The sequence below is a fragment of the Danio aesculapii genome, chromosome 24 (genome assembly GCF_903798145.1).
Source record: "Danio aesculapii chromosome 24, fDanAes4.1, whole genome shotgun sequence".
Classification (NCBI taxonomy): domain Eukaryota; kingdom Metazoa; phylum Chordata; class Actinopteri; order Cypriniformes; family Danionidae; genus Danio; species Danio aesculapii.
The window spans coordinates 13,011,339-13,083,427 of NC_079458.1; the positions used below are offsets into that span (position 1 = coordinate 13,011,339).

The 72,089-nt window shown below is 37.6% G+C and overlaps 1 protein-coding gene across 1 annotated transcript; it reads left to right on the plus strand.

Annotated features, from left to right (window-relative positions):
* Positions 1-7,873: 7,873 nt before the first annotated feature.
* olfm3a (olfactomedin 3a) lies at positions 7,874-35,907 on the plus strand. The gene is made up of 6 exons (XM_056450625.1): positions 7,874-8,139; positions 23,130-23,273; positions 30,375-30,530; positions 30,757-30,976; positions 34,165-34,271; positions 34,437-35,907. Exons 1-6 carry the CDS (start codon positions 8,071-8,073, stop codon positions 35,112-35,114), a joined length of 1,374 nt encoding a protein of 457 aa, XP_056306600.1. The 5' UTR covers positions 7,874-8,070; the 3' UTR covers positions 35,115-35,907.
* The last annotated feature ends 36,182 nt before the right edge of the window (positions 35,908-72,089 follow it).

The window sequence follows — 72,089 nt, forward strand, 5'->3', positions numbered from 1 at the left end:
AAGTAGACCACCAACTACTGGTCTGGCATGCAAATTAAAGTGGTGTTAGTATTTTTATGGACCAGTGTAAACAGTCAGTGTTTCAACAACATTGTTGTTGAAACAATTACATTACATTTTACAGGAATTTCTTGCAAAAAAGCTTAAAGGCATAGAACACAAAACAAGAGTGTTTAGGCAATTGCTAATGAGAGACGAATGTGATGCGGCATAAAAGGTGTGTCCATGTTTTTATAAATGCAAACCGGAAATCGATGGTGCATGATGTCATCAACATGATTTGAACATTCTTCTAAACATTTGGGATAATCTAAACACATAAGTCAGCAAAATATATAACACAGTTCTAGCAACATTTTCTGCCTTTAAATGCAAATGAAAACAGATCAGTTTTTAATTTTTCATTGCTGTATGTCTTTCCATCTTTCCATTTGATTACGTTAAACATGTACTGTGTGTTTGTACCAAGTATGTTTTGGTCAAAATAGCAAAAATTTACCATAAGTCATCACTTTGTTAAAAATCAAAAGAAAAGCAATATGCATGGGTAATATATAAACATTCCCGGTCACAAGCTGAGAAACAATAAAAACATTTTAAAAAGGAAATTATTTACCTGTTGATTAACTGTTAACAATCTGTGTTGTTGAATGGCTCCTGCATGTTGAATGTTGTTATGCTCCGGAAAATCAGTGATGAGGGGCTTTCACAGTTATTTGACAGATCTGAAAAACAAAAAGGTGGGAACAAAGAAACTCAAACTACAAGACAAAGATCCTTTCTGACATTAAAAACAATTCTTTAGAATGATAAAGATCTAAATAGAACTTTTACTATGTGTGAAAAACCTTTAAAAGAATCATTTTTAGAGCGTTTATCATAAATGAATTTGTTTAACCAACTAATTTTACAGCTGCACACTTCTCTAACTGTGTTAGTTACAACTGATTGGTGAACATAATTCATGTGTTGTACAGTATGTTTGTATTTCCAAACATTCCCCAAAACAAATGACCAGATGTTAAGCAAAAATACATTTTTAATAGATATATAAATCTCAGGATTTTTTTTCCCTTAATGCATGTGGCGCACTTTTTGCTTTTTTTAACAGCCAGTGTACTGCTGAAAATGAAGAGAATCACTAAGAGTCAGCCATGGAAATATAATGTTCATTGTTTGTGCTGCATTAGGCTCCTCTTGCAGAAGCATGCAGTAATTAGACATCAAAGTCTGAAAATGTACATTCACATGCAGGCAAAACATTGGATTGTCAGTAAAATAAATGAGTACACACTGCTGCACTTTACTGAATGACGCACAAGATGAATTCTGACCCTGGCAATAGCGATAAACTACACACACACACAAAATGATTTTGCTGCTTGTTCAAACCACTCATTTGAAAGAAGTTGAAACAACTTGGAACAACTTATATGTTTTATGTTCAATCCACTTAATTTTTTAAGTTAACTTAATAGATTTGTGTGGGACAACATGAGTTAATTCATACAACAAATTGGTTACACTTTACAATAAGGTTGTATTAGTTACTGTTGGTTAACATTACTAGCATGAACAAACACTGTACAATTCATTTGTTACTGTATTTATTCATCGTTATCAATGCTAGTTAATGAAAATAAAGTAGTTAATGTTAACTTAAAGTGCATTAACTGATGCTTGGATTTTATTTTAATAATGCATTAGTAAATGTTGAAATATGATTAACAAATGCTGTACAAGCAGGGTGTGAATTACAGGGGGGTTTGGGAGCATTAACAACTGATCCCCCCTGAAGGACATCAAAACAAAAAGTATGGGGGTGTGCTCTTTAACAGTGAAGAAATAGTTTGCTCTGATCTATATCTTAAATAATATTAATAATTCAAATAACAGACAACTTAAATATACTTTTGACCACCCCTATAATGGTGTATACCAGGGGTGCCCAAACTTTTTCATATGAAGGGCCAAAAACCAAATATCATTGATAGCCATGGGCGGAACATAAATTGTAATGTAATGAACGCTGACAAAGAAAGTGCGGATCCAAATGCAGGGTTTATTAGTAGAATAGTCAGGCAAGCAATGGTCAACACAGAAACAAACAGATGTATAAGGGCAATACATAATTGTGGTCAATAAACAGGCAGACGGTCAAAAGGCAGGCAGCAGACAACGTAAACGAACAAACAAACAAACAATGCGAGGGTCAAAAAACTGTAAAGCAAGGCAAAGGAAATGCCTTATAATGTACACATAACAGTTAACAAGACTCAGGACTGAAGTGTATGTGTGTGTGTGCTTTATAAGTAGTCCTAGTAACCAGTTCTCGAGCAGCTCCCAGCTGTAAGTTTGTGTAATCTACCGAATCAGGAACAGCTGGGTGTGAGCGGTGCATGACTGAAACTTGTAGTCCAGATACCAGCGGATTTGTAGTCCTTTAGCGATCTGCCAGGATTAGATCGCTGGTGATTGTGACATAAATATAACAAACTATTTTACATTGAAGTCACCTTGGGTAATTTCCTAATTTACTTTCTAACACTTAAAAATAAAGAGAAAACATTACTTTGAATTGTAGTAACTAATGCAGTATTACTTTTTTGTAATTATAATTGAGATAAAACATAAACAATCATATTTATAACACATGGGAGTTCAGTGCTGAATACACTAGTGTCACAATTAAATAAGAGTACAGAGAAGGATCCAATATGCAAGTAAAAAGTTTATTTGACACTGTCAAACTAAACCAACAGGGCTACAATAGAGGGCGAGGACACTGAGATAACTGGGCAGGAACAGACAGACGAACGGGGTCCAGCAGTCACTCCTCACTTCCTGAGCACTAACAGACTCACATGAGCAAACACAACGAACTGACAAGGAAACATAGACAAGTAGCCCAGATATAGGCACGATAATGAACCTCAGCTGGCGAGCTAATCAAAACAGTTGAGTGCCGTCATAACACGTGACCAAACAAATACACGTGGACAACCGAACAAAACAAACCCACGTGACAAAACAGACACTCTGGAAAGCGCACAAACCTGCAACCGTGACAACTAGTCAAGCGAAACCTGCCTTTGCCCTGATTTGCTCACCAAAGTCATTTATCCGTCGGGTGACAGTATGTACATTTTAAACAAAATCTGATTAATTGACACCGTTTAAATTGAAACGTTTAATTTCAGTTAGTCGTTTTTTGAAGCTTAACATTAAAACAAATAAAAGTTAGAACTGACAGTCTTTAAACCTTCCCCATCAATCTCTCTCTCTTTTCAGATGGGTTACCAAATCAAAGGTGACCATGGGCCAACTTTGGCCCGCGGGCCCCTGTTTGGGCATCTCCAGTTTGGTTTTACACCATTGTGAATGCATGTTTGCGGCAAAAACATTAATTCAGCTGTTTGAACCGGCATATCTAGAGCACCAACAGACAAAGCAAGGTGTCCGTAAAACGAGATGCAAAGTTTGTATTTTATCATACACTGGCTTGCACATGGAAGTTAAACAGTAAAATAAAAAATATGTGCAGTCGTTCATAGTTATCCATAAATAGGTGTAGGAAACCACTCAACATCCTTCAAAACACTGAAAACATAACGACAAGTTTGATTAATAAATTAAGATGTTATTGAATTAAATAAATTTGGTTCACTGAGGCATATTATTGAACATAATCGAAAAAACTTGATTGTTAATGTATAATTCACAACATGGGGAAAACATGAAAACTCCACACAGACCCAGCCGAGGGTCGAACCAGCTACCTTCTTGCTGTGAGGCAATCGTGCTACCCTCTATGCCACCATGACGCCCTAAACTTAATTTAAAACTTACTATTATAAATAAAAAGAAAATGAAAGCGCACTGAGTCATCAGATTGAGGGTTGTGGCAGCCTTTAGTTAACTTAAGTCTGCTACAGTGTCTGTGGATGTGTGACAAGTATTGTTCATTATTAGTTCATGTTAGTGAATACATTAACTAATGAAATCTTATTGTAAAGTGTAACCAACAAATAAATTGAACACCCACTGAAAGCTATCGGTAGATGTTGCTGAGCAACTGAACTCTGATAATGAATAAGAAAAAGAAAAAGAAGATACACAAAAGTCACATGGAAAAAAGGATGGGTGAGCGAGAGGAGATCAGCAAGGGCAAGTGAGATTAATGTGATAGTGAGCTCGTGTGAGAAGCTGAGGTGTTCGGCAGATTATTAACACACACACACACACCTACTCTTAAAAAAACACATATTCAGAAACAAGACTACTCAAATGTGCATCCTTATTAGCGTGCGACTGTACAAAAGTAAGACAGGAAGGCAAACAGGAGGAGAATTTGTAAGTAACATCAGCGTCTCCTGATCATTAGCAAAAGTAAACCGTTTTATAGAGTCCTCTGTTAGACTCATGAATAATGCAAGTGAAATATGAAAGGGCAAATTACAATAAGTTTTACATAAACATGCGGGGAAAGATTCAACAAAGCTCATTTTCAAACACTTGACTTTGTTTTCCCATAGAAGGCTGTATGTGCAAATAAACGCGAGATGAGAATTTCTCCAATTTTCCATCCTCAAACAAGTCGCTCCGCCAGCGATGAACTCAAATTGTTTGCCAAGCATAATTTGCCGGGCGATGAGGATTTGCTGTGTGAACAAAATCATCCGACAAGCATTACCTTGTACGGCTGCACAACTTTCATAACTTTGATTAGTATTATTGCGTTAACTGGAGCAAAAATAACTTTCCATAAGTCTTCATTTCCCCTAGAGTCTTTATATAAACTCTCATTCCTTAACCGCTTTAGTATTTATTAGTCTCTACCCAAGCTGCTAACTCTCATGAAAAGCTTTTACTTGCTCTACATGAGAGCGGAGGGAGGTGTAATTATGCTGTAGGCTGTATAATTAACTGATGAATCCAACATTTGGAAAAGAGTGAGTGAAATGCAGGTGGTTTAAAACTTAATCTACGTAAAAGATAAAGAAAGTAGTAGTTACTGATAACAACGTAAACGACCAGGTTTAAAAAAATAACAGGTGTCATACTGAAATATTACCTTGCCGGTAGGTGTTTAGAGCAACCACCTTTGGCTAAATGAATCTCATAGTCTCTCTGTTGGACATCAGTTCAACAGATGTGGGTGGTTTTAGATGGTTTTCTGTGTCTGTTTGGCATAAATTATTAACACTTCAGAATCCTGCACTGTGTGCCAGTATTTTATCTCCCTGTCAGTGTGTGTGTGAGCCAGTGGAGAATTTAAAAAGAATTATTAAATGTATAAAAATAAATGAAAATTAATTAATAATTACTTGTTTAATTTATTAATAAATCAATATTTTTAAAAAAATTAAATAAGAAACACCTTGATTTTATACAACCCCAAATCAGAAACGGTTGGGACTGTATGGAAAACACAAATAAAAAAGAAAGTAGACATTTAAAAATTTACTTTGACTTGTATTGCATAGCAGAAAATACAACAAACATTATTTAGTGTGTTCCTCATGATTATTTTTTTTTTTTTAATAAATATGTTTTCATTTTGGTTCTTGTAACACAAGAGCAAGTTAGGGCTAATAATCAGGTAAACTGGCTAAATGATGTGATATGAAACAAGTGATGTCAACAGGTGATTATGATTTGGAAAAAGCAGAATCTATGAAAGGTTTAGTCCTTTAGGAGCAAAGATGGGCCGAGGATCACTAGTTTGCCAACAAATACATATTGAAATGTTTAAAAACACTGTTCCTCAAAGAAAGACAGAAACACATTTGAACATTTCTCCTTCAACAGATAATAACTCTGGAGGTATCTGGATGAATTTCAGTGTGTAAAGTACAAGGACGCAAGCCTTTGCAGAACAACCGTGATCTCCAATCCCTCAGGAGGCACTGTATCAAGAATCATCATTCATCTAGAAGCGATATCACCACATGGGCAAGAATAGAGGTACTTAACTGGCCTGTCTGCAGTCCAGACCTGTCTCCAACAGAGAATGTGTGGCACATTTTGAAGCGTAAATTTTGACAAGGAAGACCCTGTCCTGTTTTGCCCACCTTAAGATTTGTTTGCAGGAAGAATGGGAAAAAATTACACCTGAAACACTTGTTGTCCTTAGTGTTTAAACGTCCTTTAAGTGATGTGAAAAGGAATGGCAACATTACAAAGCGGTAAATGCTTTACTGTTACAACTTTTTTTGAAATGTGTTGCAAGAATCAAACTTGTAATATGTGTTTGTTTGAGAAAAAATGTCTGCAATCAAATACAAGAAAATTTAGAAATCACTAAGAGTTTTCCATACTGTCCCAACTTTTACTGATTTGGGGTTGTTCATACTGTGTGCAATGTATATTTATGAGTTTTGTATGTTGCCATGACCAGTAAGTTTTATGCACTACAAGAAACATAATTATTGAATTAATAATTAATTGAATAAAATAATAGCATATCATGTTAAAAGCAAAGACATCTGGAAATCTCTTTTCAATTGTTTCCACTTTTCCACCTACAGTATAACTACATGTAACTTAAACAATATTATTTCTCCAAAAGTACACATATTTGTTGTTTAACTACTGTTTCTATAATAAAAGACATGTCATTCTTTTTGCTAACAGAAACTATTTTCTGGTAAAATCTCAATAAGCCAAAATAAATGTTACATTGAAGGGGCAGTTCCATCCAAAACTGAACATTCTGGCATCATTTACTCAACCGTTACTTGTCTCAAACATTTTGAGGTTCTTTTTTTCTGCTGAACACAAAATAAGTGGTTTTGAAAAATTGTTGGAAACCTGTAACCACTGACTTACATAGTATTTGTCTTTTCTACTATGAAAGTCAATGGTTACAGGTTTCTAACATTTTTCAAAAAAAAAAAAAAACTTTCTTTTGTGTTCAACAGAAAAAGGAAACTCATAAACAGCGGATGCTCTTCCAGCTGCAACCCATCACTGGGAAACATCTAAAACACTCAATCACACACACTATGGTCAATTTAGCTTACTTGTGGGGCAGTGGGGGTAACCGGAGCACCTGGAGGAAACCCACGCCAACACGGGGAGAACATGCAGAACATCCACACAGAAATACCAACTGACCCAGCCAAGGCTCCAACCAGCTACCTACTTGCTCTGAGGTGACAGCGCTACCCACTGTGCCACCCAAAATTAATTTAAAACTTACTACTGTATTATAAATAAAAAAAAAAGATAAATTAAAGTTCACTGAGTCGTCAGATTGAGGGTTGTGGCAACCTCTAGGTAACTTGCCAAGTGGCAAGTATTGTTCATTATTAGTTCACCGCGTCGCTCGGTCTAAAAATAGTGTACATAAACATTTGTTCATTAAAATGACATTAATTATTAACTCTTTATTTGGCAACACTTTTGTTTAAGTACCACTATTAACTACTGGAATATTACCTGCTTAATATTAAGATATTGGCTCTTAATACTTACAAAGTATGATCTTATTCTACATCCCAAGTAGTTTATTGAGCTAGAAGTCTTAGTAAATGCTTTGTTTAAATAAAAAGAGGTTAAAAAGTTAAATTCTATATTATTATTTGATATTATTATTTATGTTGTGTCAGGCATTTAAACCCCATCGTAAACAGTGTGCATTTGCAGATATAAGTTTGCCCTGTACGTACTTTCTCTTGCTCTCCAAGAACCAACTACGGCAGCAACAGCATTACGAGCAAAAAACGCAGCATGCGTCGCAACTATAATGTTTGTCGACGCTGCGGTGTCTTCATTCACTTCCCAACAACGCACCTCAACAAGTTCACGTTTGGAATAATCAAATGATGTCACATCCGCTGTGAAGGTCGCCTTGGTAGTGTTGGATGCTCCTCAGTGTCTTCTCTCTCTTGCGCGCGGTCGTAACTTTGGACAGCGCGCGCTCAGTATTGGCTGCACGCGGGAGCTCGCGCGGCGGAGCAGCTCGGTAATGAATGTGGATCTATCCGCCCTGTTCTGCTCGGGCATCATCTGCCACGCCGAGGACACGATATTAACGCCAGAAAAGTGCAATAGAGCAGTGACAGCATGATCCTTCTGTTCGGCGCATTAAATCCCCTGCTTTTCCTCATTGTCTTCGGACTGTATCCATCCATGGTAAGTTGATGCGACGAGTTCAAGCGAAAAGATTTCACGAGAATGCTTTAATTTTCAGTGTGGGTTTGTTTGAAATAGATTGCACATAGCATAAGGGAAATGCATTATAATGTTTTAAAATTTAACTGCGAAGGTGTTGATCATTCCATATGCTTTTGGATTACGCATAAAAAAACAAATATAGTGCGTGTAGAAGGAATACACTATAGTGGATAATAAACTTTGGTTCATTCAAGCATGAAGCTACATTTGGGTTTCCAGTTGTTTTCCAGTTATCTCCAAGGAATGGATTGGTGAGTTGCAAATAGGTAAAACGACATGCAGCAATTACTTGAAGGCATTTGGAATAATAATTGTCTATATTAAAAATAAATAAATAAATAAAATATTGCCTGTGTGGATTCATTAAATGCATACTTATGAATTGATTTCACCAGCCAGTGAGTATATAATGGTGTATTGCTAAATTCTGGTCCCCTGCCCACCACAGTTAATAAGCAAAATAACCTGTCACTGTGAAAATGATGCAGTATATGCAGATTAAATGCCATAATATTAATTAATAAGTAACAGTATTAATCAAATCAGCTAAAAAATTAAAAGAATATAAATGTCTTCAAATGAGCAACAGCATTTTGAACTTAAAATATGTTAAAAAAAAAAACAAATAATACTCTGATAAAAATATAGAAAATATATGTTTAATTATAGAGAACAACTGAAAATTGAATGTGCTAAAATATAACTAAAATATAATTTAAAAAATAATATTACGTCGTAAACAAAAAAGAAATCTGGAAAATACGATAATTATGTTTATATAATTGTTTAATTATGTTTTATTAATGACTAGATTAAGAATATTTTTGATCATGCTATATCAGATCTTATCCAAATCACTGTCAGACTAAATCAGCTGAATACTCATCTAATAAACATGAACAAAAAAATGCATGGAACCCAATGTTAACAACATTGATATAACAACAATGTTATAAAAATCTATTATTCATGCCCCAGTGCAAACTGGGAAGGGGAGAAATGGAACTGAACAACAAGGAAATGCATGTAAATTTAAAACTGCTTATTTACAATATGTTGGATTTGCTCGACCAATTTATTCTGAGTTCATTATAGCCTTAAAAACAACACAAAAAATCCGTTCATACAGTGACATTTTCATTTAAAAATCACTGTGACAAGATGTAACAAGTGCTAAAATGAGTGTGGTGATGTGCTTTAGGTGTTTAGTCACAGGCGGACAGGAGCTGTCCACACTGCCGTGGTGCTGAAGTGAACTAATCACATACAGACATGTCTGCATGGACTAGACAGTCAATTGCTTTTTATGTCGGAACAGTTCATTTAACCGTTGAATAACGTGCCTAGTACTTCCATCCCGGCTTTTTGACCTCTACATTTGAAGTCTTGAAGGTCCAAAAGGAACACAAGCACAATGCAAGAGGGGCGTTGGAGATGGTTGACTAAGAAAGTGAATGGACGTTAAAGTAATGGGCTTCTAATTGCATTGTTGTTGCTTGTGGGATGAGTGATTTATGATGATTAATTTGACGTGCTGGAATGCGCTTTTTATGGTGACAAATTGCATTACACACCTACGGGATACAGCTTTCTAATGTCGGTGGAGGGATCCATAATGATACAAACCCTCACCTCATTTAGCATTCAGTGTTTGGTGTTATAGCAGGACACTTTTTTTGTTGTGGGTTTGAATGGAAAAGTCAATTCAGTCATGTATTGATTGATTGTCATATTAGGTTTGCTAATGTGCTGTTGTGAATATTTAGTCGTTAGAGGGTTTTTTTTTCATCATCTGACAAAGAATACATCCATACAATATCGATGTAGCCTTTGATTTGACATTCATATTTGGATATGCTGACTTGTTTGCTGACTATTTAGTCTAACAACAATAAATGAATGAAAATCAGAGCATACAGTGGTTAGCATATATAAGTTCACCCCTCTCAAACCTATGTTTTAAATTCATATTTTTAATAGGAAGCTATAAAATATTATAATTGTGCAAATACATTAGATTAGTCAGCACCGAAGCAAAATCTGGAGTTTATCTAACAAAATAACTTATGATAACAGCCCTAATGTATACGTTTTAGAAAAATTATAAATATAAATTTTTAAAAAGAGGAAAAGTTAAGAGTAGCCAAAGAAAATTGAAATATTTGGTTGAAATTTTGTAGGTTGTATTTTTTTTTCTTTTTATTTATTTATTTTTGCAATATTTTGCTTGAATTTAATTATAGTATTTTTCAATTTCTAAATATGTTTGGTGAATAAAATATTATTTTAATAAATATATCTGTTTAATAATTCTGTTTTGTTGAATGCACCAAAATACATTGCCTATATTCACTGAGAAATGGGTCAAAATATTCATTTTCAAAATGGGGTGTACTCAATTATGCTGAGCAATGTGTATGTAGAGACCTGCATTTATCTTTACAGTACTGATACAGTTGCAGTCAAAATTATTAGCCCTCCTTTGATTTTTTTTTTTTTTCTTTTTTAAATATTTATCAAATGGTGTTTAACAGAGCAAGGACATTTTCACAGTATGTCTGATAATATTTTTTCTTCTGGACAAAGTTTTATTTGTTTTATTTTGGCTATAATAAAAACATTTTTTATCATTTTTAAAACCCTTTTTAAGGTCACTATTATTAGCCCCTTTAAGCTATACATTTTTTCTATAGTCTACAGAACAAAACATCATTATACAATCACTTGCCTAATTACCCTAACCTGCCTACTTTACCTAATTAACCTAGTTAGGCTTTAAATGTCACCTTAAGCTGTATAGAAGTGTCTTCTAAAATATCTAGTCAAATATTATTTACTGTCATCATGGCAAAGATAAAATAAATCAGTTATTAGAAATGAGTTATTAAACTATTATGTTTAGAAATGTGTTGAAAAAAAATCTTCTCTCTGTTAAACAAAAATTGAAATAATAAAAGCTCAAATAATCAGGGGGGCTAATAATTCTGACTTCAACTGTACATACAGTATAGTAGTGTATGTTTGTTTGATGTATGTTTCATGATGAATGAATTAAACATCATACTTGTACAATATATTTATATCTTTACACAGACACATCAACCACACCTTTAGTAATTATTCTATACATGTATTGTCAAGACTACATATAGATGATATAATGAATGAAAACCTTTCGCTCAAGAAAGGTTTGCAGAAACCGAGACGTAGTTTTGAAGGCAAGAGCGAAAACTTGGACAAATTACTTCAACTTGTTACACCTAAAAGAATTAGGCGTATTTTATCCTCAGTGATTCTGCAGATATCTTCAAATCTGATTTAATGCATATTTAATGCCAAACTGTTTGTAATGTCACACATGCATATTTCCACAGGCTTTTAGCCCATCGTTGAGTCTATTTATTTACTTGTGTCAATTTGTGTAAATTTAGATTTATTGAGTTTAATTAATTTCAGAAATATTATTGACTAATATGAAAATGTTCATGTGATTTATGTACAATCAACACAATCTCACGGCAATTCGTAACTTTTTCATTTAGTGGCTAATTCGTATGAATTTGTACGATCTAATTCGTAGAATTTAGTACGATTTGCTCATCCCCCAATGACAATTGGGTTTAGTGGTGGGGTTAGGTGCCACTCCTCCTTTTTAAAATCATACAATTTTGTACCACTGAACTCACTTAACTCACAACTAACCCACTAAACTGACAAAACGTAAAATACTTATGTTTTCTCGTGAGATCAGGCTGGTACCATACAGTTTGTAAAGTAATATATTATATGATAGACTTGCTTCGTTTAGCAAATAAGTGGATCTAGAAGGATTAGCATTGTAAACATTAAATAAATGTTAAAAAGCTAATATATTTTATTGCATGTATTAACGTTTTTGTTACGATACACCCAAAATAATTCCGCTTAAATCCACAGATTTTTATTTTTTTTTATTCTCAGCAGAAATAGCACAAAATGTCTGCAGATTCTGTCTGGCCCAACCCATGACTAAGCACAGGCATGACACGCACATATGTTCCTGTATTTTTTTTTTTTTTTTTTTTACAATAAATTTTTTTACAATTCTGAGTCTCTCAATAACAACATTGAAACAATGTCTGAACTGAAATAAAATGGCCCAAGAGAGAGCTTAAAAATGTTTACATTTATTTAAAGATATTTCAAAACTTCAAATGCTGTCAGGCTGGACAGAAAAAAGCTCCCAATAGTAGTTTAACTTCCAATAGTAAAAATCTAAACAAAATTCAAGTGCAGCAGAAATTACAGTTCAACATGGAATCAGAGTTTAACAATTTAACTTTTAGGTAATACGAAAATTCATCCGTATGCCTTTTGTTAATCCATATGCACTCGCTTTTAGTTCCAACTCAGATACAACCTTGTATCTCCTTCTTGGAATATTCATTCATTAATTTTCCTTCGGCTTAATCCCTTTATACATCAGGAGTCGCCACAGCAGAATGAACCGCCAGCTTATCTAGCATGTGTTTTACACAACGGATGCCCTTCCAGCTGCAACCCAGCACTGGGAAACACCCATACACACTCATTCACACAAATACACTAAGGCCAACTTAGTTTATTCAATTCACCAAGGAAATCCACACAAGCACGGGGACAACATGCAAACTCCACACAGAATTGCCAACTGACCCAGCCGGGACTTAAACCAGAGACCTTTTTGCTGTGAGGCAACAGTGTTAACCACTGAACAATCAGTTGTGCCACAAGGATCAAAAAGCAAAATCTAGTCAAAGTAGTATACTGAAAGAAAAGATTCAAAGATGATTCCTAGGATTAACTTTTTTTTTTTTTATATTAAGCGGTTGTAAACAATTTATTTGGGCTGAAATTAAACAAAAAAATTAAGTTGAACATCACAAAATTGTATTTGTAAATTCAACCCATATATATAGTTTGAGATTAAATTTGCAGAAATCTTATTTTTTTTGGTGAAGCTGTATTTTTGTCAGTCATGTTAAAATATATATAGAGATAGTTCGTTTAGACTGTCTTTTAAAACCTATTTTTGGCTTCCAGACTTTTGCATCAGCTGGAAAAATTTATCAAACTAGTTCGCTGTTGTTATTACAATTTAGAAAAACAAATGAAAATTGTAATTTTTATTGAAGATTTGTTGAAAATACATTGGTAATAATATTACTTTATTCTTAAAAATAATCCAAAAGATTTAATGCTTATAAAAATAAAACACTTTTTAAATGCATATATATATATTCATATATTTAAATATTTAATAATTTTCAATGCCATTTAAGGCCTTTATCTCTTGCCAAAAATATTTGAAATACATTTCATGCCCTGTGGAAACCCTTATTTTAGTTTTCAGAATTTATTAAAGTCGACAAAACATAATACTTCTAGATGTAACAACCTAAAATAATTAGTTTAAGTTGATCCAATGTTGGCATTTCTGTTTGGAGTTTACATGTTCTCCCTGTGTTGGCGTGGGTTTTCTCCGGGTGCTCCAGTTTCCCCCACAGTCCAAAGACATGCACTATAGGTGAATTGGGTAAGCTAAATTGTCTGTAGTGTATGAGTGTGTTTGCGTATGAATGAGTGTGTATGGGTGTTTCCCAATACTGGGTTGCAGTTAAAAGGGCATATGCTCTGTAAAACATATGCTGGAATAGTTGGCGGTTCATTCCGCTGTGGTGACCTCTGAAATAGGGACTAAGCCAAAGGAAAATGAATGAATACATGAATGATCCAACGTTTTTCCCCCAGTGGTTGATCATCAGCTCTTGATACAAAGCATGCACAGCGCCAAATACTACTGAGAACAAAGGATTAGAGGATTGTTGTGCTTTGTTTAATTACCGCAATTATCAGATGAACTAGTGTGAGCAGCACACCTCCAAATACACATACAACTTTCCACACCCCTTAAGCCAAACTTTTGAAATAACTATGTGAATTTAGTCAAAATACACACTGTAGAAAACATTGTGATCTCCACCATCAGGACAGAAATGTGGGTCCATTTAAAACACATGATCATCAGCAGCCGTACTGTATATGTTCAATGTATATTCCTCCATCTCCTGTCCTTTTATAATGATATAGTCTGTGTTCTCAAAATGTTTTCTCTCTGTATTGGGTTATGTGTGTGATTTTTCATCAACAAACCTAAATGGAAGTGGATGCGAATGTTGGCTGTTAAGGAATCAATCATTGCGTGAGCGAAGTGCTTTGCTGAGATACTGCTGATGTTGTGATGTAAGGTACGGTATACAGGATGTATAACTGCCTTGCACTGCATTTATTATAAATTACTCTATTACGGAAAATATTGCAATGCAAAATAGAAGCAATTGCATTTCTAATGTGGAAAGGCTGTCAGTCTGTACAATAGTAAAGTGGTGAGACAGTTACTCTTCAGGTTATAAAACAGTTTTACCAGTAGGTGGCGAAACGTTATCACATCTATGAGCAAATCAACTCACAACTGATTTTTTTCAAAACACTGGTGAATAGAAGAAATAAACTATTGGTCTTATTCATAAGTGAGTCATTGTGCATTCAATTGGTTAGTTCAAAAGCACTGATTCATTCATAAAGTACACTGTAAAGGATTCTGGGTTTTACTCAACTCCACTTATCTCCATTACTTAAGCATCCTAATTTAATTGTTTCTAGAAATGTAAGTGGATTTGAACATAAAACGTTTAAATTGTCCTCAAAAAACTCAAAAGTTGTGATGATACTGGTATTTGTTTTGTGAGGAGTTGGAACAAGTAGCAAAAATTGTTTTTGAGTGTAGGAAGGTCATTGAATTATACACTAAAAATTGATTAATCAAATCCCAATTGATCCAGAATAGAAACAAGACTGTCTTTATGAATGAGTCATTCAATCATACAAATAACTGAGTCATTCAGGAACTAAACTAGTCCCCATGTTCATGCGTAAGTCATTTGTGTTCAAAAACACAAATTCATTTCGAAACAAAACTAACGACCATCTTTATGTGCAAGTTAATTATTTTGTCCAAAACTGGTTTATTTGGGACTGAAATTTTATAATATTTACGAAGACTCGTTGAATCATTCATATAACCGATATGTTTGAAAACACCAATCATTTAAGGAATTAAGCTAGTCATTATCTTTAAATTCATATCAATCAAGTTAACCCTTTTTTTTAAAAAAACAGTTTATTCAGAACCAAAATATGTAATAGGGGAGAGCGGGGCACAAAGTAACACTTTTTGGTTTTGGTAAAATAATAAACAAGTATTGGGGTTAGACAAACCATTTGTTTTTCACCAACAAAGCACAAGCCTTTCCTACAAATGAGCACTAAAAGTATGATTACCAGACCTATGGTTTCTGTGCAGTGTTGCCAAAAGTGCCAGGAGTAACAGTGTTACTATTTACCCCACCTGCGGGGCAAGTTGTAACAGACAGAGGGTTAGTTGTAACATGCTTAAAAAGGCAGATTACGCACAGTTAATTTAAATTTAGTTTACTTTAAATATTAGCTATATTTTCTCTGTACCTAGTTCAATTTATTTTTTTTATTCTACATAGCACAGTATGTTTATTTATTTATTGGATAAACACATTTGGATTTATTTGGATTATTATTCATTATTATACGATGCATTTATTTGTAGTATTAGTAATAAAATATTTTTTGTCTATCAAAAAAAAAATCTATTAAAAATCATTTTATTAAAAAAATTCTCAACATTACACTCAAAATATTGTGTTAGTTTAGTGTTTTTACATCTTTCAAATCGTTTCATCTTTTAGCCTAAAAGACGGTAAATACAAAAAAAATAAGATTTCATGTTTATACTTTAAGATTTTTTTTAAATAAAAAATATTGACAATAATAAAAAATACTTTTATGCTGCAAAACCTGTGTTTCTCATCCAAATTTCGCTGAACTTTTTCATAATTGGCAGAAGGACATCTGCCGACACTGTGGTGAAAACCTCTGAAGCATGCCACGGTTAACCCTGAGCAAATACCTTAAAATTCTGTGTTACATTTAACTCCGCATTACTTTGTGCCCCGCGCTCCCCTAGTCTTTATGAGTAAATTATCAGCCGATTCAAATTGTATCAGCTGATAGATATGAGCCAGTAGAGGCCTTCTGCGCCTACTAGTAAGCTCAGAAGGCTGTTATAATCCATCCACATGGTTAGGTTAATCAACTATAGAACACATGTGGCTGCGACTGGAAGTTAATGAGAATTATTTATATTATTTATTAAATTTCCCATGAATTGTATTTAATTAACATCTACCCCTACCCCAACCGTCACAGTAATGTAAAAACAGATCTGGATCTGGAGTCTTCTCTATTAGTATAGCTGATTAACCATGTGGATGGATGATAACAGCCTTCTGAGCCTACTAGTACTACTCTGGCCCCTACTCTTCCATAATTTACATTTTTTACCTTTTATCAAAGTCTTGGACATGTGAAAGAACATTGCCTTTGATGCATTGTTTTTGACTGATTTTCATTTTTTCTTTCTCTGATTCACTGTTGGTGGCTGTTTTTGTCCCATTGACTTCCATTATAACCACTTTTTTTTATTACAAAACCATGACACTATATAATCATGCATTTTTGATTGTTGGTGATTTTCCCTGTTGGGAAGAGGTCAAATTTGAAATCAGTTGGCACCGTTAGTCCTTTAGAAAAAAGCTTCTTTTTCTGGATAGTTTCTGGATTTTATATGGAGTATAACAGCAAATTAAAGTGTATGTGAGAGTGACCTTTACGCACTTACCTTGATGTGTCTAAATATGCATCTCAGCTCTCAAAACTACATGGAGTAAACAAAAACAAAGACTTTGTATTTATGCACCATCAGATGTGGTTATAATGCAAGGCAATGGGGCAAAAACAGCCACCAACAGTAAATTAGGGAGAACAAATGAAAATCGAACAATACATCAAAGCTAATGTTGTTACTAATCGATCACATGTCCAAGACTGGGATAAAAGGCAAAAAGAAATAAAAAATCCAGTCCACAGTTACTTTTTATATTGAAAATATGTAATTTTGTGTGTTTGTTTTGCCAAGTTCACAAATTATCTCACTGATTTGGTAATTAAAGAGTTAAAATCTTGTAATTTTCTAAACAATTTAGTAGTTTTGATCAGTACTGAGGTTGATTTATGCAAATTCAAAGAAAAATATTTATCTGATGCATTTTTACAGCAGTTTAATTCAGTGGATGTTTTCTTCCCGAACATAACAGAAGGGTACATTTGAACAGTGCAAAAGATCTGTTTAAAAACACCTAATACTTTATGAATTAAGCTAGTTATATTCTCTGAATTCATGTAGATTTAACATTTGTTTCTAAACACAATTCAGAACCGATATATGTAATGGTTTTTATGAGTAAATCATTGAATTATTCACATAAACGATTCATTAGCTCATCAGTTCATTCAGGAATTATACTAGTGGCATTCATAATAACAAACCACCCTCCATGCAACTGATTCTTTAGAGTATTCATTCAGGAACATAAAAAGGTCAATAATTCAATGAACTAATCGTATTTGTTCAATAGCAACGATTCACTAACTTTTGTGCTCCTTAGAGCAATGTTTCCCAACCCTGTTCCTGGAGGCACACCAACAGTACATCTTTTGGACGTCTCCCTTATCTGACCCATTCATTTCAGGCTTTGGGGTCTCTTCTAATGTTCTGATGAGTTGATTAAGGTGTGTTTGATTAGGGAGAGGTTGAAAATGTGTACTGTTGGTGTGCCTTCAGGAACAGGGTTGGGAATCACTGCTTTAGGGTTTACTTGTATGCTTGTTGGTGGAGCAATACTGTCATAGTACATAGTACATAGTAGCTAGCAATACGGTCGACATCGTATTAGGGTTTTGTTTGTTTGAGTTGCTAAAAGGGATGTGAAATGCACAACATAAAAATAAGGACAAACAGTTCTCAAGAGTCAGTGAGAGAAGTGTGCAAGTGCATGCAAAACACAGGATGTCTCTGTCCCCGGCAGAAAAAACGTATCAGTTTGTGCTCTCAGGTGAATCCTCAAAACCTCCCTATCTTCTCTTTATCATTTCCTTCATCTATCCCAGTTCCTTCTTCCTTTGTTTTTGTTTATTTTCTTCAAGCTTGTATTTGTGGATCCGTTGAGTGCACAGTTATGTGTCTCGCATATCAACTCCCAGACTCGACTGTACAAATTATACATCAAAGCTGGGGAATTGGATCAGTTACAGTGCAAGTGGATTAGAGTGAGAGAACACTGGCATTACTGTGACTGACAAGGACACACCCACTTCATGATGTCACACGCACACAGGTCCAGTGTTAGACAGATTTCCAATAGATAAAAGGGGGGTTATAATGTGGTCTACTTGGCTTTACAGTCGATCTAACCTATTTATTTAACTCATCTCTTGAGAAGCTGAAGTCTATGTGTCTGTTGGAGTGTTACAGGCCACAAAAGTACATCTTTAACTGTTTGCAAGGCATTCAGATGCTTAAAATAGAACATAATGGTAGGATTTAAAGGGATGGTTCACCTAAAAATTTTACATTTAATAAAATACAGGGATTCTGGGACGAGGTTTTTAAAGTGCTTTCAGATGTCATTGGTGTACAATTGGATCCTGACCCTGTGCCTATTTCTGTATATTAGGACATTCAGATCATATATATTCACTGAGCAGTGCTCAACAGAAATTCCTTACATATTGTTTGATAACAGTCAAAAAGTGGTTATAATTGCTCTGGAAAAAAGGTTAACCCTCCAACTGCTAAACTATGGCCTGAGGAATTGATGTACAAGATGCACTTGGAACAAATATCTTAAAATATTTTTTTTTATTTAAAATAATTGTTTTTCATGTTTGAAATATTATTTATTCTCGTGTTTAAAGCTTTTGTCATTATGTTACTTCAGTGTCTCTCAGAGTTTTAATTACAAACGCATTTTATACCTTTTCAAATATTTTTTTTTTTTTGTGCATGCTTTATAAGTGCTCATACATTGTTTACCCAGAGAGTTTACATGGTCATAATACAGCAAGTAATACAACAAGCATTTTGCTTGGGCTTGCTTCTTGCTTTTGCTTTACAATGGCCTTCATGGGTGAACATTAGCCAGTGGGGGAGTGTCTTTTGTCTCTCCAGGTGTGAATTATTCATGTCCATTGTCACTCCCACGCATACAGTATTCTGATCCAAAACAGACTTTACAAAATGTAAATCATTGTAATGCTTTCTTTGAATGAGAGAACAGAATAATTTTCACTTTGAAGTAAATATTCTAGCCTACAAGACTGGTTACTCAAAGGTCTTATTCAGGCCATTAAGAGTGGTTTTTTGGAACTTATTTCAGCTACTTTTATTCTCCAAAACCTACTAACCACCCAGAATTTTTTTTTTTCTAAAAAACGCAAGCCTGTACATCAACATTTCTCACATTTTACTGTAGCACAGTTTGTGCTGAATACAAAAAAATATATACAAGTTGGCTAATACTATGTAATAAGTAGCTAAAATAAGCACAATTATCAGGGCATATTGAAACATCTTAGGGTCCCCAAAATCCCCTCAGAGGATTAAAATGTAGCATTGGACAATTTTACAAGATTTGGGGCCCTTTCTTTTATTGCTTCATGAGGGGTTCTATTACTTAAAGCAACTTTTTAAAGTTTATATGCATATCAGAAAATTCATCCTAGATTGTGGGACTATAAGTCTACTCGATGAACAAATAAATGCTATTTGATCAAAAAAAAAAAAAAAAAAAAAAAGATTTACTCACCCTCAAATGGTTCCAAACATTTAGGAGTTTCCAATGGCTTTTTAAAAAAATGTTACAAACCCCTTATATGGGGTTTGACTACCATAGTAGGATAAACAAATGCTATGGAAGTCAGTGGTAACAGGTTTCCAACATTCATTCATTTATTTTACTTCGGCTTAGTCCCTTATTTATCAAGGGTCACCACAATGGAATGAAGCACCAACTATTCTGGCATACATTTTACTGAGCAGGTACCCTTCCAGCCACAACCCAGTAATGTGAAACACTCATACATTCTCACACTCACACACACAATTATACATTCATTCATTCATTTTCCTTCGACTTAGTCCCTTATTTATCAGGGGTCACCACAACAGAATGAACTGCCAACTTATCCAGCATATGTTTTACACAGCAGATGCCCTTCCAGCTGCAACCCAGTACTCTGAAATATCCATACACACTCATTGACACACATATACTACGGACAATTAAGCTTATCCAATTTACCTATAGGACATGTGTTTGGACTGTGGGGGAAAACAGAGCACCTGGAGGGAACCCACTCAAACACAGGGAGAACATGCAAACTCCACACACAAATGCCAACTGGTCCAGCCAGAACTTGAACTAGAACCCTGTGAGGTGACAGTGCTAACCACTGAGCCACCGCGCTGCCCACGTTTCCGACATTTTATTAAAGTGACTTATTTAGTGTTCAACAGAAAAAAGAAACTCAAACAGGTTTGTGACAAGTGAATGTTGAGTAAACGATCCCTTTAATGGTGATCTCAAGGCTATACATGAGTGAAAAAATATATATAACAATGTTGCATTGAATTTGTTCAGTGGATAGTGCAAGTCATATTTTTACCTGTCAATAATACAATAAATAAGTTGAAGGAAAGCTGCTCAAAAAATAAAAATGCAATCGTTCACTCAACCTTCGTGTCAATCCAAGCCACAATGACTTTTTTCTTTTGTGAATTATAAGCTTTCAAGCTTCAAACAGGATGCAAGAGCAGCATAAAAGCGGTCTATATGACTTTGGAAATATTGAGTGTTTTGAAGTCAAACTGCATGACAGCCTCGTGTGTCAAATATATGGAGAAAACACTTGAGATCTGCTGTAGTTTTCCATGACGCTTTCATGACATTGAAATTCTTTTTAAATTCAAATGATTTCTTTTTTGATTTGTATTGATTGAAACCTGATACAGTTCACATAATTGGTCATTTAGTTAACTGACACACTGTAATATTTCAATAAATAATATTAATAAATAATAATAGAAATTAAAGCTGCAAGCAGCGATGAAAGGGACCTCGCACCCGGTGGCCTTAGGATGAAAGAACAGTGGACAATAATAATTTAATCTGATATATATATCACAGATCACAGATTTATGCCAAACTTCCTCCTGTCAGCAGGCGATTCAATAACTGTGACTCAATATTGGCATGTAGATGTATTCAGGAGAGGAATTTTATCAACCATTTTATAGTTTCGGGTAGATCAGACATTGTGTAGTTCAGTTATAAGTACTTCCTCTTTCATGGCGGAACAATGATTTGTCAGGCCGACACAGCCACGCCCTTCAGCGAAAACTCTAGATCTTCACAATATATCACAGTGCTTCCCACACATAGAGTTTACTTGGACGGGCTGCCCAGGTATATTAATGGCCGCCCAAGTATATTTGGTGAAAAATGAATAAAAATGTTTTATTATTCGTTTACACTTTATTTGTATTCTCCTAATAAAGACAAATATTCGCGATCAATTAACCAGTGGAAAAACTTCTCTCACTCTGCACATTTCTTACTGCTGGTTCTGTGTGTGCGAAAAACTGTCAACACTCACACAGACAGTCACGTGCTCTGCAGACCTGCAGAGTCTGCTTTTTGCACAAAATGCGTCTGGCCGTAGTTTCTGAATCTCCTAAAATTCGGCTTTTACTTTCACTTTTAATGTCTCCTCATTAGTATGCATTTTGCATTACCATTTCAGAGCTGACTGCGTGCGTACAGCCACGAGAGAAATATTAAATTATTAATTTTTTAATAAACGACTCAGATAATCTTTACTATACGCTCTGAGAAAACAAAAACTACTGGCTGCAAAATATTTGTTCACCATTAGAAATGGATAATCAACTAATTTGCCATATTTAAATAATCCACACTTTTTATTTTTTAATTATTATAATTTTTAGCAATGTTGTGTTTTTATTCATTTTTTTCTGTTACTTATTTCTCATTTGCTGTATATTTTATTAATTAAATGATGTTAATATATTACATACTTCATACATATCTAAAATGCTTTGGCAATACTGTACAAAATATATTGCCAATAAAGCAACTTTAGAGAGAGATAGAGCAGCCTTTACAAAAAGTGAATTGACTCAATAGCAGTAGCTGTTGCTTCAGTTGATGTGACAAGAATATCTTTATTAGTAAAATACAATAATCAACATTGCATGAATAAACTAAATTATGTTAGCTGAACTAAATATTGTGACTGAGAAGAACTAAAAAACAGTTGTTGAGACAACTCAAAGTTCTTACTGCATCAAGTTGCCTTGTTTTTTTTTTTTTAAATGTTTTCTCAACAATTATTTTTTACAGTGTGTGCGTGAATCGTAGCTCGGGGGCCAGTCTGTCAAATGTGCATAGGTGGTGCTGTTATACCTATAACAAATGTCAGTTTACACCACTTCTGGGGCGTGTGCAAACTTTCATGAGTTTTCAGGCATGTTTACACCCTCAAAATCGCAATTCATTCCAGAGAAGAAGAGCAATTCCAAAAGTATCTACACACTGTTTCGGTGCTCAGTTCCTAATAAGAAGAAGAAGAAGAAGAAGAAGAAATTGCAGAGTATAGAAGAAGAATATTAAATAAACAATAAATGTTAATTTGTTACTGCACAACTCAAAATTGGATCAGTGAAAAGTGCTTTTCCCCTCCAAATGATTCCTTTTTGAGGCATTAATGTCTGTTCAATGGAAGAGACCATAAAACTTCATTGAAATTGAACGATGAATTCCACACTACTCTGACATAAGGGGTGAGTGAATGCTAGAAATGTCATAGCTGGGTGAGCTAGTTTTTTCAAGTATGTGTGTGTGTTTGTGTTTGTGCAGACGATAGGTCCTAAGGAAGGATGGCAGGTGTACAGTTCGGCACAGGATGCAGACGGACGCTGTATCTGCACTGTGGTCGCACCGGAACAAAACCTCTGCTCCAGGGATGCCAAGAGCCGACAGCTCCGACAGCTGCTGGAGAAGGTCTTATGCATAAACACACTTTTATTTTCCGCTCTGTTTTCTTTTTTTTCTGATTCATACCATATATAGCACATATTGTATACTGAAAATGTATGCATTCATATTCACATCCAGTTGAAAAGTTTGACATCAGTAAGAGTTTCAGCAATATGCAATAAAATGCACTGCACTGTTAAAAAGTGGCAATGCAGATTTTTTGACTTAAGCAAAACATTTAGAAATATTTCAAATAAACGCTGGTCTTTTGAACTATCAATTGATCAAAACATCCTGGAAAAAAGGGGTTTTTATAGCAGTGTTAAGAAAGGTTTCTTTAACTAGTCTCATAGGACTCTCATACTTTCATCATTTCATCACTTTGTTGTCTATCATGAGGGAATTTGTGAGTGCACTGAACTCAATCAGTGAGCATTTTCAGCGTTGACTGTTTTAAAATCGTATTGGCTGCTCCATTCAACATAAATGTTTGTAATTGGTTAAAGGGTGTGGGGTGGTGCCATGAAATTGCTGCATTCAAAGTTATTTACAGTGTCAATGAGTTGGGATTCTCACTCAAATCATAGATGATTTGCCCTTACGACAGAGTATTTCTTTGTCAAATATCGTATTTATGGGTTGAAGCTCATGTAAACATATTTTTGAACATGTCCTTCAGCACACTTTACTCTATATAAAGAAGTCACTGCAGCACTGCACATGACCTGCTGGAAAACTGCACCAAAAATGCATTTACTGATGGCTTTTTATTTGAAAACTCCTAAGAAACATTAAAATGAAGGTAAATTCCTTTTTGCCAGATATTAAGACATAAACCAAATTTTTTTATATAGTTAATAATTTTATATTAAATTGTTTTATATAGTGCTGGGATGTGAAAATATCCTGCTGATATTTAGAAATCTTACTTATTTATCTTTTAAACGCACAATTTTTCCCACATGGCAAATCTGTCCAATATGTGTATATTTTGGGTCCTGTTGATTGTTGAATTTATTTCTACCCCATGAAGATAACAAAAACCAACAACCCGTTACAAGAGAAATATATTTCTTTGCTCATATAACTCAGGCTAGAGTGTTTGAAAGATTATTTATTTCTGTAGTCCAACATATTATATCTTATATCATCTCATAATACAACAGCTTACATCACACAGTTTTTAAATAAATCATATGTTATTACGTGTTTTTAAATGTAAGTGTTTATATTTATATTAGCAAGCCTTTGTTACAGTGCAGATACGGGCAGTCAAACAAGAAGTTAGGAGGGGCGTGGTTGATTTGACGTACAAGCGTTTAGTTGGAAGCTTGATTCCGCGGCTCCACCTCTGGCTCCGTCTGGTAGTCATTCTGCGCATGCCCAGGCTCCAAATTCAGCAGGTTTTTTTGCGAAAGTTTGTGCCCGTCTTGAGGTGTTTTTCATTCAAAGCGTTTAATGGGAAAAGGCGCTGTTACGTCGTCCATATTTTTTTATAGTCATTGGTAATGTCCCAAATGAACAGTTTGCATTTTCTCTTAATTCATTACAACTCTTATAATTTCATTTAATTGGCCTTTTTTAAATCTTTTCTTGAACTTGTGGGACTCTTTATGTTTAGTTTTGTTGCATTTTTGCCACAGAAACCCAAAAGTGTCTGACCCTGACATATACACACACATATTTCTTTTTCCCTTAATATATTTAATGGAATTACTCAAACTTAGCAAAGTCATTTTGCAAAAATATTTTGCAAATATGAACGCATGGATCTCTCTTAATATTCTAATACTAAAAAAAACTACTTGGATAGTTTTTGCACATTTTATGGCCTCATAAAAAAGGTGCATTAAAATCATGATGTTATTAACCATGCACTGCAAATGTAGTGCAAATATTGGAAACACCAGTAATAGCCAGGGCTTTAGTTTCCTCTCTCTGCATTTCTTCCTGCTTTCTCTCCTTTCTATCAATCAATGTACACACAAACTGGCATCATTTGGCTAGTACATATTGTGTGGACAACTAATGTACTGTTTTGCCTCAGGGACTCGCACACTTGCACAGGAACTACTGTAGCCTGCCACTAATACTGGAATGAACACACACACGCACACACACACACACACACACACACACACATATGCAGACACACACACACACACACACACACACATATGCAGAGAGACACACACACACACACACACACACACACACACACACACACACACACATATGCAGACACACTTACACTCACACTCACACACACACACACACACACCCTACTTGTCCTTTTGCTCTTTCTTTCAATCACACATTACATATTCACCTCCCCCATGGTTTTTCTCTTTTATCAATCTCATTCACACTTAGGACCTTTAAACACACACACATACAGAAAAAGTGCTTCCACTGCGTTCGTGAGAGGCTGATTTTATGCAGGTCATTAATACCTGATTTCATGATAAATGATACATGCCTCAATCCAGCGGGAGCCTGGCTGCCGTTAATATTGATATGTACATTTATTAACGCCTCCGTTTTCCCTATAGCCCCGAAAAGAAAGTCCGGGCCTACAGAGGACGCATCTCATTCATGATTCATGGGTTTCTGCTTTTCAAGCGCCCCAGTCAAGGTAGCTAATCAGAGCATTTGACGGGGACAAACAATGTGTGATTGTAGCAACCTTTCAGGGTTTTTTTTTTTTTTTTGATCAGCACCTTTTTAAAGATTCATTAATTGTTGTCAGTTTATCCACAACTTATGCAGAGAGATGTGTCTTTGAAAAGTGCCTCCCATTACTTATTACCCAGATCCGCTGAGGCTAAAGTTTTAATTTGCGAAATAATAAATTCCCCTACTCACAATCATGTCACGTACTGTATATAATGCGTTTTCCATGCGAATGTCCACAGTGACCGGTGACTAATGGAACAAAAAACAAACAAAAGAGTACGGTTCATTAAAATTTTCAGAGGATTTCATTATTTACTGGTTCAAATTACATGGTTTAGTTTACATCTACAGCGGTTCATTCCACTGTGGTGACCCCTGATTAATAAAGGGACTAAGCTGAAAAGAAAATGAATGAATGAATGAGTTTACATCCACACTAGTTCAAAAGTTTGGGGTTGGTAAGTATTTTTTCAGATTTTGTGCGGTCATCAACATAAGATGCATTTCTTTGCCATGGAACAGTAAAAACTGTGTTATTGTGCAATATTACATATTACAGAATTATGTATTGCATAATATTACTGTATATTTTCTATTTTTAAGGGATATTTCCAAATATTCAATTCAATCCATGTTTATATGCATAGCGCTTTTAAAATGTAGATTGTGTCAGCAGCTTAACATAGAAGTTGAGTTTAGTTCAGTTCAGTGAGGTTTAAATTTTCACAGCTGAAAGTCCAAACACTGAAGATCAAATCCATCGATAGACCGCTCCACAAGTCCCAAACCAAGCCAGTGGCGACAGTGGCGAGAAACAAATTTCACCAATTGACAAATATGACAATTCTGTAATGACTTTGCCTGCCCTATTTTGTTTCAAACTTATTGGAGTTTCTTTATTAAGCCTCCATGAGATATACAGTACTTCTTTTCCTATTATGGATGTCAATGGCTACCGGTTTCCAACAGTCTTCAAAATAAACAGAACAACGAAAGTTATAAAGGTTTGGAAAACTCAGGTTAGTTAATGCAGAGTAAATTTTAATTTCAGGGTTGTACTATCACTTTAAAGGGCACCTGTGATGAAGATCATATTTTTAAACTGTTTGGACAGAACTGTAGGTATAGTGCATCCACAGTCATATTGGGGAGATAGAAAGACAACAAGTCTCTTTTTTGAAAATCAAAATAGGATCCAAATCCCTCCCATTTTGAGTGTGGTTTCCCCGCCCACAGAATTAATTGACAGCCGCTTCTTAACATGTCTCCATAGGAACACGTATAATCATATCAACAAGACGTGCAAAACAACCGGGATTAAAAGATCTGTTGAGCCCTCTGTGATTATCAATCATCATCAAATTTGATCAAGAATGAGTTTTACAAATTTAAAGCGTTTTTAAAACAGTGCATGTTTGTAATGAATTACTGCGATTTTACCATCTTTATCACCACAGCCGCATGTCAGTACAATTATAAAAGAAGATAATTGGGAAAGTTCTTACTGTAGTATTTCTCATAAATGTTACATGAGATCTGCTTCCTTCACTGTGCTGTTTATCTGATGCAGCTGAGGAAGAGATTAAGGCACACTGTGACGTGGGAACGGTGGGCGGGGAGAACCAGCATTAAAGGCACAGGCAACAAAAACAGCTACAGTACATAGTGTTCAGAGCTGAAAATTCCAATATTCAAAAAGGTATAATAAATAATCTGATGGGTGTTTTGAGCTGAAACTTTAAATACATTCTGGAAACATGAAAGACTTATCTTTAATCGTGAAAAAGGGGGTAAAAGAGGTGCCCTTTAAAGGGATATTTCCAAATATGATAATTTTTTTAATGACTTTGTCACCCCATTTAGTTTCAAACCTATTGGATTTTCTTTATTAAACCAGTAGTCATTGACTCCATGACCATTGATATAGAATACTTTTTTATATATTTTTTTTCCTATTATGGATGTCAATGGCTACCAGTCTTCAAAATAAACACAACAAAGAAAGTTGAAAAGGTTTGGACACTCAGGTTTGTTATTGAAGATTTTATTGTTCATTAATTAAATTTTAATTTTGAGGGTGAACTATCCCTTTAATATACTTTAAAATGCTATTTATTATTGCAGTAGCAAAGGTGAATTGTCAGAATACATTACCAAGTCTTCAATCTAACATGGTTCTTATGAAATCATTACTATGACTGCATGATAAAGATGAATTATTATATTTCTTCTAAAAAAAAGTTTTGCAACAACACACCGACTGAGCCATTGTATGTATACTGCAAGTCATGAGATGTTCATTCAGTATAATATCCTGTAACTAGTTGTATAGAGGAAACTGGAGGGTCTATAAACAGCATTTGTTTGATGAAAAATGATTAACTTGTTACTTATTGAAATTAACAAAACTCAAAGGTGCCTGATATTATTTACGCAACTGAAGCAGCTTAAACGGAAAAATAGATCTTGGCATTTAGCAGGAACTGATATTAATCTGTTAAAATGAAGATACATGTGAAGATTTTTCCAAAATTACACATGTGCAGTAGTAAAATATCATTGCATTAATTTGGTACACATTTACACTATGCATGGGACGATAACCGGTTTTAAGGATTACCCTGGTTTGGAAAAGTCACAGTTTGAAAATGTTCTGTTTTGCTGTTTCAAGGTATATGTAAGTTGTTGTTGTTTTGTTGTCAAAATGATTTAATTTTATTTATTTAGGGCAACAGTATCTCCAGCAGCAAAGGAGCATTCACATCAAAAGTTACTGATCAGCCCACGATTCAGCAAACATCTGAAAAACAAATCTCTTATGCACCAACATCCTATAAACCTGCACAGTGGCTTATTTATATCCACAGAAAAGAAATATATCCAAAGATGCCTATTTAAATTTAAATCTCTGCTTTACTTAAAAAAAAACATACAATTACCGGCCACTTTATTAGGTACACTTTACTAGTATTGGCTTGGACCCCCTTTTGCCTTCAGAACTGCCTTAATCCTTCATGGCATAGATTTAACAAGGTACTGGAAATATTCCTCAGAAATGTTGGTCTATATTGACATGATAGCATCACGCAGTTGCTGCAGATTTGTAGGCTGCACATCCATGATGCAAATCTACCCTTCCACCACATCCCACAAGTGCTCTATTGGATTGAGGTCTGGTGACTGTGGAGGCTGTTCGAGAGGAGAGTGAACTCATTGTCATGTTTAAGAAACCAGTCTGATATGATTCAGGCTTTATGACATGGTGCATTATCCTGTTGGAAGTAGCCATCAGAAGATGGGTACACTGTTGTCATAAAGGGATGGACATGGTCAGCAACCGTCCTCAGTTAGGCAGTGGCATTGACACAATGCTCAATTGGTATTAATGGCCCCAAAGCGTGCCATGAAAATATCCCTCACACTATTACACCACCACCAGCAGTCTGAACCAATGATACAAGGCAGGATGGATCCATGCGTTTATGTTCTTGATGCCAAATTTTGACCCTACCATTTGAATGTTGGGCATCCAGGAAGAGCTAGGATTTTATGATTACAAGGAGGTTTCATGTTGTTGATGCCAAATTCTGATCCTACCATCCAAATGTCGCAGCAGAAATCAAGACTCATCAGACCAGGCAACGTTTTTCCAAACTTTTGGTGAGCCTGTGCAAATTGTAGCCTCAGTTTCCTGTTCAGGAGTGGCACCCAGTGTGATTTTCAACTGCTGTAGCCCATTCGCCAAAGTTTGATGTGTTGTGCATTCAGAGATGCTCTTCTGCATACCTCGGTTGTAACGAGTGGTTGTTTGAGTTACTGTTGCCTTTCTATCAGCTCGAACCAGTCTGGCCATTCTCCTCTGACCTCTGGTATCAACAAGTCATTTGCGCTTACAGAACATCCGCTCACTGGATATTTTCTCTTTTTCAGACCATTCTCTGTAAACTCTAAAGATGGTTGTGCGTGAAAACCCTGGTAGATCAGAAGTTTCTGAAATACTCAGATCAGCCCGTCTGGCACCAACAACCATGCCACGTTCAAAGTCACTTAAATCTCCTTTCTTCCCCATTCTGATGCTTGGTTTGAAATGCAGCTGATCTTATTGACCATGTCTACATGCCTAAATGCATTGAGCTGCTGCCATGTGATTGGCTGATTTTCATTAACGAGCAGTTGGATTGCGTTAACGAGCAGTTGGACTGTTATACCTAATAAAGTGGCCAGTGAGTGTATTTTAAAGCAGTAATCACAATACCGCAATACAGTGAAACCATGATATTTTTATCCAAGGTTATCACACCGTCAGAATCTTATACCGGCTTATGCCTAATTTGCACCAACCCGAAAGAACTGTGCTGAAAATTTAATGTAGTTATTTGTGTACTATTACAACCCAATCGTTAGTTTTGCTAACGGCTAACGTCATAGCTTGTGATCTTTGTGACATAGGTGCAGAACATGTCTCAGTCTATTGAGGTCCTCAATCTGCGCACACAGCGTGATTTCCAGTATGTCATGAAAATGGAAAATCAAATGAAAGGCTTACGGACCAAGTTCCGGCAAATTGAAGAGGACAGAAAAACTATAATGGCCAGGAACTTTAAGGTATGTATTTATTAGGTTACAAAAGACCGGCTACTGAAAATGCAATCATCAGCATCGGTCATGAATATTGTATGTGCCATGTCAAAATGTTAAATATATGTATGCCTATAATAGAACAGCTTTCACAACAACCGCATAATAGAATGCATTTTACAGCTAAATGCTGTTTATTGGGAGCAACCTGTAAAGCTTAACAGCCTCTCTTTCTCTGTGTGTGTGCCTACAGGAGCTAAAAGATCGTATGGATGAACTCCAGCCATTGATTCCTGTGCTGGAGCAGTACAAAACAGATGCTAAGCTGATCTCTCAGTTCAAAGAGGAAATCAGGAATCTGTCTGCGGTTCTGACGGGCATCCAGGAAGAGCTGGGAGCTTATGACTACGAGACGCTCTATCAGAGAGTCCTCAGCCTAGACAGCCGTCTGCGAAACTGCATGAGCAAACTCAGTGAGTATAATCCAATTACAATAAGAACTGAAATGTAGATGCAAAAAAAGGCTGACGATAAAATGATGACTGTAATTAGCAAGTGTTTGATATAATGTTTACGCTCCAAAGCGGAACTAATTGCATTGCTTTCCAGAGGGCACCTTGATGTCAAAACAACATAAAAAAATACATAAAAAAACAATGTCAAAAATGCTAATCAATTTGATGTCAAAATCTCGACGTCTATTTGACATCCACACATCAATGCCCCTTTGACCACTAAAATAACGATTCAAAAACAAAAGTTATATTCATCTGAAAGCTTCGACTCCAAATTTACAATGGATTTTGTATCCCCAAAATGCATGTAAACTACCTTGATGTCAAAAACAGCATCAATTTGACATCTAACATCGGCGTCAAAAAGCCCTGTTATCGATTTTTGACACATTTTTTGACACCAATGCCAATGTGATGTCATTTTGACATCAAGGTAGTCAATTCACATCAAATTGATTTACATTTTTGACATGTTATCATGCATCTTTTTATGTAGTTTTGACATCAAGGTGCCTGCTGAGTTGAATTGCAACACAGAAACCATTTATCGATTTTTCACATTAATCAGCAGCACAGCGCACGTTTAGGTTTGTATAAATATGAATAGTTCTCAAATTGATCGTATGGTTGGCTAAAAATGAAGACAAATGACTTGGTGATTTAGTTTTAAGCCAGTTGAAACAGCGCTGATAGGTCACACTTTATATTGATGGTCCGTTTGTTGAATTTAAGTTACACTGCATCGACCTGCCAACTAATTCTCATTAGATTATAAATAGACTGTTAGGTTGGGGTTAGGGTTAGGATAAATTGACATGTACTTGCAAAGTTTGTTATAGTCAGTTAAATGTCTGTTTAGCAGCAGTATCAACAGATATTAATCAGACAGTCTACTAATACTCAAATGGACCATCAAGTGTTACCTGCTGATATTCTCAATGGCACTGATAAAGATGAGAAACACTGAATCTAATCCAGTTAAAAAGCTAATCACTGCATTTATCAATGATGTACTTTAGTACTAGCATCCACGCCATGGTTTTGAATTTACATTGTAGTCACATTTAATTATGGTAATAAGGCGCAATGTATGGTTTTACATTAGGATTATGATAATCTAAATGTTTGATATTTTGGATTGACAAAGTTTCATTGAAATAACTTTATAATCTTTATTTTAAAAAATTAATTGTTGTAAATGCTGTACCTGTAATTTGTGAAATGTCAGGTTGATGGGTTTGTCATGTCCTGGCGATAAAAGAATAGTTTAATATTTAACTGCCTGTTTATTAAACTATCCTTCGATTTTTAAATCTGCCTTACAAGAGTTCACACTTAGCTGATGATTGATTATAAAGCGTGTTTAGCATGCTGTCCTGGGAGAGAGCCCTGAGCTCATAAGATCCTCGAGCCCAGGGCTCCCTCCCTTTGCAGAGCGAGAGGGAAGTTTGAGCTCAGGTAGATCTCGAAACTCTTCTGCTGTTGTAGCTAAAGAAAAATAGGGATTGCTATGAAAAGACTTATTATGAGCATTATTATTATGAATTACTTACTATGAGCACGTCTATGGTGCTGATTTGGATTAGTCAATATACTTAAGTTACATGTTTTTGGCCGATGGAAGGAAACCGGGGGACCCAGGGGAAACCCACGGGAGCACATGGACAACATGTAAACTCCGCACAGAAACGTTGACTGGCTTGGTAAAGACTAGAACCAGTAATGTTCTTGCTGTGAGGCAACAGTGTTAACCACTGGGCCACCGTGTCACCCATCTAGGAAAGGAGGAGTAGGGGTGGAAGGGGGGATTCTTCACAACGAAGATGGCTGTAGTATGGAATTTAGGTTATTTATGGTGACTTAGGAATCATCTGATTGGTAAATGATAATTTGGCTAATGCATGACCAGCTGTGTTCAATCATAAGCATGTGCTCTTCGCGAAATTAGTTTATAAATAAACTTCATTTGAATTGGAAAGAAACAGATTTGCCATTTGCTGTGATGGTCATCAATATCAACTGATGTGAACATTTGCATTGTTAAATGAATGTTTTGGCCATATTGTCCAGCACTATTCACAGTAAAAGCTTTTATTTCTTGTTCTGATTTGACTTTATAGAACAATAGTTTAGTTTTATATCATTTTAAACTATTAAAGGCTCACAATGTATTCAATATAGAGATATTTACAGAAGATAAACCCTTGCGTTCAAACACATCAATACATGGAGGTGATTGAATGGAAAAATAACACCGGGTTTGAACTTTAGTTGGACTGTTTTTAAAGTGACATGTTATCTTTAAAATGCAACACTCGTGGCAGGCAGGAAGCTCAAAAATGATGCGAGACAGGTCAAAACAGCCAGCGGCATCTGTCTGAATGTTTATGGCTCTACTGACAGAGCTTACAAAATGTAGCAATTTATTGCACACTTAAAAATTCAGTAAAAACAAAACTTTTTCTGTTTTAATATATTTTAAAATGTAACATACTCCACATTTCTTTTTTCAGAATTCTTTGATAAATAGAAAAGAAGCCGTTTCGATCATTTTAACCTTTACTGAATAAAATTTAAATATCTGATCTCAAACTATTGAATGGCAGTGTATGTGAATGCTTATTCAAAAAAACAAGTTTCTCTATGATTTGTGTGACATTGTGCATTCATATTTATTGAAATTAAATTAGCTTGAAGCACATTATAGAACAGCTTTTAAAATAAAGTTGCAAAGTGATGTTTTATTTAGAACTAAAAATATCCTGCCCAAAGCAAATTATAAAACCTCAGCTTTTACCTCCAGCTACAGTTTGTCTGCACTGGATATTCAATTAATTCAATGCAATGAAACAACAATGGGATTTCAAGCGGCCCTCAAATAACCCTCCTAATTCTGAAGTGCTAAAAAGCCTTACAATATTAATAAGTTGGTTTGGCAATTTTAACAGATGTTTCAATATGTTATTAATATCTATGATAATTGCATCCTAGCATTGGGGGTTGAATGCACGAAGCTAGTACATCATTAAGAGTTGCAGTTGTTTTTCACAAGAAAGTCTTAAATCATGAAATTGCTTCTCGGAAAAGAAGGAAAGACAATGTTGTTAAATAATAACATATATTAATTTTGAGGTTTTGTTTTCCAGCTTGTGGTAAATTAATGAAAATCACTGGCCCTGTAACTATAAAGACATCTGGAACAAGGTTTGGCGCTTGGATGACCGACCCGTTTGCTTCTCCAAGAAACAACCGGGTAAGTTCTGAAGGAGGCGGAACTAGCTTGATGGATGTTCTGTCATATATCGCTGATTAATCTTCTTCCTTTGGATTACTAATACCTGCTTTCCACCAGATATAAAATAATTGAATGTGCAGCTCATATACATACTTTAATCTCTGTCTTGTCGTTTTCCTACAGGTTTGGTATATGGACACTTACACAAACAGCAAGGTGGTTCGAGAGTATAAAAGCATCGACGACTTTGTCGCCGGCCAGGAATCGCGAACCTATTACCTCCCCTTCAAATGGGCCGGAACCAACCATGTGGTCTACAATGGCTCTCTGTACTACAACAAGGAGCAAAGCAACATCATTGTCAAATACAGCTTTGATACCGGACGGGTTCTCACCCAACGTGCCTTGGAGTACGCTGGATTTCACAACGTCTACCCCTACACCTGGGGAGGCTTTTCGGACATCGACCTCATGGCAGATGAGCTGGGATTGTGGGCTGTATATGCCACCAATCAGAATGCAGGAAACATCGTGATTTCGCAGATGGAGCCGCAGACGCTGGAGGTTCTCCAGACGTGGAACACAGAATATTCCAAAAGGAACGCAGGTGAGTCTTTTATGATCTGCGGCACGCTCTACATCACCAACTCCCATTTGACAGGAGCCAAGGTGTATTATTCCTACAATACAAAGACCTCAGCGTACGAGTACATGGACATCCCGTTCCACAACCAGTACTTTCACATCTCCATGCTCGACTACAACGCTCGAGAACGAGCGCTTTACGCTTGGAACAACGGACATCAGGTCATTTTCAACGTCACGCTTTTTCATGTCATCAAAACCGAAGACGATTCCTAATGGACTTGTGAATGATTTGGCTTGTTCTTTTCTACTCATTCATGGTTCTTTTTCCACAGTTAAACAGACATTCTTGCCTTTTTATCACTGCGGTTTGAGTCTAAATGATGACACACGAAGACTTAATTATGAAAAGCCATTAAAAACTGAGTTCTTTTATTCATCTGCTCATAGCTGCTCTGAAAGTTAGGCCTTACTCGCAATATTTTCCAGACGGATTGCTCTACTGCATGAATGTCTGATTATTTCGCCATTTGTTATTTGTGATCTTTGTATATTAAGAAATCCTGTTTTCTTATATAGTGACGTGCTTTTGGCGGCTTTAATTTCTCCAGACTTCTCTGGTAATCTCCTGTTGTGTCAAGTTTAGTTGTACAAACTGTAGAGCTCTGAATATGAACCTATGTAAATGATTGTAACATTCATTGTCACTGTGAGAGGAAAGATTTTATATTAAATCTAGAAACAACAACAATAAACCAACGTGAACAAAACCACAAATCTACATCCATAAACGTAAACAACAGCACGGGAAGGAGCTGTGTGCGACACAGAGCAATTTTGTCAGCATCCAACCTGAATTCACAGGGGTTATAATGAGGTCATTTGCTGATGATTGTGACAAGCCCGACCGAGGCTGCGTTCACATTCATTTACGGCCAGCCCTCCTCACTTGATGACTTTGAATGCTGTCCTTTGGCATTTTCAATCAAGATCAAGGGCACGGGAGCCGGGAGGGGATGATTCCAACTCCTCTTGGCAATTTCCTCTCCCTTCATGTCTCTGTCAAGCGTCTGCTTGGGCACTGGGAATTTAAATGCACTTTTACCGTCATCAATTCAGCACTGGGAATAGATCACCCACAGGGATTTACTACTGCTGTTTCCTACCATCGCACCAAGTATATTTCTTATGAATAATTGCTGCTTGCAACACAGTCTAGCAGAATGTGAAAGTTCTTGTGGAAGTTCTATTGGCTATATAATATTACAGATTTTATAATCATGTAATGTACAGTGTATCTATAAATGTCAATTTATTAATCACTTTTTATTGTAATTTGTGGGCAGCTTGTAACAGAACTTAAATCACAACAGTTTTTTGTGGATTTATTCAGTAAACCGACCACAAGAATCAACTGTGAACAAATCCGATGACACTGTTCACTGAAATGAAATATCTCAAAGCTATAAATTTACTAGTAATCTGCAGTTATTTTCCACAAAAACATTATTATTGCAGTTTGGAAACTTGAACTATTCATTCCTCTTATGAAGCCACAATTTCCTATGGGTGTGTAAAAAAACTAGTTTGGTATTTTTGGACCTCAGTTTAATAAGGCTTATTTTACAAATGCAAAAAAATGAATGGCTCAGCAGGGAAGCAATATCTATATGCCTATAATTTCTTCATCATAATAATGTTTTATCAGATGACAAATCCAATACGGACTGATATTCACATTCAGCAGCCACCTGATAGTTTCGGTTGAAGCAACGGAGTGCATTGTGCTCCACATTGCAACTCATTTCAAATTCCAGAGAATGTGCAAAAATATGAGAAACTCAGTGGGACGCCATACTATTTCTATTCTCCATCCTTGCACTGATATTTTTAGCCTCTTTTTCTGTAACCGAATGGAAAAACTTTCCAGTGGAAGAAGCACAAATCATTTCATTTCAATCCCATGGGACTCACCTGCACAAAGTGATGTTAAATTCATGCTTTATGATAGTATTACTGAGAAATATTCATATTCAGACATTTCTGCCATTTACAAGCTTTTTCTGACAACAATTTGGGACAACAAGAAGGAATTAAGCTAACTTATCTATCTATCTATCTAATATATATATATATTTTTTTTTTTTTTTTTTTTTTTCAATTGGTACTAATGGGCCCAAAGTGTGCCAAGAAAATATTCCCCCACACCATTACACCACCACCACCAGCCTGAACTGTTGATACAAGGCAGGATGGATCCATGCTTTCCTGTTATTGACGCCAAATTCTGACCCTACCATCCGAATGTCGCAGCAGAAACTGACACTCATCAGACCAGGCAACGCTTTTCCAATCGTCTATTGTCCAATTTTGGTAAGCCTATGTGAATTATAGCTTCAATTTCCTGTTCTTAGCTGACATGCACCTGGTGTGGTCTTATATCTATGCTATAGCCTATCCACCTCAAGGTTGGACATGTTGTGTATTCAGAGATACTCTTTTGCATACCTTGGTTGTAACGAGTGGTTATTTGAGTAACTTTCTATCAGCTCGAATCAGTCTGGCCATTCTCCTCATCAATGAGGCATTTGCATCCACAAAACTGCCACTCACTGGATTTTTTTTCTTTTTCAGACCATTCTCTCTAAACCCTAGAGTTGGTTGTACGTGAAAATCCCAGTAGATCAGCAGTTTCTGAAATACCCAGACCAGCCTGTCTGGGGCTAACAACCACACTACGTTCAAAGTCTCTTAAAGCACCTTTCTTCTCCATTCTGATGCTCGGTTTGAACTGCAGCAGATCGTCTTGACCATGTCTACATGCCTAAATGAATTGAGTTGCTACCACGTGATTGGCTGATTAGAAATTTGCATTAACAAGCAGTTGGATAGGTGTACCTATTAAATTGGCCGGTGAGTGTAATTTTTTGAGTGCACTTGAAAATTATCCAAATCTCTCAAAAGCAAATCATCATACAATTAAACTGCATTTCAATGAAAATCAATTGCACAGAATTCCTGATATCTTTTTGATAAAATGTAACCATAATTCTGAAATCTGTTCTCCATTCATGGCATTTGTTGGAGCTGTCTCTCCACTGACTGCCGCTTCAAAAAAATGAAGTTTAAAAAAAAAACACCGCCAGAAGGGAGTCTGCATAATACATGAACGAACTTCTGACTTTTCAGTGACTTTAAGAAAGCGTTCTTATTTTATTGAGTCTTCTCACACAGATTAAAAACACCGGGTCAATTATATAATGAGAAGAAGAAAAAACTAACACCAGCCTGGCATTCGCTCCTTTAAGAAATAAAGTCTGCAACACTGATCAAAGAAATCTGTCTGGTGTCTTGATAGCATCTGTCCTTAATACATTCTCATTCCGAGAGATCGTTACTTTTGTGTTTATGCAGATGAGTTCAAATATAGCATTGCTTTTGAGATTCAAGGCTCATTCTTGTGAGCGTCAGATCTTTTCTAGAAAGACAAACTTCTTCAAGTGTTGCTGTTCTCAAGGGAGTTCCTTCTCTGGCCCTCTGAACCACAAATTAAAAGGCAGATAGCGTCAACTTGGACTTTTAAGTCTAAAATGTTTTTCTTTAACAGCAGGCTTATCTCCCAGCAGAACTTTCAGATCACACATCTGCTGGTGGACTTGAGTCTTGATTAAAGGAATTCCCTTTTCTTGTGAAATTGAACAATTACTGGTAGTTTAATCACTCTAGTTTTATAGTTGTAAACATCAGCGCCAAATGGTTTAAACGCAGTTTCACCATTAACGATGGAGGTTAATTTATGATTGTGTTTTAGGGCTGTCTGTTCTTTTTTGCCACAAAATAAAATATAAACAGATTAATAGATGAAGGAAGAACGTAAAACTGTGGGTATCGTTATCTAAAATTGAATGATTAATATTATTAAAAGCAATCATAAATCTTGCACCTAAATTTTATTTAGATTTGAAGAATAAAGTAGTTTGTTCTCATTTCCCCTCCAACATTTTAAATTATATCCAAGTTGGAATGTCAATAATTTTGTAAATGGATTAATTAAACAGTTTTCATTAAACTGAAATATTGAAATATTAATTAAAATTTAAATATTATTAACAAATCAAAGTACATTGTTTTTTTTATAAGTAAATGTTAGAATTAAATAAAACTACACAGTAAGAAAATGCTGGGTTCCTCAAACTCGGTTTGTGTTGGGTCAACTTAAAGGAATAGTAGTTTTTACAGATTTATTTGGATTGAACATAAAACAATTAAATTGCCTTAAAAAACTAAATAATTGTGTTGTTTCAGCTCATTTTAAAGAAGTTGTTTGAACAATTCACTTTTGAGTGTTTTTTATAGAAAAATATTGAATCTAAAGAATCCTTTTTCATGTTAACTAAAAGTTATGAAACCTTATTATAAAGCACCTGCTTCAAATGTTATCACTCGATAGAATGGGCGTTATCATTGGTTATCAGCTGATAGATATGGGCCAGTAGGTGCCTTCTGCATATAATCCATGTGGATGGATTATAATAGCCTTCTGAGCCTACTAGTAGGCACAGAAGGCCCCTACTGGCCCATATCTATCAGCTGATAACCACTGATAACGCCCATTAACAATAACATTCAAATTGGCTGTTATAAAGCATTCAATAAACTCAAATATATAAATATTAATAAAAATAGAATTATTAAATACAAATCAGTGAATTGCTTTTTTGTTTATACATTAGTAAATATTAAAATACATAAAACTAGTAAAGTTAGTAGAAATATATTTCATTGAATAAAACTTGAACACAAAGAATTACTGGTCATGTTAATATTTATGAAACCTTATTATAAAGTGTTTAATAGCATTGAGTAACCTCAAATATTAATAAGAATATAATTAAAAACAAATCAGTGAATTACTTTTTTTTTTCATTAGTAAATATTAGAAATAAAACTAGTGAAATATATTTCTAGTAAATATATGTTAACTAATAGTTATGAAACCTTATTATAAAATGTTAGACATTATTCTAGATCACTGAACATATTTTTTTCACAAGGTAGACATGTTTTATATGGGTCAAGGGATGTAAATAATTGCACCAATACAATTTTTTATAGAATAAATTGCACACAATTAACATGTCAAATTACAGCCCTAAAATGTAAATCTGAAACATGTAATTTGCTTTTATCCTGAAATCCCTCCAGCTCTAGATAGCACTCGATATATTTTGATGAAAAAAAGATGAAAGCAAAGTCTCATGATACATGATCAAACTCAATATGTCACCGCATTAAGAATGTACAGGACTATTTACCGAGCAAGCTTTGATTATTTCTCTACACAAATTCCAAAACTGCTTTTTGCCATCATGTCATTGGCCCAAACTAAAGCCGAGAGTAATTCTCCAGTAGATCAACAGCGGTCTGCATTTCATTTCACATTGAAAAAGAGTTACAGAAAAAAATCACCACTGATTTCCATATCAATCAGCGTAACCTGTTATTCCTCTATGTACCTGTGTGTGCGTATGTGATTCGCTAGTTCTCACTGCTCCCCAGTGTTGTGATATTGGCATTCTTTATGATTCCTCCACTGCTAGTGTCGCCCAGTGTTATGTTAGGAAATGTAAAGTGTTACGGTTTCTCTCCCCCTGACAAAGGCGCATCAAATCTTTGAGAAGGATCTTTGAAATGGAGAGAGGCAAGCGCCTGAGGGAAGGGTTTTCCACTGCCATGAATTTCAATAAAGACGCTGGGGAAAGGCAGGGAACAATCAGCACCAACTCCATAGTCCATTTCTGCCTAATCAGGTCACATTGAAACTAACAGTGTCAGATTAATATTCTCTTCCTCAATGTTCAATTACTGAATATTCTGTTTTAAATTCCAATTATTATCCTTATCATTGCTGTTTCTTATCTGTTTTTATGTGCCAGCAGGCCATGCTCTTTACCCTTGAGGTTTTCGATCGATTAGAATGTGAGATTCAGATTACTTTTGTGAAAACACCACACAGATTTGCAGATCATCATAAAATGGACACAAATCAAGTTGGAGGGTGAAGCATTTGGGTCATTTTTTGGTGGAGATGCAAGCATAAAATTCATTTAAAGTGTGCTGTGTGCATACAAAAAGGTGGTTTCATAACCGAGATGAAACAAAGGCACAGGCAAATCAATCTCTTGATTGAAATTTATGCAATGCAACTCAAAGAACCTGTTTCTGAGGGAGACGAAATATTGAAATCAAAGCGAAGACTCTCTTTCATTCTTTAGCAAGACTCTGGTATTATTTTATGCTTGAAAAGTTAATCGAAACAGCCTCTTTTTAACTATTCTAAATGTTATGTCTAAATGGTCCAGGGAAATAAATGACTTCATTTATTTGGGGGTTTAGAATTTTGGAAGGTTGAAAATCATATTCGAGGGACTGAAAAATCAATATTGAATCACAAGATGCATGAAATGAAAACTCAAAGCTCAGCCAATGAACTCTCAGGTAATGAATATTTTAAATGTTAAAACTATAATGAATTATTTTATTAATTCAAACTTTAATGCGTCTTCGTTAACTTAAAGTTATATATTATAGATTTTTTAAATAGGTTAGCTACCTTAAATTTTATTCTTTTATATTTTTTAAATCAATATTTTATCAATCAATACACATTTTTAAATGTAATAGTTTTAATAACTAATTTCTAATAATTGATTTTTATCTTTGACATGATGACAGTACATAATTTCTTAGAGGCTTTTCATGATAGTTAAGCCTTTAAACTGCACTTTAAGCTAAATACTACTGTGTTAACCAGTCAAGTTAGGGTAATTAGGCGAGTCATTGTATAACGATGGTTTGTTCTGTAGACAATTGGAAAAATATTGCTTGAAGGGGCTAATAATATTGACCTTTAAAAAAGTTGTGCATAGCAAAAAGCATTGTGAAAACAATCTCCAAAGATCGCTGAAAAGGACTAAAAATTGAGTATTAATCATGCCAGTCTAGTTGGTGAGGAAAAGGGTCAGCATGCTTGTTGCATGGTCTAAAAAGTTTGTCCAGGCATGTTTGACCCCCATTTCCCGGTTTGTTGGACAAGTGTGAATGCTCTGAATCAGACCCAGGTATGATTCAGTTGGCCAGCTCTGGCCCATTTGGTAGAGGTGTGCTAGAGCGCCGTTCAGTTGGGCTTTGGTGCGGTACGCTTGTAGTGTGAGTACAAAGCGAGCCTGAATGCAAAACTAAAAGACCCAAAGCCACTTTTAAGGGACTGTTTCATATGGATTTATTAATCATTCTTACTGTTCAATGAACGCAAACTGCCATAGTTTATCAAAGATGCAAACCCCTCGCTCCACATCAGCTGCACATAAGCAAACCTCCTAATACATGCAGCATGATAACTTCATGAACATTTTTGAGCATCAAAAGTGGTGGATCTGTTCAGCAAAAGATTGACTGTGACGGTGTGTCACTGTATCCCAAACTACTTTAAAAAAAAAAAAGAACTAAAGCAATCTCTATTGTATGGAGCGAGAGTGCTTCTCTTCTGTTAAACCAAACAGTCGCATAATCAATGACGCAAGCTTGGTTGGCCTCAGAAGGCAAACAATGCAATGTGCGTGCAGGCCGAGGGTGAGAGGGGATGGGGACAATCACATCTGGACATGGTTCAAAGAAAACCATGCCTAGTGTAAGTACACTTAATTACCTTAATTAGAAATAATTGCAGCATGCCTATAACCAGGGGTGCCTAATCTGGGTCCTGAATGGCCAATGTCCTGCAGAGTTTAGCTCAAACTTACAGAGAAGGGTGTGGCTGCAGATTTGCGCTTGCACTTTCAGGCTTGCACTCTCGGACATGCATTCTCAGGCAACGGCGCTTCTTCTGCAAGTGACATCATTTACAATCGACACCTGTGCCCGCTTGCATGAAAGTCCTTCTGTAACTTAAGAGTGTCCCCTGAGGGGTAAAAATCCCTGAGGTAAGGGGTTTTATTAACAGCATTGCAACAAATTTCTCATCTGTCACTAGGGGTGTCAAAATAATTAGTTTCTTCAGTGCACCACGATGCAGATGCGGACAATTCACTATAGGTTCAGTAATAATCATAACCGGTTATTATGTACTGATGTCATTGATCTCATATGCACTACGTCGCGGTAGCTTACTATGGCGAGGGAGGCGAGCGCGAGTATTTACAACGCTAAACTACTTAAAAACGCAGAAACTCTAAACAATTTCACTGCGTGTGTGTTTGCTGGACAGTCCTTTACTGACACTTACAGCAGAAGCCCCTATTTCACTGCGATTGAGAGGATGAAAGTAAACTCCATTTCTCTCTCTCACTGTGGCCCAGTTGACCTGCTGGGCGTGACTTTTCCTCTCCTCTCAGCTGTTACAGCGATACTTCTGGATACAGACACGAGCGCGTGTCTGCAGAGTTTTCTCCACCGTGTCTATCATGGATCAGCTGTGATCGCCGCTGCCGTTTATCAGTGTCACTCTGTGAAGAGCGCCAGCGCCAATCTCAGATCTTTATGTTTATTTACCTTTAAACAACACGAGCATTTATAGCACAGTTTATATATCTGACTGTTTGTATTAAAGGGCAAAATTGTATTACAAATAGTATATAAATATAAATATATTTATACATTTTATTACACTCAGAGACCGTCCCTGCCAAAAATCAGCTCTTTTGAATTCCATGCAGTCACCATTATCCACCCCTTTCGCATAAATGTGGTTGTCATCTACCGCCCACCGGGTACATTAGGTCACTTCTTGGATGAACTGGATGTTCTTCTCTCATCTTTTTCTGATTATGACACTCCCTTGTTGGTGCTAGGTGACTTCAACATCCACATAGAAAGACCTCAAGCTGCTGACTTCCAGACTGTGCTTGCATCTTTCGACCTCAAAAGAGCACCTACTTCTGCTACTCACAAATCAGGTAATCAACTAGACCTTATTTACACTCGACATTGCCTCGCTGACCAAACACTAGTAACTCCACTACAAACATCGGATCATTTCCTTCTCTCTCTCAACATCCACATTACTCCTGAGCCGCCACACACTCCTACTCTAGTTGCCTTTCGCAGAAACCTACGCTCTCTCTCACCCAACAGACTATCCACCATTGTTTCTAACTCTCTTCCTCCATCTTGCAAACTCTCTGCACTTGATACGAACAGTGCAACTGATACACTCTGCTCCACGCTAACATCATGTCTAGACAGACTATGCCCTCTGACATCCAGACCAACACGAGCCAGTCCTCCTGCACCCTGGCTCTCTGATGTTCTCCGTGAGCATCGCTCAAAACTTCGGGCTGCTGAGAGAAGCTGGCGAAAAACAAAAAATCCTGAACAGCTCATAACATACCAAACTCTTCTGTCTTCTTTCTCGACTGAGGTTACTTCTGCAAAGCAGACATACTTCCGTCAGAAAGTCAACAGTGCCACCAATCCTCGCTTGCTTTTTAAAACATTTTCATCCCTCCTTCACCCTCCTCCTCCACCCGCATCCTCCACACTCACTACTGATGACTTTGCTACATTCTTTTATACCAAAACTGCAAAAATCAGTGCTCAATTTGCTGCACCTACAACAAACACGCAAGATACACCACCAACACCACACACGCTCACCTCTTTCTCCCAGCTCTCTGAGTCTGAGGTGTCCAATCTCGTGCTATCAAGCCATGCAACCACCTGTCCGCTAGATCCCATTCCCTCTCATCTCCTACAAACCATTTCTCCTGCAGTCATACCAACACTGACTCACATAATTAACACATCTCTTGACTCTGGTCTATTCCCTACTTCATTTAAGCAGGCTAGGGTAACCCCTCTGCTAAAGAAACCCAACCTGGATCAAACGCTACTTGAAAACTACCGACCGGTATCCCTGCTTCCATTCATGGCCAAGATTTTGGAGAAAGTAGTGTTCAATCAAGTCCTAGACTTTCTTACTCAAAACAACCTCATGGACAACAAGCAATCTGGCTTTAAGAAAGGCCACTCAACTGAGACTGCCCTGCTCTCGGTCGTGGAGGACCTCAGACTGGCTAAAGCAGACTCTAAATCATCTGTCCTCATCTTGCTGGATTTATCAGCTGCTTTTGACACTGTAAACCACCAGATCCTGCTATCTACGCTTGAGTCACTGGGCGTCACAGGCACTGTTATTCAATGGTTCAGTTCCTACCTCTCGGACAGGTCATTCAGGGTGTCGTGGAGGGGAGAGGTGTCCAACCTACAGCATCTATACACTGGGGTACCTCAGGGCTCTGTGCTTGGACCACTTCTCTTCTCTATCTACACGGCATCTTTAGGAACAGTCATCCAGAAACATGGTTTTTCCTACCACTGCTATGCTGATGACACCCAGCTATACCTCTCTTTCCACCCTGATGATCCCTCGGTTCCAGCTCGCATTTCAGCCTGCCTGTCAGACATTTCACTCTGGATGCAAGATCATCATCTCCAGCTTAACCTCATGAAAACGGAAATGCTTGAAGTCTCTGCCAACCCGACCCTTCACCATAACTTTTCAATCCAGATGGATGGAGCAACCATCACTGCATCCAAAATGGTAAAAAGCCTTGGAGTTACGATTGATGACCAACTGAACTTCTCTGACCACATTTCTAGAACTGCCCGATCTTGCAGATTCGCACTCTACAACATCAGAAAGGTCCGACCCTTCCTATCTGAACATACAGCTCAACTCATTGTTCAAGCTCTTGTCCTCTCCAAACTGGACTATTGCAACTCTCTGCTAGCCGGGCTACCAGCTAGTTCTATCAAACCTCTTCAGCTGCTTCAGAACGCAGCAGCACGAGTGGTCTTTGATGAACCCAAAAGAGCACATGTCACTCCGCTACTCACCCGTTTGCACTGGCTTCCAGTTGCTGCCCGCATCAAATTCAAAGCTCTGATGTTTGCTTACAAAGTGACCTCTAGCTGTGCTCCTTCGTATCTGCTCTCACTTCTGCAGATATATGTGCCCTCCAGAAACTTGCGTTCTGTGAATGAACGTCGCCTCGTTGTTCCATCCCAAAGAGGGAAGAAATCACTTTCCCGAACTCTCACATTCAATCTGCCCAGTTGGTGGAATGAACTCCCTAACTACATCAGAACAGCCGAGTCACTTGCTGTCTTCAAGAAACGACTAAAAACACAACTGTTTAGTCTCCACTTTTCCTCCTAATCTGCAATTGCCTCTCTGGCTATACCACTAACTGAGCCCTCTTTCTCTCTCTCTCTCTCTATAAAAAAAAAAAAAAAAAAAAAATTTCTACTAATGTTTTGCTTCTTAGACTTTTACACGCCTGAAACTTGTCTATAGCGCTTGTTCACTGCTGCTCTTATAGTTGTGTAAATTGCTTCCTTGTCCTCATTTGTAAGTCGCTTTGGATAAAAGCGTCTGCTAAATGACTAAATGTAAATGTAAATGTACAAGAATTATTGTGCTGTGAAGAAAATATAAAACTGTGTATGGAAAGCATCGTCAATGCACCGTGATACACTGAGATATCGAATTGAACCGAATCTATGGCATGATAATCATAATTGAACCGAACCGTGAGACCAGTGTAGGTTTAGACCTCTATCTGTCACCCTTAACCAAGTGCCTTTTTTCTAAGCGTTTCACTATAGTTTCTGGCAACATACTGTGCCGTAGTTGCTATAGTTATGTAAACAGATCTTGACAAGCAACTAATGCTTGCCTTAAAACAGCTCTGAAGTAAGAATATAAATGGGCCTATAAACGATATTATATCGAATCACGATAAAATTTATGTCAATAACAATGATAAGCTCTGAACTTTTTTACTCTATCTTGATCTAAGAGCCGATCACACAGCAGAAATGTACAACAATTGGATTTAAAAAGAGTGTTGGTATAAGAGATGTACCACATATTTGGCCCCCGAAAATGTATCGGCCGAAAATATGTTATGCATTTTAATGGACGCTCTAATTTTTGTAGCATCAGTCATTGTTGGGGTACTCTTTTAAATCTGGAAGCATTAACAACTTATATCAAAATATATATCATTATCATTCAATATGGAAAATAATTATCGAGATTGCATTTTTGTCCTACTACAAACTGCCAAAATTAAAGGCTAGTGCAAATAAATAAATTTTTTTAGGTATAAATGGTGTTGTATAAAGAAAGACCCTCATATAAATGGCAAAAATCTATTTCTCCCTGTGTGGTCTAACATTGTTGGACTCCCTCAGAAAAAGGAGTGCATATGAAAACTGATTAGATCTTTTTCCTAATGTAACTGAATGTTACATTTCAGAAATGAATGTATGCTTATAATTTATAGGCACATCCTAATTGTTCTCATAAATTGTACCATCACTACTATATTTCAGCTGGAGCTCCATTGTTGGAGGGTTTTGGGTTTTTCTTCTCAGTGTTGGTGGATGTTTGTGGTGATTTTTATGATTAAATGATTTTTAATCTGCGTGAATTGCTGGTCAGCTAATAGTAAAACTAAGTGCTAAACATGTCTGTATATCCAGGCTAAGAAGCACTATAAATGCAAATTGAGGGAACAATGTAAATACCATCACATTTGCATCAAAAGGCAGACTGAGCGTGGCACTTAATTGGAAAATTAATAGATTCCACTTGATCAGCTCCAATCAAAGGGATGCAGTTTGATCAAGTGTTGTATCGAATAATTGCTGTGATTTTGTACAGAAAATTGGTCAAGAAAAAAAGTAAAACTTTAAGATGTCCCTGAACATTATATTTTGCTTATGGAAACTGATTTTTAAAAACTGATGAAGCATTAAAGACAAAGCTGCGATGTTAATAAAAGCGGCAAGTCTGGCGATTGAGATGAATGAGAACTAACTATGTGCAAGGATGATGAATTGTGCTACCTGCAGTACCTGGACCACCTAAGCCTTGTGTGATGTAGTGCAGCTGATATTGATATTGGAGTCAGTCCAAATGTGATGGTGCTGCGCAGCTGATTGACATTGACTTCATTCGTGCTGCGCAGCTGATTGACATTGACATCACTCAATCGGCATGTAGCACCGCCTTTTTTAAAGCCTGATTGGTTGTCCCTTGGGATGCGTCACGTCCGACTCTGACGCACTTTGTTTGGGTGTCCGTCTTCGCAGCTACAGGTAGAGGCATTGTGTTCGTTCTGATAATTTTTCATTTGCTTGAATGGGCCAACGTTAAGTTACTTTTGGCATTGTTATAGTGCATTGTGGCTGTGGCATTTTTCTGGGCTGGAGTGGCTGGACGACTGTTCATTGTTGCAGGTATGTGATAGTTTTTAATTGGCTGAGTAATGGGATTTGGCAGTATTTAACCTGCGTTTTTCATGCAGTAGAGATACTAAGTCCTGCACCTCGCTGTATTTGTATACCTGACCAACAAGTGCTCAAAGCATCCGCTTTGTGCACCCATTGGTAAGTGAGGCACTTATGATTAGTGTTATCATTTTAAAGGACCATATTAATGAGTTTTGTTTGTGCCTCTCTTTAGGATTCTCCCTTGTTCTCTCTTGATCCCTTTTCTCTCAATGTCTAAATCACTTTATTAGCCCTTGTTCCTCGCTATTGCCGTGGTTATTGGAGGTCGTCTGGGCGTGTGCTACTGCTGTTATTCCACGCTGCTAATACTAACGCCGGTGTCATTGGCTATCGTACAGACGCCACCAACACAGCTGTTTAAAGGGGACTGCCCATTTTGACCCGTGTGCTGCTTTGTGCTCCCCTTCATTTATTTGTTTGTTTAGGATGTATTGATTTGCGTTAACATTTTTGGTGCTCTGCTTTTTGTTTAGTGAAATTGTTTTTCGTTTAGTTATGCAGAGCATTTATTTGGTTTTTGTTATTTAGATTTCTTTTTTTATTATTATTATTATTATTATTATTATTATTATTATTTTGAGAGTCAATTGTTTTGATTCAGAGTGTGTGTGTGTATATGAGATGTTGTAATCACAGCTGTAGCTGTCTCAACCAGATCATAGAGTAGGTTTGTTAACCTGATTGACTCCTTTATTGATGTTAGTTATTTTCTGTTTATTTACTTTAATTTTGATTTATTTCAGGAATTGAGGTTTCTCCTCGGTGGATGACTGGTCCTTCCAACTGGTGGTGGTGCTTCTTTCCCGTGTGCTGTGAGACACTGAGTGCTTGATAGTGTAATTCGAGTGCACTGTGGTGTGCGTGTGCTGGGGTAAAGTCAGTCTGCTTGTATCCAGTCAGTGGGAACCTCAATCCTGTGTGTTTTTGATTTTTGTTTATTTATTTTCCTTTTATGAAGGGGGAGTTTTTGATGTGCTTTTTAACAAATGAGTACAACCTTACATTTTCATTAAAATAAATATTTTTGTACTTTTTGTAATTACTCACGCCTCTGTGCCTTTTTGAGGGGAAACGAACCTGTGTGTCTTTTTCTAATAGAGTTATTTCCCTGGGTCACTCCCAGGGTGGCGTAGTCGGTTATTTTGATTCAAAGAGTTCTAACTCGTATCCATACCCTCGTCACATTCTGGCGTAGTCGGCAGGATTCCCCTCTTATTGTGTGCAGAGACGTGGGTTGTATTTTTTTCATTTCTGTAGGAACTGGATTGCGGCAGTCCCCTCTGGTGGGTCAATACAAGTTAATTTTTTCACGTGTACGTTTTAGTTCGTGGTTGTAGCGATGGAAGACGAATTACGTGAGTTAAGGGAGTTGGTAACTCAATTAAAAGCTGATAATGAGCGACTACGGCAAGAGCAGGTGCCAGCTGCAGTGCCGGGACCATCTAACATTTCTATTCCTGTTTCAGATCCTCCACTCATTGATGCTGGTCCCTCATCAACCGAACGATTTGTTTTCGTTCCTCGAGACCGTAGATGTCCAAAATTCAGTGGGCGGTCAGGAGTTGACATCAATGAGTGGGTGGAAGAAGCAGAGGCTTGCATGCGTCTTCGCCATTTGTCTTCAGCTGATCAGGCATTTTTCTTGTTTGATCACCTGGAGGGAGAGGCAAGAGAGGAAATTCGTTATAGGCCACAGAGTGAAAGGGAGGATCCAAAGCGAGTGATTCAGGTATTACGCGATTTATATGGCTGTACTAAGTCCTATGTAGCTCTTCAGGAGTCATTCTTTTCCAGAAGACAGCAGGAGGGGGAGACTCTGGTGGAGTTTTCCTTGGCCCTTATGAGCCTTCTGGAAAAGGTTAAAGGTCAGTCACCTCATGGCATGCCTAATGCAGAAACTTTACTGAGAGATCAGTTTGTGGAAAATGTTAATGATTGCACCCTTCGTCGTGAACTTAAGCAGTTTGTGCGCCGTCAACCTACTGCCACATTGGTTGACGCACGTGGTGAAGCACTTCGGTGGGAAAGAGAGGGCATGCCTGGGGGAGCGCGGGGCCGAAGTCAGTCTGTTCCATCAGCGTACGGTATTCAGTATGGGGTGCAGGGGAATCGGAGCGTTAGTAGTGGGGCAAAGTCTGAAATGACTGAATTGCGGGACATGTTGCTGAAGCAGCAACAGCAATTGAATCAATTGGCTCAAAGTATGACTCTGCTTCAGAATTGTTCGTCTAAATTGCCGCCACATAAAGTCAATCCTGTTATTTGCAGGAGATGTCGTCAGCCAGGCCATTTCGCTAGAAATTGTGATGGCGAGCGGATACCAGTCCGTGCACCATCAGCCTATATTGATTCTGCTGTAACAAGACGTGAACAGTCGTCCTCCAGCCAGCCGTCGGAAAACTAGTTCCCACCAAGTTACAGGGCCATAACTTGGTTGGGAAAAGGGTAGGCTCTAATGATTTTATGCCGTGTTTAATGTCTACTTGTCCAAAGCTCGTTGTATCTATGGGTGGGGTTCAGGTCCCTTGTTTGGTGGACACTGGCTCCATGGTGTCCACCATTACTGAAAGTTGTTTCATGACTAATTTTGGGCTTTGGGGTCAAGAACAGCTTAGATCATGTCATTGGTTACAGCTTCGAGCTGCAAATGGTCTTTCAATTCCTTATATTGGTTATTTGGAATTAGACATAGAGCTTTGTGGGCGAGTAGTTTCAGACTGTGGAGTGCTGGTTGTTAAGGATCCTCCTGGTGGCATGTGTGCACAAACACCTGGTGTAGTGGGTATGAATGTTTTAAGCCGCTGCTACCAGGAGTTATTCGGCCAGCATGGTACAGGCCTTTTTGATTTACCGGCAGTATCACAGGCCCCCAGTTTTATCATTCAGGCCTTACAAAATTGTCACCAAGCTGAAGTTCAGCCAGTTACAAATGCAGAGGGACAAGTCAGGGTGCGTGGACGTCGGGCGTGTCGCATCCCAGGTGGCACTGTAAAATTTGTTGCCACTACTTGTTCGGTGCAGTATTCGGGTAATGCCGTACTGTTTGAACCTCCAATTTCAGGTCTCCCTGCAGGTTTGCTGGCCTCTCCTGCGCTCCTAAAGATGGATGGTGGTACTGTTTATGTGCCTATAGTTAACGTGGGCACTATAGATGTGCTGTTGTATGCCAGAACTATTGTGGGCGTTGTAAGTAAGGTTAATGTGGTTACATTACCCCCAGAGGTCGTAGAGGTAAACATGGTTGCAGCTGAGGTAAGTGCACAGCCTTCTCCCTCTGTGCAGGAGCAAATAGCTACCTTAGACCTGTCAATACTGCCTGAAGTAGAACAAGGTAAGGTTAGGGCATTGCTGTTTAAGTATTTGCCAGTGTTTTCCAGTCACGATGGTGATTTGGGTTGTACAAACCTGATATCTCACGATATACCCTTGTTAGACGATATCCCTGTCCGGCAGCGGTTCAGGCGCATCCCTCCGTCTGAGTATGAGGTGGTAAAGGCACATATTAACCAACTGTTAGAGACCCAGGTCATTAGAGAAAGTTGCAGTCCTTATGCCTCGCCCATTGTTCTGGTTAAGAAAAAGGACGGTGGTCTGCGCATGTGCGTAGACTACCGTCGTTTGAATGCGAAGACCAGAAAGGATGCATTCCCTCTACCACGTATTGAGGAAACTTTGGACTCGCTGGCTGGGGCCTGTTGGTTTTCCACCATGGACCTAGCCAGTGGGTATAATCAGGTGCCTGTAACTGAGAAGGATAAGCCTAAGACTGCCTTCTGTACCCCTTTTGGTCTTTTTGAGTGGAATAGGATGGCGTTTGGGCTGTGTAATGCCCCAAGCACCTTCCAACGATTGATGGAACGGTTGTTTGGGGATCAACAGTGCCAATCCCTCCTCCTGTATTTGGATGATATTGTTGTCTTTTCCTCTTCTATAGATGAACATCTGGTGCGGATGGAGGTTGTCCTAAGCCGTCTGCAGAGGGAAGGGTTAAAGGCCAAATTATCCAAGTGTGCTTTCTTTCAAAGGGAAGTGCATTATTTGGGTCACGTTATTTCATCTGAGGGTGTTTCCACCGATCCACGTAAAGTGGAGGCTGTGGCCAACTGGCCTTGCCCGGCCAGTGTTACAGAATTGCGCTCGTTTTTGGGATTTGCTAGCTACTACCGCCGTTTTGTGGAGGGGTTTTCCAAGTTGGCTGCCCCTCTCCATAGGCTGGTGGCTCTACTGGCAAACCCAAAACATCGAAAGGGCAACGCCCATGACTTTGCGGCTTCTTGGTCTGCAGAATGTCAGAGTAGCTTTGAGGGGTTAAAAATGAAGTTAACTAGTGCTCCAGTGTTGGCTTACGCTGATTTTTCTCTGCCTTTTATTTTAGAGATTGATGCCAGTCAGGGAGGCTTGGGGGCAGTCCTCTCACAGGAACAACAGGGCAAGGTGCGTCCAATAGCGTATGGCAGCCGCAGTCTTAGGCCCACTGAGCGTAATCCATCTAATTATAGCTCAATGAAATTGGAGTTTTTGGCACTCAAGTGGTCCATGACTGAAAAGTTCAGGGAGTATTTGTTAGGCCAAAAATGTATTGTTTTCACTGATAATAACCCCCTTAGCTACCTGAATTCTGCCAAGTTAGGTGCAATGGAGCATCGTTGGGCTGCTCAATTGTCCGTATTTGACTTTGAAATAAAGTATAGATCGGGTAGGAGCAATCGTAACGCAGACGCTTTGTCCCGGCAGAACTTCTCAGGTACAGGAGAAGTACAAGACCGGTGTCCAGGAGTGGCTGTTCCAGTAGTGTTGCAGCAAACAGCCCCAGATGGATTGGTGACCCAGGTCAATCAGGTAACAGCCTTCCCCTGCCCCTCTGGCAGTGACATGGGTGCTCGACAGGTAGCAGACCCAGTCATTGGTGAGGTGTTGGTGTTTTGGAGGCGCAAGTTGCTCCCCACTTCGGAGGAGCGTAAGAAACTCTCTCGCTTGGCAGTCATCTTGCTTCGCCAATGGGGCCGCCTGGTTGAAATGGAAGGGGTGCTCTATCGGCGTGTGTTGCGCCCGGATGGCGGAGAGGAAGTTCTCCAAGTGTTACTACCAGCCCTCATGAAAGCTGAGGTCCTGACCCAGCTGCATCAGCAGCATGGACATCAGGGGGTTGAGCGTACTTCCCAGCTGGTTCGCCAGAGATGTTACTGGCCGGGTATGTTCGCTGACATTGCACGCTGGTGCCAGGAGTGTGAGCGGTGCCAGTGTGCTAAAGGCACCCCCTCAGCTCCCAGTAGTTACATGGGACATCTTATGGCTTCTCGGCCTAACGAGATTTTAGCTCTCGATTTCACCTTGTTGGAGCCCTCAAGGTCTGGCCTCGAAAATGTGTTGGTCATGACTGACATATTTACGAAGTACACCTTAGCTATACCTACTAGAGACCAGCGAGCCGAGACTGTAGCCCAGGTCCTTGTGGCTGAGTGGTTTTGTAAATTTGGTGTGCCAGGTCGCATCCACTCTGACCAAGGTCGTAATTTTGAGTCTACTCTTATTCGGCAGCTTTGTGGGTTGTATGGAGTCGTAAAGTCACATACAACTCCATACCACCCTGCTGGGAATGGCCAATGTGAGCGTTTTAATAGAACGTTACACGATCTTCTGCGTTCCCTTCCATATTCTAAAAAGAGTGATTGGCCATGCTGTCTCCCTCAGGTTCTCTTTGCGTACAACACTACTCCTCACCAGTCAACTGGGGAATCTCCTTACTATTTAATGTTTGGACAAGAACCTAGACTTCCTATTGATTTCCTCTTAGGTAGAGTTAGAGAGCCGTTAGCCGGCAGTGTTCATGGGTGGATTGTAGAACAGCAAGATCGGTTACAAGTCGCTTTTGAAGGTGCTCGTGAGAGATTGGGTGCCGCCGCTGACCGGCGGAAGGCCCGGCATGATCTCCAGGTAAGGGAAGCACCACTGAAGGAGGGTCAACTGGTTTACCTTCGCGATCATGGGGTGCGAGGTAGATGTAAAATCCAGGACCTGTGGAGCTCAGTGGTCTACCAAATCCTAAAAGCGCCTACTGAAAGTGGGGTAGTTTATACCATTGCCCCGGTTGCAGATCTGAGTAAAACCAAACATGTTCACAGATCCTTGCTGAAGGCCCAGCTTGGTCAGGATCGGCCTCCTAGTCTACCTGAACCTGCAAGGGGAGAGTGCATGCAGCCTTTGGATGAGGAGTGTGATGGAGATTTGCTGGTTCTAGTTCCCGAGACACCAGAGCTTAGAGGAAGGTCAAGGTCACAGGGTGCTGTTCCCCCTGTCCCTCGGGTTGTAGACGAGGTACTTGAGGGTCCAGCAACTGTGGGGACTTTGCAGCCGGAAGTTGTGCCCGCTGACCCTGTAAGAGCAGCAGAAACCGTGGTAAGGAGAACTGGGAGAAGTACAGCAGGTCAGCACTCTAACTTGCACCACCTTCCACGAGCTGTAGGTATAGGGACTGTGTCCAGTATAGTGAGTAACTCGTTTGGTACATTCTTCCGCCCTTGGAGTTAGACTCTTAGGTCAATTGTATGTTTGGTTCACCGTCGGGGCGACGTTGCAGAAATTGGGGGTGGAATGTGATGTAGTGCAGCTGATATTGATATTGGAGTCAGTCCAAATGTGATGGTGCTGCGCAGCTGATTGACATTGACTTCATTCGTGCTGCGCAGCTGATTGACATTGACATCACTCAATCGGCATGTAGCACCGCCTTTTTTAAAGCCTGATTGGTTGTCCCTTGGGATGCGTCACGTCCGACTCTGACGCACTTTGTTTGGGTGTCCGTCTTCGCAGCTACAGGTAGAGGCATTGTGTTCGTTCTGATAATTTTTCATTTGCTTGAATGGGCCAACGTTAAGTTACTTTTGGCATTGTTATAGTGCATTGTGGCTGTGGCATTTTTCTGGGCTGGAGTGGCTGGACGACTGTTCATTGTTGCAGGTATGTGATAGTTTTTAATTGGCTGAGTAATGGGATTTGGCAGTATTTAACCTGCGTTTTTCATGCAGTAGAGATACTAAGTCCTGCACCTCGCTGTATTTGTATACCTGACCAACAAGTGCTCAAAGCATCCGCTTTGTGCACCCATTGGTAAGTGAGGCACTTATGATTAGTGTTATCATTTTAAAGGACCATATTAATGAGTTTTGTTTGTGCCTCTCTTTAGGATTCTCCCTTGTTCTCTCTTGATCCCTTTTCTCTCAATGTCTAAATCACTTTATTAGCCCTTGTTCCTCGCTATTGCCGTGGTTATTGGAGGTCGTCTGGGCGTGTGCTACTGCTGTTATTCCACGCTGCTAATACTAACGCCGGTGTCATTGGCTATCGTACAGACGCCACCAACACAGCTGTTTAAAGGGGACTGCCCATTTTGACCCGTGTGCTGCTTTGTGCTCCCCTTCATTTATTTGTTTGTTTAGGATGTATTGATTTGCGTTAACATTTTTGGTGCTCTGCTTTTTGTTTAGTGAAATTGTTTTTCGTTTAGTTATGCAGAGCATTTATTTGGTTTTTGTTATTTAGATTTCTTTTTTTATTATTATTATTATTATTATTATTATTATTTTGAGAGTCAATTGTTTTGATTCAGAGTGTGTGTGTGTATATGAGATGTTGTAATCACAGCTGTAGCTGTCTCAACCAGATCATAGAGTAGGTTTGTTAACCTGATTGACTCCTTTATTGATGTTAGTTATTTTCTGTTTATTTACTTTAATTTTGATTTATTTCAGGAATTGAGGTTTCTCCTCGGTGGATGACTGGTCCTTCCAACTGGTGGTGGTGCTTCTTTCCCGTGTGCTGTGAGACACTGAGTGCTTGATAGTGTAATTCGAGTGCACTGTGGTGTGCGTGTGCTGGGGTAAAGTCAGTCTGCTTGTATCCAGTCAGTGGGAACCTCAATCCTGTGTGTTTTTGATTTTTGTTTATTTATTTTCCTTTTATGAAGGGGGAGTTTTTGATGTGCTTTTTAACAAATGAGTACAACCTTACATTTTCATTAAAATAAATATTTTTGTACTTTTTGTAATTACTCACGCCTCTGTGCCTTTTTGAGGGGAAACGAACCTGTGTGTCTTTTTCTAATAGAGTTATTTCCCTGGGTCACTCCCAGGGTGGCGTAGTCGGTTATTTTGATTCAAAGAGTTCTAACTCGTATCCATACCCTCGTCACACTTGCATCCAACAAAAAAAAAAAACAAAAGAAAAAAAAAAACAATTGAACCTAGTTGGCTGGCTATATTGCACACAATTCCCTGCTCATCCCTTTGGCATTGACATACAATGGCAGTTTGCTATAAAGGGATGCTTAAAATGTCATTGAGAATAATGGATCCAGTTCCTGTCTCTGCCATCCAGGTGCACTGCCAGCAACGGCATCACTTCAAACTCATCATTCCCATGCTGATCACTCTCCTGCACGAGTCCAATAATAAACTCTACTTGAAGCCAACAATCATTTGAGACCACAACAAGGTCCCAAGGGAAAAATGATCAGGTTGCCGAGCGGTTCTGCAAAGTAACAGTGAAATTGTTACAGCTGCAATCAAGGCATTGAACAAGAATCCTGAACACATTTATTATCTCACCTTGTTCCAGTTTATCTGGGTGTCTTCTGCCTCCATAATTATTTTCAACAGAGAGCAAATGGGGCATCATTGATTCCAAATAGATGAAAGCAAGTCCAAAGCAAAAGTAAATTGAATGTTTTATTTGCTTGGCAACTTAGGTCAAATGAACAAGACCACCATTGTTTGCCCTGACCCCTTATCTTGTTCCAACAGAGGGAGATGAACTTGCGTGTTTGTGCAAGGACTGTGGTGTTAGTTGTTTGACTGTGTTGTGTTAACGTATGTTGGCCAAGGTCATGTTTGAATGACATATATTGGTCAGTTTCATCAAAAAAAAAAAAAAAAAAAAAAGTATTTTTAGTATGGGTCTAGCTTTGACATGTTTTAGACATACGTTGACACAATTGTGCTACAGTGGGTTGTTTACAGTAGAGGTAGGTCCAAGTCTGGTCTTCAAAATATCTGCTTACAGATTTTAATCAAAATAGAAAATGCATTTAATTTGACATGGATAAAATAAAAATGTACTGTTCAGTTTATTCAGCCCCTGAAAAACTTTTGACAAGGGCCAAATTTAAGTTTAGACAACTGGGCTGAAGTATCTTTCAACCTGCAAGGCTTGTGGGTTGCTCCTGGTCTGGAGTGTGGACGATTTATTGAATGAAATGAACGACAAGGTGCTGGGTACGCAAGGGTCATCAATGCACAAGGCTAAAGAAGACTAGCCTGTGAAGTCTGATTGAACAAAATAACCTTTGGGCACAAGTCACACAAAATTGCAATGATGGTTACAAGAGGAATGTGTCACAACACAAACTCTATCACACTCTGCAGTCAAAGTGACTATGATGAGTCCTGTCCACCATGAAAATGGGAATGGGCACACTGTCAGAACTCGATCTTGGAGAAATGGAGAAAGGTCGCTTGAGCCTGTATGCACAAAACTGTCATCTTACCAATAAGAGTTTTCCTGAATAGGAGTAAAGTTTTCTCTTAAAACTAGCTCATAAAGGTACTTAGGCAAACCTTTATTAAGGAATGAAGAGAAGTCCTAAGCTGAAAGTAATTCAAGAATCACAGTGATTTTTTTTTAATAAGCATAAATGATTGTAGCATGAAGATGATGACCACCATGTCACACTGTAAGATCTTAGTTGTCATAAAGTCAGACTGAACGACAATAAAGACGCTCCAAACAAAGACATGTAAATAAAAAAAATCAATAAATAAATAAAACACTTTTCCGGAGTTTGATGTCATCCATCCGTGATGCTTTCACTATGCCACATTTTGACATGATACCTCATGGCAAACATAAACTGTAGCGGTAACTTTACTCAATAATAAAACCAGAAAAAAAATGTTTTAATATTTCCTTACACTGGCTTTAAGTTGTTGCGCTGATTGCATCATAAGATTCGTTGATACTATTGGTTCTTGATTTGAACTCGTACAATAACAGCCTAAGTCACTGCAGGAAAGTGTCTGAAATCTTCTAACACTGCCAAAACTTCATTGCAGCAAATATTTGATCACAAAGGCCAATAAACGGCTATCGGTTAACATGTTAAACCAACAAAGAACACAGATTTTAGCCTAGAATTACATAAATCTTTTAAGATTTCCGAAATATGTCTCAGATAACCGGGTGCAGATTCTGCAGTTGTAGATGGTGTATTCTGGGAAATTGTCTTATCCTTTGATTTCGAGTGTGGTCCTGAAAAATCTTCATTCGAAGGGGTGTATACTCCTTCCCCTTAGCCCTACACCTTCAAGCTAAAGAGAATTGGAACATCCCTGCCTCTTGACGTGAACGCGCAAAACGAGGGGTAGGGGTAAGGGCTAAGGGGTAGATTTGGGATTGGGCCTTAATAGCAGGTTTGCCCCTCGTTGGATGTCAGCGGTTTGGAAGGGGAGAGTCACTGTCAAACTCTGTGATTAATATTTAGTCAATGTTTTCTTTCCAACACAGTTTGCCACCAACAGCCATTTTAGGATAGTTTATGGTTTGATGTTTGTGATTAAGTAGTCCTCTTGACTGAATTAGGAGATTAAGTACTTTTAGAGCAACAATTTAGGAATCCTAACCTTTAGACTAACAAAGCCATTGCTTTAAAGTTTTTCTCCTAAATCAGCAAGTTAGGAGCTACTTAAGATGCTTTCTAAATACGGCCCCTGGTCCAATAGGAGTGTGATGCTCTGGGCAATGTTTTGACTCCCATATTAATTTGCCATGTGCTACCTACAGTATATAAACAATGTTGCAGACTACATACACCCTTTCCTGACAATGGTGACAAAAGTGGCCTAATTCAGCATATGCCACACTGCATATATAGTTCTGGAATAATATGGATAAAATGCTTAAAAGCTCAAGATGATGCCCTGGCCCCAAATTTACTAGATCTCAATCCAGTTGAGCATCTGTGGGATGTGCTGTATCAACAAGTTTCATCCAAGGTCGATATACTTTACACTCTACAGGACTTGAAGCATCTGCTGCTTAGTCTTGGTGCCAGACACCAAAAAATAGCTTCAGGGTTGATGTCGCATTGGGGTCGATGCTGAATATCTGGGGTCGATATCTGAACATCAACAGAATATTAGCAGGGATCCAGACTGAAGTACAGGTCACATTTTTTACACTACCTATTTCACAAATGAATAAGCAAAGATATTGTGTTGAGGATGAGATTTTTAAATAAAATATTCACAGATGTTAAAGCTGTTGTACTTGTGCATGATCTCTCAATTCAAGCTACTGTAATACTGTATGCCAATCTAAGATACAAAACTCATAATAGTTTACTTGTACTGGGTTGCTGCTGGAAGGGTATCCGCTGTGTAAAACATATGCCGGAATAGTTGGCGGATTATTAAGCTGTGGCAACCCCTGATAAATAAGGAAAATTATGGAAAGAATAAAAAAAAACTCACAATAGTAATCTATTTTAAGGCACAAAGTCTAAAGAGCATGGTGCAAAAGCATTAAGGGTGAGTCCAAATCCACTTTAGCTATTTTAAGGACGGAAGATATTTCTCTAGTGAGAAAACCGGTAAACGTACAATCTGCAGTGTAAGAATAAAAAAAAAAGCATCCTCCATTCAGCCACTTTACTGTCTATATACTGTAGTTTTACTCTTTATGTTACTCCTTTACTTTCGTGGATAAGGAAATGATGTTGTACTAACTCCACTGAACAAACGCATTAGCCTACATATTTAATTTAGTTTGTAAAGTGCAAAGATTTGTTTCAGAATTATATTAAAACAAACATCCTATTCTTATGCCCCATATGGTGATGCATAAGTCTCAAAAACATATTAAAACAAATATAACCATGCATATAATAAATAATACTGCTAATAATAATAGTAATAATAACAACATTATAATAAAAATGCAAATTGTCATGAATAAACTGAAAAAGCCCACTGGACATGAAGGTAAGGAGGATGACCACAAAGCTGCACAAATGGAATTGCTTTTTAAACAATACACAAAATGTGAAAATTATGATTGTGCTGGTCTGAAAATGGCAACAAATCGCGTCAAACACGACTTGCACCAGGTGTATGATAGGGCCTTAAATGTTTAATGCTACCAAATCCGTACCAAGTTGATACCACCATCTGTAGAACTTGTTTGGACCCCAGCATTAGGCAGGTGGTCATGATCTTCTGGGGTATATTAGAATGCATATCCATTTTATATTCATATATAAGGAAACTGACTTTAAATAAGCATTTGATCATTTGAACATGTTGATTCGGTCTCCTTGGAAATTAATTAGCAAAGTCACTCACCTGTTTTCCATTAGTGAACAGTCTGTATGGCATGGAAAATGTTCTTCAGGTCTGTAATTACTTTCCCCTCTATGCACCGACTTTAAACGAATTAACTTTTTGTTACACAATGAAAAAAAAAAACATGTGAATGTGTCACAGACCGCATGGTTCAGTGCACGCCTTTCTTTGTAAATAACATCATGTAATCTTGCTTCTCGACTGAGAGAAACAGCCTGTGACATGATAGATGGGCGGCAGAGATGAAAGATGCTTAATCACGTGAGATGTTTTTAAAAGTCTGATGCATTTCAAGGACTAGATATTCATTCTATGTGATGATAAATAAACCCAGTCTGAAGTCTATTTCGGTGAAGAAAAAGCAATGCGGTATAGAAAGGAATGCAGAGGCAGAAAGGGGACGGTTGTTCATCTGCTTGTTTTCATCATTTTACTTTTCATCAGATGGTCTTCTGGGATTGCTGTGTTCAGAGGAAAAGGTCTGTGGGTCCGGTTTGACCTAACGTACTAGTGCCATGGTAACCGCCAGCTAGCAGGTGATGAGGGGCTTACCGAAAGCTACAGGCAAGACTTGCTTGAAACACAAACATAAAAACACATCAGTGTGAATCAGTGCTGTCAGGCTGGACTCCATCACCATCAGGTACATAGTTCTGCTTCACCTCAAAGTGTATGTGACCTTATATTGAATATTTATTATATTGAAACCATTTGCTTCATTTTTTACATTATTTTGTGGTGCTTGCTACAGTTTTTAATTTAGTTATACTTTTGAAAACAAATTGAAACTAACTAAACAGGTATATAATAAAAAAAGTGAATACAATAAAATAATTATACTGTAAATAAACAAATATCCTTGAAATACCAATTAAAATATAATATTTTTATGTTTATTATTCATTCATTCAATTTCTTTTCGGCTTAGTCCCTTTATTAATCAGGGGTCGCCACAGCGGAATGAACTGCCAACTTATCCAACGTGTTTTACACAGCGAATATGCCCTTCCAGCTGCAACCCAACACTGGGAAACACCAAAACACTCTTGTATTCACACACACTCATACACCAATTCCAATTTAGCTCATTCAATTCACACATAACTTTGGACTTGTGAGGGACGTCAGAGCATCCGGAGGAAACCCACGTGAACACTTGGAGAACATGCAAACTCCACATAGGAAAGCCAAATGACCCATCCAGGGCTCAAACCAGCGACCTTTATATTTATTATAATAAATATAATTTAAAATGCATATTATCATTTTAACTTCTCACAATATATTGTCATCTGACTTTTTTCATTCTTTCTTTTAGTTTTTATACAGTTTAAAACTCCAACATAAGGTACTATCAAATGTTATTGTAGTCAGTTGTTGTCTAAATGCTTCCTACACATGATGTGGCTGTATATCATCACTGGTGGGACACTAAGGCACACGCCTCCCACCATATATATATATATATATATATATATATATATATATATATATATATATATATATATATATATATATGCATGAGCAATACCACATGAGTAGCAGTGCAATGCGGCTGTATATCGGCACTGGTGGGAGGCGTGTGCCTTGGTGTCCCACCAGTGATGATATAGCCACATCACACTGCTACGAGTGTGAGATTGTGTTTACACAACAGTTCGACAGCATAATAGTGTATGTAAAAAAGAAAATCAAACACAGAGACTTTTGCCATTCATTCACATCTGCAGAAGCCATTACTAATTCACCAACGTCACTTTAGAGCTAGTATTTGAATGATTCTCTAGCATAATGTCTAAAGTGATGACAAAACAGGTGATTTTGCTGACATTTTAAGATTATAAGGCTGAATGACATGAAATGCCATCCATCTACAGAGATAGCTTCCTACAGCATTAGTCCACAGTATTTCTCAGGCGGGATATCACAATAAATAACCCTGAAAAAAAGCAGAGCAGTCACTACCAGATTGCTTTTGTGTTTGAGATAAGGAAAAACGCTAAACACATGCGGGTATTTCTTTTTTCTTTCTGCCAACTCAACACACATTTCTGATTTGCGAGTCCCATCTCACACGCAGTACACTACAATTATATGGTATAAATACAGCACTACAACATACAAAAGAGAGAGATCGACATAGAATTTCACTTACCAGTTTCGCAATATGTGGATCCACAATATTTACATAGCAGTATCTGGAATATTGCGTGTATACGTCGAGATTATATTTGACCAGGAGGCCCAGTTTAAAACATAATGATTGTGGAGTCACCAGATTTGAACCATAACAAAGTGAAGGTTTATCATTTGCATATATTTTTAAGGCCTGTGACTGTGTAAGCATTTAGGCACAAGCAATTGTCCATTTCTATCTTTAAGATTTATTTAATTCACTTATTTTTACAATGAAGACTACAGTGTTTTTATGTTTGATTATACAATATATAAACATGTTATTGGACTCCCCCTACAGTAGTCTATATGATTTTATCTTCGCTCTATTGCATAAATATATGCTTTTATCTTGTTGTCATGATTACCAGCGATCTCTAACCACCAGAGGTCGCTGGTAAGCACTCACATACACATGGACTACATCTTATGAACTACATATTCCGTCATGCCACACACACACACCTGCTCCAAGTCTCCACTGATTGGACTCCCACAGCTGATGCTGCTTCTGGACTAATTACACACACTACTTTAGCAGCACACACACTCACTTCCTGGCCGAGTCTTGTTTATCTGTAAAGTGACAATTCAACGCGGTTTCCTTAGTCTTGTTTCTCCGTGTTTTGACCTTTGCCAAGTTTGTCTGTTTGTCCCTGTTCACTGCCTGCCTTCCGACCTCTCGCCTGTTATAGTGCCTACGATTCTGGATTTGCCTTTATACATCTGTTTGCACCTGTGTTGACCCTTGCTTGCCTGACTACCGAATAAACCTGCACTTGGATCCTAACGTTGTCTCTGTCACTCCCCATGTTACACTTTGTTTTATTTTATATGTGATTCACTCCCATACAGAATCATTGCAAATCAATCTAAATGAATTAATTCTATCCAAATAGAGCTATTAAAGCTATCTGGGGAAATTGTATTAACATTGCACTATGTAAATCGCAGAAAAACAAAACAACTCAATGTCAAATTTTTCCAATATCATGCAGCCCTAATATACCATACTATTTAATAAAGATTTAAAAGTTTGACTATGAGTCAAAACGAGTCGAAGGTGTGTTAAAAGTGATTAATCCGTGACTTCAGCCAGTAAACAACCACCCAATAAGCAGACTGTTTTTTTATTCAGGCTTGGCATTCCTCTCACCACTGATTAGCAGAGGCAAGTTCAGCTGAGGTTATTTGCTTATATCTCTCTCTTTCAGCATACAGCTCTGGCGGTTCCCCACCTCTACTGAGCTGAGAGAGTCTGGACTTCATCCAGATATTCAATATGCCAGGAGCAATGATGTACTCTGACATAGCAGGTGTGGAAGAGCTCTCGGTCTCTCTTGCTTTGAGTGAGGGATCCTGCCATGCTGTTAATAAGAGCTTGACTGTCATGGTTGACCAGGCTGGAACAAGCAATGACTTCATCATAAAACAGTGAGCGGGCACTGGCTGAGCCTCAGAAAATGGGCCACGAAGAGAAATGGATCAAGATGCTTTCAGCCCTCGCTGTTCAAAAATATGAATGAAACCAGGCTTGTAAACATCAGGCAGAATATCAAGCATGTGCACATCAGAGTGCTCAGATCACTGGCTTTGGCTTCAAGTAGCAAAGCCTGGGTGAACGTAAAGAATTGATGTGTATTGTTGACTTATTTGGCCAACTAAATAACAAGTGCTGGGTTGTTTTACTCATAATATGGACCAACTCAATGCTGGGTTGAAAATTAAACTTTAAAATTAAATCCACATTTTACCCTGGGGTTAAAATAACCAAGTATTTCTTACTGTTCTGACCATTCTGTAATTCATTCATTAATTTTCCTTTGGCTTTCCTTTATTCATCAAGGGTTGCCAAAGCAGAATAAACCGGCAACTTATCCAGCATATGTTTTACACAGTGGACGCAGTACAGGGAAACACCCATTCACGCTCATTCACACTCATAAACAACGGCCAATTTAGTTTATTCAATTCACCTAAAGCACATGTCTTTGGACTTGGAAACCGGAGCACCCAGAGTGCAGAGCAAACTCCACACAGAAATGCCAACTGACCCAGCCAGGACTTGAACCAGCTACCTTCTTGCTGTGAGGCGAGATTGCTAACCTCTGAGCCACTGTGTCGCCCCACTATTTTGTAATGAAATATTCTTTTCTTTATATATTTAAAGTAATCATTATATTGTGAATATGACTATTAATAAGGTTTAATTTGTTGTGGCTGAAATACATTGATTTGTGACAGAAGAATAAAAAACACCTGGTGGCTGTTTTTAATATCATGCCTAAACAAAGTGTCATCGAATCAGAAGTTCTGTGATATCAATTTCAAATTAGGAACATCATTTGGTTTTAATTTTTAAATCATTGTTTAAGAACAAATACTTTTTAAAAAAATGCTAGGTTGCATTAACCCAACATCAAACGTGGAAAACCCAACATTGCTCTTTTTGGTTTTTTAAAGCTACATTTTTTTAATAATCTTATATTTTTTAATACAATCCTTTAATATATGATTCTAATAAAATGAGTTCCTTATTGTGTTGTTCCCAACAAATACTCTAATTGTAAATATATTATATCTTTAATTTAAAACTACAATAAATGTTTTTAGAAGTGCTATACATGTAGATTTTTGTCATATTTAATTACATGAAAATAACTACATATATAGCACATATATAGTAATTACTATGTAATTTAACTTTAAACGTGTTGAGTGTTGTTTGGGAAGATTAAGATTTATAATGAAAAACCTTATATGGCATTAATACAGCTAAGCAAATCAAAACATTTGAGTATGAGTCAATTAATTTACAAGCACTGTTTTAGAAAATGACAGCTTTTGGGAAAAAATAAACTGTCTGTATATGTTAGTTAAACCAAGATTAAACCAATTAGAAATTATTTTTCCCAATAGAACAAGCTTGAAATCCTCAGTATGCTGATGTGATAGAAAACAAATGTAATGAGCTTCTTATCAGTCATAGATGCATATTATCCAAATAATTTCTTTGCATGCAATTTATGTAATGATCGTCTGACCATGTTCTCTCCTTGCTTCATTTCTTAAGGGCACTCTATCTAAAGATTGCCTTTACATGTCCATTTTTTGTTTATAATTCTAAATTGCTAGAGGGCTCACTGACACCACATAGGTAGATTATCCACTAGGTGCAAAGAGATTTGATGGCTCTCTTAACTGCAAATGCACGTAAAAGCAGCTCTTTTAGAGCCCTTCTGGCATTGCTTTTGCTCCAGCACAGAGGTATTTCTGAATACCCTCACCATTTTTTTTCATCCTCTTCGTGTGTGGTATATGCCTGCATGTAAACGCTAATGGCCACACAGTGCACCCAACTGTCATCCACCCCTGTTTTATCGTACTGCGACTCAGTCGCCTCCGGCAATAAATCTGATCGCCACCAAAACACCAACAGCAATCTACACATTTCACAATGCTGGATGCCTCGGTGCAGCGCTCGACTGCTCGCTTTGCATGCAAATGCAGGTGAACAGAAGAAGGTGGGGCGTCCAGAGAGGACCGCAGGTTTTTCCATTGCTCAGCACGCTCACTAAAGGACCAAATGCCTGCAAGCACTCATATGTGAAGACAGACGCGAATGACTGGGAAAGATTCAGGAATTTAAACACAAGGTGTGCGGGCTGAGTAATTGGGTAATAAATCACCGGAAGTCTGGCTGATGCAAGTTACTGAAATAAGAAGTCGCTTTAGAGGCAAATGATTCATAAAGTTGCAAGAGACTTTTTAACTGGGTAGAATTTGGGGTTTCTGTCAAATAAAGATAGGAGGTCGGGTTGTGTTGCAGGTCTATTTGTGTTAACAGAAACACAAGACATGGCGATGTGGCGACTCACAGATGGAGACATCAACGTGGCTTTGTTGAATGAGACATACTGAATAAATTTGTTTACACAGTCTCTAAAAATTAAATTCAATCCTTTAACAACAGTATTTTTCAGCCAAATGTAAGAACAAAACATCAGTTGGACGGGCAAAGAATACATTTATTTCCGAGAATGAAAATAAGGAGCGCTGGAGGGATTTCCCTGCTGTGCCAGCCGACTAACATTAATTTACAAATTAAGTTAAGTCCCATGGTATAATGAAGGGAAAGTGGTGTGAAGCACAATGGTTGCTTTTAGTGCCACATCAGCACATTTTTATTCACAACGATCTTGGTGACATTAAGATGAGGCAGCAATTAGCCTTCTTGAGACCCTCCATGAAAATTTAATTTAGCGCTCCATCCACTGCGGCCAAAATGCACCTACCAGGAAACACTCAGCACCTCAGATATATATGGATTTTCTCTAATGAGCCATCTTAAACGGCACAATGGAAAGCAGACAGATGGTGAAAGAAGCAAATGAACAGGTGTTGGTTAGCTCGCATTAAGCCTGTATGAGTTCAGGCAAAATTATGAGAGAAGTGAAAGTAAATTCTGACACTTCATTAGCCTCGAATTTGAAATATCAAAGATATCAGAACAGAGTGAGAGAAAACAAACATCTAGCTAAAATCAAAGGGGATTTCAAAGAACATGAAGACTGCTTATGTATATGCAACAAAGCCTTGGGCTACAAACACCACCATCACATATCGTAAATATCACAAATTATGCCAAAAGCAGCAGCACCATAACACATGGTTAAAACAAAGTAACAAAGAATATTACAGATGGCAGTGTGCCTTTTTTATTCATGAACATTCAGAGAAATGGTCTTCCCATATGTCAAATACAGCTATTATTCAAAACAATTAAATGAATTATTGAAAATGCTTAAATTAAAATGTCTGTTTTTCAAAATCACTTATATTACATGCTTTAAATTTTGATTAAGCTATTTTCTTATTATATTGTAGGATTATTAAATTTTCTATTAATATAAATGGTCGGCACAGGTTTTTTCATTTACAAAAGACAGTTTGAACTAGAGAAATTTCTGGCATGAAATTCTATGCGTGAGCAGGCTGATAGGTCACTTAATCTGCTCCTGCGTCATTAACTACATGGTGCAGGAGATTGGTTGCTGCCACCTTGGCAGCCAATGAGCTTGCTCCTCATCAGTTTAAAAGCTCTCCCATTCAAGAACGACCCATCACTTTATATGTTGTGGCGCATTTTCAATGACCCTCCTCCACCCCAGCTCCTCCTGTGTTTAAATCTGCTACGGAGGTTACATGTATATTATGTTTGCAGCAGCAGCGTGTTATATTCTCAGTCGGCATATCGGTGTATACTGGCAGTAGCAGGTCTCGGTCTTTGATTATTGCTCTACCATAATAATCAAAGCAGCAGCAGCATAGCAGATCTATATCGCCAAGACCAAATACATCAACATGTTCATTACCTTATTAAATCCCAAGAGTGTTCACCACAGAAACAACATTTTAGTTCAATCTTTTTGGCTTTTTGCCGTTCATTTACACAACAACAACAGTTTGGGCCCTGAAACACAACATTCTAAAAAGAGGTGGTATCATACACGGTACTGTACATGTTCATTCTATTGACCTTAGTCTTCATGTATGAGCAAGCGCAGCCATTGGAATCTTTTTTGCTCGAGACTTTCAGCCTTATTGACTTCCATTAATTTTTAGACGTTAAAAACAGCTCGTATTGTTGCTTGATGTTAAAAACTATTTTTTTTTTACTTTAAATAAAGCAATATTTATTTTTATATATATTATTCTATTTTGTATGTATATTCATGGACACGCTTGTTTGTAGAGTCGTTTGACCATGTTCTTTTTTAGTTAAAAAAATTTTAAAATGTATTCTTCCTAAGTATTTTTCCCATAGGCAACTGAATCTGAAGTTCTAAAAGAATCACAAAAACGAGCACATTTCCACATTACAGAATAAGGCCACGGCTTGTCCAAGTACTTTACAACCAAACCAAGGCCCAATCCCAATTCTATTTTTGTACTCCTTCCCCTTCCCCATGGCTCTTAAAAAAAAGTGTGAAGGGGAAAAGCTTCAAAAATTTACCCCTAAGAAACACATGCCATATGTCATCGCGATCTCTTAATTCATATGAGGTTGACGATGGCGACTGCTGTAGTTATTCCAGATATTATTTTTTTTTAATTTTATCTTAAGGAATGCACTGAAGGCAACAATATCATGTTATCATAACGATATAATGTGGCAATAAGATCGGAACTGTACTATGTATTTACACAGGGGCCATATTAAACATGTAAACACACAAAAACAACATTAACATTATACCAGACACTGTAAAAAGGTCATTCCCAGCCACTAGATATTTCTGACAGGGTATTCGAGTGTCATCGAGTGTCAGATGTTAAAGTTTGTTGAGGGACTATACAGAAGTTACTATTATGGATTATAGATAGCGAAATTTTGCAGTTTTCATTTTAGCATTTTTTAAGCATGACGGTAAAACATGAACGTGGTTATGGATTTATTAAAACATATACTTGTTTGTTGTAAAAATTGGTAATAATGACAAAGAAAAAAAAAACTAATTTGTGCATCTCCTGACTTCAGTGTGCAGCCATGTAGTCGCTGTAGATGGTGTATTCTGATACATTTTCATATTCCTTGGTTACGAGTGTGGTCCTGAAAAATCTCAGTTTTGAGGCCTATCTAGTCTTTCCCCTACATCTTCAAGCTAAAGAGAATTGGTACACCCCTACCCCTTCACGTGAACATGCAAAATGAGGTGTGAGGGAAAGGGCTAAGATGTAGAATAGGGATTGGGCCTAAGACTGCACACAGGCAAACAAAATTCTTTACAAAGTAACATCACCAGCTTCTGGCATGACATGAATAATACAGCATTTTTCTTTTTCTTTCTTTTTCTGTGCGTGAGAACTTTTCCCCATTTTAGTATCTACAATTCTAAGTTCAAAACTAATTCCTAACTAACTTGGCAACTAAAAGTGTCAGTGCTTTGAAATGCAAATCTGATAATATGCAGCAAAAACTGAGAGAGAAAAAAAGCATATTTAAGATGCAGGCCAGGTAGGCATGTGGGTTCAAGGATAGAACTGTTGACTGCTGTGGGCTGAAATAATAATGATAACAAAATAATTAATTAATTGAACAAACCTTAAACCAAAGACCTGTAATCATACACTCAAAACACTACGAGAAGGCCTTCGTCAGAGTTCCTCTACAAGTGAAGGACCCAAGGGTTCAGGGTTTAGCTGATTAGCACAGCTCAACTGGCCCCATTGGCCAATGCAATTACACCATCTAGCATGAATTTAAAATGAACAAACCATCCTTACATCAGATGCATAAACTGATGCTGAGATCAAATTAAATGATAGCTAGCTTTTACTTACATATATTAGATCAGTATATCTTCAGAAGGCCACTTTATACACCATGTTGGACAGGGGAGAGTATATTCTGGAAAACCTTTACCCCAATCACGTTTATGTCAGCATTTAAGTAAGATTACAGCTCCCTCTAGTGGCAAATGTAATAAGCACTACATGATGTTAACCAGAGTGTGATAAAAGATCTTTTCATGTTCGTCTCATAAATTCACTAATACTTTCACATTTTACAATATATGTCAGTGAGACACTTATGCAGTTGTAGCACAGCCCTTTATCTAATAAACACTCTCTGGGCTGTACTTGTGAACTCATTTCGCCCTTGAACACTGAATGGGAACACTCTGTCAGCTGACTTCCAGTTCACTTTCCCTGAAGTGGCCTAAGTGCCTTTGGCAATTCAGAGAGTCTCTTCAACTGAATTTCACATCTCAGTGGCAGCCGGTTCAGGGATTCTGTAAAGGGGCTTCTCTTTGTGGCTGAGAAACCACTGACGGGGTAAAGATGAAAAATAGAAATGCCCATCATGACAGGACACCCTGTCTGCACTATTACAAATAAAGATTCCAAAGGTTTTTTTTCTTTGTTTTTTTGCAGTGATTCTATATAAGAAATCTACATATTTCAGAAAAAGTTCAACTTAATACAATCTGTCTATCTATATTACCAGCTGAGGTTTTGGTTTCTTTACAGTGACACATATGCTGTCATGGACACTGAACGTGGTCAGAACAGCTGATATGCGAGCTCTCTGAAGTGGTGGCAGCTTCTGAATACATGCTTTGCACTCTGAGTTTGCTGGGCTGAGACCAAGGCCCTTTGCCTCTGCACTGCACACGAACAAAGAGTCAAGCTTCAATCACCATGTCTAAGCCACTTGACGTGACCAGACACACCTCACAACAAAGACAAAAAAGGCTTCAGATGTGAAACATGGTGAAAAACCTGATGAAATGCAACACTTAACGAACATGGAAATAAATGGGTATTAATAACAAATAGGGCTGTACGATTTGGGGAAAATATCTAATTGCAATTTTTTTTTTGACAGAAATTGCGATTTCGATTTGCAATTTAATTTTGTAGTCAAGGATCAGCTCAAAATTCGGTATAGTAGCTTCTTACTGCTAAAATGCAGTGAGTGTTAGTTAAAAAAAGAAACTGAAAATATATGAACTAACTCCAACTTCTTTAGAAATATTCAGAAATTAAAACACAAAATTTTCTCTAGAGCAAACAGTAGTGAGTTATGGCATCAGTCTCCTGGTGCCTTTGTGATGTTTCTACATATGGTGTAACAGCTGCAAACAACTCTGAAATTGTACTTTGCTGTTACTAGCTACAAGATTGAGTGTCACTGGCAATAAATTTAGTTGAATTTTTAGCCTGTGGTGCTTTTTTAGGAGCTGGTCGTTGTATTTCGTCGTGCTGTTGCAACAACTCTGCGACATCTCTTATAAATTATCTAGTTTTGTTCAGTGTCTGTCTTTGAAACCAAAATATTCTCATATTATACCACTGACATGCTTTTTTTCTTTAATATGAATTCTACTATTAATGCTTCTGAAGCGACAGACGTCGTCATCCCACTTGTCCGCGCTTTACTGTTTGTTTGCTTTATTGTGGGCTTTCTGCATAGTTTGGTCATGCAATTCTGATTGGGCAGAACAATATTGTGCTTGCTCAAGTAAGACTGTCACACACAGACAGCAGTCATGCATTTGCTCTGGGTGGGGGAAATTATACAATATATTTCATATAGCTGCCTCTTGCGAATAGCTACTGTTATTGCAACGTTTGAAATCGCGATTACGATTGGATTTCAATTAACAGCCCTAATATCAAATGCAGCAAAGTTTGTCAGTTCTTCACATTTTTGATATATTCATGATATTTTACAAGGTAAATGTTTTTCAACACATCATTATGGCATTTTTGGACATATTTGTATAAAGTTTTGTGCGTGGAAATGCTGCCAAAA

Excerpts from the sequence above, each read along its gene's own strand:
- olfm3a (XM_056450625.1), top strand. The coding sequence starts at position 8,071 with ATGATCCTTCTGTTCGGCGCATTAAATCCCCTGCTTTTCCTCATTGTC. Across the intron at positions 23,274-30,374 it reads TCCGACAGCTGCTGGAGAAG|GTGCAGAACATGTCTCAGTC; the intron begins GTCTTATGCATA and ends TTTGTGACATAG. Across the intron at positions 34,272-34,436 it reads CTTCTCCAAGAAACAACCGG|GTTTGGTATATGGACACTTA; the intron begins GTAAGTTCTGAA and ends GTTTTCCTACAG.